This window comes from Hypanus sabinus, unplaced genomic scaffold, assembly GCF_030144855.1.
Source record: "Hypanus sabinus isolate sHypSab1 unplaced genomic scaffold, sHypSab1.hap1 scaffold_882, whole genome shotgun sequence".
NCBI classification, from domain to species: Eukaryota; Metazoa; Chordata; class Chondrichthyes; order Myliobatiformes; family Dasyatidae; genus Hypanus; species Hypanus sabinus.
The window spans coordinates 36,512-108,600 of NW_026781735.1; the positions used below are offsets into that span (position 1 = coordinate 36,512).

At 52.8% G+C, this 72,089-nt stretch overlaps 1 protein-coding gene across 1 annotated transcript; it reads right to left on the reverse strand.

Annotated features, from left to right (window-relative positions):
- Nucleotides 1-21,650: 21,650 nt before the first annotated feature.
- On the reverse strand, nucleotides 21,651-30,282 carry tmem223 (transmembrane protein 223). The gene is made up of 2 exons (XM_059963003.1): nucleotides 29,084-30,282; nucleotides 21,651-23,376 (listed from the first exon to the last, which is right to left on the reverse strand). Exons 1-2 carry the CDS (start codon nucleotides 30,135-30,137, stop codon nucleotides 23,084-23,086), a joined length of 1,347 nt encoding a protein of 448 aa, XP_059818986.1. The 5' UTR covers nucleotides 30,138-30,282; the 3' UTR covers nucleotides 21,651-23,083.
- Nucleotides 30,283-72,089: the final 41,807 nt, after the last annotated feature.

The window sequence follows — 72,089 nt, forward strand, 5'->3', positions numbered from 1 at the left end:
GACGGCTATGCCAGAGGGATGGGTTAGAGCAACCCTTTTTATGCCATGGACCAATACGATTAAGTAAGACCCCAGGTTGGAAAGCCCTGGGATCGAGTGTTCTCAAGAGTAGGTTACAGAGTTAACGTAACATCATGCACCGGAGGGTCTGTTCCTGTACCGTGATGTTCTGCCTCATACCCTTTCAGTCCGCCCTGCGTCAGAGACGTCAGGGAACTCCAATCAGCGGCTTTGTGAGGTCCCTCCTGTACCTAATCAAGCAGCCACTGGGTGCACGTTCATGGGCTTCTGCCATCCAGTTCAAGGTTCAATGTGTTCTATCTTCTGTTTTATCGGGTGGTTATTTGAGTTACTGTCACCTTCCTGTCAGCTTGAACCGGTCTGGCCATTCTCCTCCGACCCCTCTCATTAACAAGGCATCTTCGCCCACAGAACCGCCGTTCACTGGATGCTTTTTGTTTCTCGCACCATTCTCTGTAAACTCTGGAGATCGTTGTGCTTGAGAATCCCAGGAGATCAGCAGCGTCTGAGATACTCGAACCACCCTGTCTGGCACCGACCGTCATTCCACGGTTAAAGTCGCGTTTCTGGTACTGAGGATCAGGAAAGGCTGCGGAGGGTTGTAAACTCAGCCAGCTCCATCGGGGGCACCAGACCCCCTACATTGAGGACACCTCCAGAAGGCGATGCCTCAGAAAGGCAGCGTCCATCATTAAGGATCCCCACCAACCAGGACAGGGCGTCAGGGTGGAGATATGTCTCTACCAAGGAAGGCGTATTTCCTCCACCCCGCTAAACTGTAGGTCACCCTTGGGCAAGGTGTAGCACCTCCATAGACCTTAATCAGGGTGAAGCCGTGGGAGCAGGTGGGAATGTTCGTACGAGCATCCGGTGCACGTCACAAGTCCTCGTTATACGACCACTGACGCCAGGTAGACAACCTCTGGAGAGTATTGATACTGATCACCTGTCTTGTCACGACACGCTGGCCCAGACGAAGACAATGGCAAAGCACTTCTGTAGAAAAACTTGCCAAGAGCAGTCACAGCCAGGGAAAGATCGTGATCACCCACGTCATACAGCACGGCACAGAATGAATGAATGATGGCCTTCCGGGGCATGTCCTCTTCCCATTGCCACCGTCAGGGAGGGGGTACAGGAGCCTGAAGACACACACTCAGCGATTCAGGAACAGCTTCTTCCCCTCTGCCATCAGGGAGGAGGAACAGGAGCCTGAAGACACACACTCAGCGATTCAGGAACAGCTTCTTCCCCTCTGCCATCAGGGAGGAGGTACAGGAGCCTGAAGGCACACACTCAGCGATTCAGGAACAGCTTCTTCCCCTCTGCCATCAGGGAGGAGGTACAGGAGCCTGAAGACACACACTCAGCGATTCAGGAACAGCTTCTTCCCCTCCGCCATCCAATTTCTGAAAGGACCATTGAGTCCAGGAACACTTCTTACTGTAGTTTACAGGTTTTAATTATCATTATGTATTACAATGTAGTGCTGCTACAAAACAAGTTTTCTGACAAAAGCCAGTGAATTTTAAATGTGACTCCGATTCCGAATTCACCTTCAGAACCTCGCCAAAGGCCTTAGACAAAGTCCATGTCGATAACATCTACCACCCTACCCTGATCAGTCCTCGTGCTCGCTCTCCAAGAACCTCAATCCAATTTGCGAGACACAATTTCCCCACACAAAAGATATCCTGAGCATCTCTCATTCCCTCCTACAATTCCAGATGTAAATAAATCCCTTCCCACAGAATCCCCTCCCGTAACATATTCACCACACGTATTTGAATCCTTGACCTGCAGTTCCCAGGCGTGTATTTTCAGCCATTTTTAAACCGAAGCGCACCATAAGCTGCCCTCCAGACATCCAGAACCTCACCTGTGGCTAATACAAATAAAAAATCTCTTCCAGGGTCCCAGCACCCATCTCCCTTGCAGAGTTAGGCTGTGTCACCACATTGTACACTGCCAGAACTTCAGGTAGCAAAATCAGATGTCAGAGTTACTCAAAGACAAAGCTGTGTCCAGTGATATAACATGTCAGAGTAAACAACACCAATACTGTACCCCGGTGTTACACAGCGACAGACCCGTCCCCACCGGTACCGTACCCTGGTGTTACACAGCGACAGACCCATCCCCACTGGTACTGTACCCCAGTGTCACACAGAGACAGACCCATCCCCACCGGTACCATACCCCGGTGTTACACAGCGACAGACCCATCCCCACCGGTACCGTACCCCGGTGTTACACAGTGATGGACCCGTCCCCTTTGTACAGCGACAGACCCATCCCCACCGGTACCGTACCCTGATGTTGTACAGTGACAGACCCATCCCCTTTGTACAGTGACAGACCCCTCCCCACCGGTACCGTAGCCCAGTGTGACACAGAGACAGACCCATCCCCACCGGTACCGTACCCCGGTGTTACACAGTGACGGATCCATCCCCACCGGTACCGTACCCCGGTGTTATACAGCGACAGACCCATCCCCTTTGTACAGTGACAGACCCCTCCCCACCGGTACCGTAGCCCAGTGTGACACAGAGACAGACCCATCCCCACCGGTACCGTACCCCGGTGTTACACAGTGACAGACCCGTCCCCACCGGTACCATACCCCGGTGTTACACAGCGACAGACCCATCCCCACCGGTACCGTACCCCGGTGTTACACAGTGATGGACCCGTCCCCTTTGTACTGCGACAGACCCATCCCCACCGGTACCGTACCCTGGTGTTGTACAGTGACAGACCCATCCCCTTTGCACAGTGATAGACCCGTCCCCACCGGTACCATAGCCCAGTGTGACACAGAGACAGACCCATCCCCACCGGTACCATACCCCGGTGTTACACAGTGACAGACCCATCCCCACCGGTACCGTAGCCCGGTGATACACAGTGACAGACCCGTCCCCACCGGTACCATAGCCCGGTGTTACACAGTGACAGACCCGTCCCCACCAGTACCGTACCCCGGTGTTACACAGTGACAGACCCGTCCCCACCGGTACCGTACCCCGGTGTTACACAGTGACAGACCCGTCCCCACCGGTACCGTACCCCGGTGTTACACAGTGATAGACCCCTCCCCACCAGTACCGTACCCCGGTGTTACACAGTGACAGACCCGTCCCCACCGGTACCGTACCCCGGTGTCACACAGTGATAGACCCCTCCCCACCAGTACCGTACCCCGGTGTTACACAGTGACGGACCCGTCCCCACCGGTACCGTACCCCGCTGTTACACAGTGACGGACCCGTCCCCACCGGTACCGTACCCCGCTGTTACACAGAGACGGACCCGTCCCCACCGGTACCGTACCCCGGTGTCACACAGTGACCGACCCGTCCCCACCGGTACCGTACCCCGGTGTCACACAGTGACAGACCCGTCCCCACCGGTACCGTACCCCGGTGTCACACAGTGACAGACCCGTCCCCACCGGTACCGTACCCCGGTGTCACACAGTGACGGACCCGTACCCCGGTGTTACACAGTGACGGACCCGTCCCCACCGGTACCGTACCCCGGTGTTACACAGTGACGGACCGTCCCCACCGGTACCGTACCCCGGTGTTGTACAAATACAGAACCACTCACTCACTACTCTCTATGTTAAAAAACTTCCACTGACATCCCCCTGTACCTTCCTCCAATTATCTTAAAACCTTGACCTTATCATCTCGGCCCTGGGAAAAAGTCTTGGACTGTCCAGCTGATCTCTGTCTCTCATCATCTTGCACACCTTTAACAAGTCAGCTGTCATCCTCCTTCAGTCCAAAGAGAAAAGCCCCAGCTCACTCGACCGCTCATTGTAAGACATGGCCTCTCGTCCAGGGGGATTCCTGGTGAAAACATCTAACACTGCCACGTCCTTCCCATATTGAGGTGACCGTGTCTGAACACAATACCCCAAGCGCGGTCTAACCAGAGTTTTATCGAGCTGCAACTTTACCTCTTGAACTCTCGTCCCTGCTCCTGTACTCAGAGCCTTAGCTGATGAAAACAACCATACCACACCCATTCCACGCCACCCTGTCTACCGGACACCCCACTATGTACTCACATCCCAACGTCTCTCGGTTCTGCCACACTGCCCCGGGACCAGTCAGGCATTCTGCAAGTCCTGCCCTGGTTTAACCTGCCGAAACGGCAGCACCTCTCATCCCCACCTGCCGATTCCTTGGTCTATATTCCAGTGGATCATTCTACGTCTATTCCTCTCCCCCGACACCCAGCGGCCACTTTACTAGGTACCCCTGTACAGCTGCTCGTTAATGCAGATGTCTAACCAGCCAATCACGTGGCAGCAACTCACTGCATAAAAGCTTGCAGACACGGTCAAGAGGTTCAGTCAGTGTTCAGCCCAAAACATCAGAACGGGGGGGGGGGGGGGGGGGAAAGAAATGTGATCTGAGTGACTTTGACCGTGGAATGATTGTTGGCGCCAGATGGGGTGGTCTGAGTATCTCAGAATGTTCTGGGATTTTCATGCACAGCAGTCTCTGGAGTTTACAGAGAACAGTGTGAATAACAATAAACATCCAGTGAGCGGCAGTTCTGTGGGCGAAGACGCCTCGTTAACGAGAGAGGTCAGAGGAGAACGGCCAGACTGGTTCAAGCTGACAGGAAGGCGACAGTAACTCAAATAAACACCCATTACAACAGTGGGGTGCAGAAGAGCATCTCTGAACGCACAACACATCAAACCTTGAAGTGGGCGGGCTACAGCAGCAGAAGATCACGAGCATACGCTCTGTGGCCACTTTATTACATCCAGGAAAAAAATATACACTTTCTCCTCTGTGTTTTTGACATTTTTTCTTTCTTTTTTGTGCAGGGGCTGTTCTTGTTGAGTTTTCTGCAGGGAGGGAGGGCTCTGCAGGTCTACGTTCTAGTTGCATTTTGCTGTGGCGAGAGGGGGATTCGGGGCCAGTGTTGTTGCCTTTTGTGCGGAGGGAGGGGGTTTGTGGGGGGAGTGCTGATGATCATTTTCATTCTCTTTTTTTGTGGGGGGGTGGGTTTGACGTTTTTTGTTTCTTGGCTATCTGGAGAAGAAGAAGCCCAGAGTTGTACACTTGGTAATGAATGAACCTTTGAACATATATAAATTTAAATACATAACATATATAGAGAGTGAAAACAGTGTTCTTGGACCGTTTAGAAATCTGACGACGGAGGGGAGGAAACTGGTCCTAAGACGCCGAGTCTGATCTTTCAGAGCCACCTTCTTCACGGGTCACTTTGCTCTGCAAATGTAGTAACCAAGCCAACCTACACTCTCATCCAAGCTGCAAAAAATGCAGGCCCAGCAACAATCCCTATGGAACGCCTTCGGTCCCAGGTCCCCAATCTGTGAAACAACCGTCCATCACTACCTCCGACTCCTCCCACCAAGCCAGTTTTGTTTCCCATTGGCCACCTCACTCATGTGACCTAACCTTCCAGACCCGCCCACCAGATAGACCACATCGGCTGCCCCGCCCTTGTCAGCCCTCCTCAAGGAAGCTCATATTGAATGGGTGAGGCCCGATTTCTCAGGCTCATAGTCACCCCTTCTGAGTCTCTTCTGCACAATCACATCCTTCCAAAAGCCATTGAGTCACGGAGCAATACAACACAAACAGGCCATTCAGCCCATCTAGTCTGTGCTAACCTTATCCTGTTTGATCCCATCAACTAGCACCTGGACCGTACGGTTCCCATTCAGGCACTTTATCGAAGGACTTCAAAAGGTTCAATGGCGGAACTTAATATTAGAGAACGCATACGAAACACAGCCTGCTATTCTTACTCCTCACAGACATCCACGAAACAGGGGGGGAAAATCCACAAAGAATGAATGGCAAGAAAAGATCAGAACCCCAAAGGCCCCCCCTCCGGCGGGGAAAGCATCAACTCTTCACCCCCCCAACTCCGTCTCTCCACTTGCTCCATCAAAAGCATCAACCCTATCCCCCCCCCCACCCCAGAGACCGCGATCTGGAGAATATCAGAAACTTCTGCCTGTCCCAACACCTCGACATCTCAGACAGGCTCTCTCGCCTAGCGAGGGAGAGATACCACTCCTGGAAAGCTGCAGTTGAATTCACATCCATCACTTCCGCCGGCAGCTGCTCTGAATGAAGTAGTTCGCCCTCAGGTTCCCCTTTCACCCGTAACCTCTGACCTCCAGTTGTAGTCTAACTCAGCCTCAGTGGAAAAAGCCTGCTTCAATTTACCCTGTTATCGGTCTATTACCCTGTTATTAATAAAATCTACTTTGACCTCCAAACTTTTTTGAACCATCCGGCCCATCAAGCCTGCCCCGCCATTCAATAAGATCCTGGCTGATCTGGCCATGGACTCATCTCCACCTACCTGTCTTTTCCCCACAACCCTTAATACCCCTACGATGCAAAAATCTATCCAACCTTGTCTTAAATATATTTACTGAGGCAGCCTCCACTGCTTCCCTGGGCAGAGAATTCCACAGATTCACCACTCTCTGGGAAAAGCAGTTCCTCCTCATCTCCGTCCTAAATCTACTCCCCCGAATCTCAAGGCTGTGTCCCCTGGTTCTAGTCTCACCTCCCAGTGGAAACAACTTTCCCGCCTCTATCTAATCTATCCCTTTCATAATTTTATGTGTTTCCATAAGATCTCCCCTCATCCTTCTGAATTCCAACAAGTACAGTCCCGGGTGACTCAATCTCTCCTCATAGTCTAACCCCCTCACCTCTGGAATCGAACTGGTGAACCTCCTCTGCACCGCCTCCAAAGCCAGTATATCCTTCCTCGAGTAAGGAGACCAGAACTGCACTCAGTACTGACAGTAGTGAAAACCTGACATGACGAATGAAGCCCTGAACACCGACAGAGATGGAGGGCCTTCATTGCTGCCCCAAATGCCAGTGGTGTAACAGGCCGTAAATAAGTCCGCTGGGTAAACTCGGACTTTATTTCTTGGAGTGTTGAAGACTGAGGGTCTTATAGAGGTGTATTAAATTACGAGGGGTATCAAAAGAGTGAATGCACTGTCCTTTTTTTCCCCAGAGTTGGGGAATGAAGAACAACAATCTGGTCCCTCACTACAGGAAGGATGTGGAAGCCATAGAAAGGGTGCAGAGGAGATTTACAAGGATGTTGCCTGGATTGGGGAGCATGCCTTATGAGAATAGGTTGAGTGAACTCGGCCTTTTCTCCTCGGAGCGACGGAGGATGAGAGGTGACCTGATAGAGGTGTACAAGATGATGAGAGGCATTGATCGTGTGGATAGTCAGAGGCTTTTCCCCAGGGCTGAAATGGCTAGCATGAGAGGGCATAGTTTTAAGATGCTTGGAAGTAAGTACAGAGATATCAGGGGTAAGTTTTTTACTCAGAGAGTGGTGAGTGAGTGGAATGGGCAACGGTGGTGGAGGTGGATACGATAGGGTCTTTTAAGAGAGACCTGGATGGCTACGTGGAGCTTAGAAAAATAGAGGGCTATGGGTAAGCCTAGGTAGTTCTAAGGTAAGGACAGCTTTGTGGGCCAAAGGGCCTGTGTTGTGCTGTAGGTTTTCTAAGTTTCTAACTGGAGGGCACAGGTTTAGGACAAGAAGGATCTCGAGGGGCAACCTTTTCACCCAGAGACTGCCAGAGAAAGTAGTTGAGGCAGGTCCATGAACAACGTTTGAAGGACACTTGGACAGGTACAGCTCTGTGCCAAATTCTTGGGGTGCCCAAATATTTGTCAACGTGGAGTGGAGAGCAGGTTTGTAAATCTGGCGGGAGCAGAGGGTGTTGGGATTGGCGAGGGTGGAGTGCCGCGGGGAGGGGGGTGTGGTGCGGGACAGGGGGCAGAGAACGGGTGCCGGGGGTGGGGGGGGTGGCACAGGTCTCACACACACACCCAGCCCTGCGACACAAGGGAAGGTCGTTCGATTCCAAGCAATAGGTTTACTGATCGTTACAGAATGCCCTGCTAGTGCTTCCCGCTCCCTCCCCTCCCCCTCCTCCCTTTCCCCAACTGTGATTCCCCTCTCCCTGCCCCCTCTCGGCCCACAATAGAGACCCGTGTCAGAATCAGATTTATCATCCTCACAATATGTCATGAAATTTGTTTTTTTTATTGTGACAGCACAACAGTGCGATACATTAAAATTACTACAGTACTGTGCAAAGCTGTTAGGAACCCTAGCAAATGGGGGAGTCCTGGATGGCCATCTTATTTAGGATGGGCTGAATGGCCTGTTTTCTGAGCTGTGCGACTTGATGATCTTGCAACGTAGAGCATGACAGCACAGTCCAGGCCCTTCAGCCCCACCAGGTCGTGCTGACCTTTTAACCTACTCCGAGATCAAGCTAGCCCTTCCCTCCCAAGGAGCCCTCTATTCTTCGTCTCTATCGTCCATGTGCCTATTTAACAGCTTCTGAAATGTCCCTCATGAACCTGCCTCGACCATCACCCCTCTCTGTATAAATAATTTACCTCTGACCCCACCCCCACACACTTTCCTCCAATCACCTTCAAATTTAGCCTCCTTGTACTAGCCCTGGGTAAAAGTCCCTGGCTGTCCGCTCCGTCTGCACCTCTTTACTATTTTAAGACCACGGAAGAGTTCAAATGTCGACCTTTCTGAACGGAACGGGTAAGGGAGGAAGTGAGGGCACGGAGTTCTCTACCTGGACTGGCCAGGGTCGGCCCCTCACTGAGGTTTTGCCTTAAGCGTTCGGCTAAAGGTTAAAGGGGGGGGGAATATGATCACCAGCCGAAGGGATAAAAATATCCCGATGACACCACGAGCAGCCAGCCCTCCGACAAGCACCGGCAGCTGCTGGGACCCTGATTAAGGTCCTCTCGTCCTGGCTCTGAAATACAAGCCGGCCCCGGTCAGCCGGTTCCCCCCCTCTCTCCGTGGCAGTCCCCAGCCCGGGGGTTCGGGCTCTTTCACGGGGGTCTCAACACAGTCTCAAAGGGGTGGGCTTGTATCTGTGGCCCGACTGTGGGGGGAGGGTCTCGCACGAGAATAGGGAGAGAGCTGGGTTCAGGTAGAGTCAGGAGGTAGGGTAAGGGGAGGGGGGAGGGTGCAGAGGGACAGAAGAGTGGGAGGGGAAGAGCAAGAGGGAGGCAGGCAGATAGAGAGGAAGAGGGGCACAGAGATGGGAGGCAGACTGAGGGAGGGGGCAGAGGGACAGAGCGAGGGAGATGGAGGGAAGGGGAGAGGGAGCGGGGGAGAGGGATGGAGGGGGAGAGGGGGAGGGAGAGGGGATGAGGGAGAGGGGGAGGGAGGGAGAGAGGGAGGGAGAGAGGGAGGGGGAGAGGGAGAGAGGGAGGGAGAGAGGGAGGGAGAGAGGGAGGGAGAGAGGGAGGGAGAGAGGGAGGGAGAGAGGGAGGGAGAGAGGGAGGGGGAGAGGGAGGGGGAGAGGGGGAGGGAGAGGGGGAGGGAGAGAGGGAGGGAGAGAGGGAGGGAGAGAGGGAGGGAGAGAGGGAGGGAGAGAGGGAGGGAGAGAGGGAGGGAGAGAGGGAGGGAGAGAGGGAGGGAGAGAGGGAGGGAGAGAGGGAGGGAGAGAGGGAGGGAGAGAGGGAGGGAGAGGGAGGGAGAGGGAGGGAGAGGGAGGGGGAGGGAGAGGGAGGGAGAGGGAGGGAGAGGGAGGGAGAGGGAGAGGGAGGGAGAGGGAGGGAGAGGGAGGGAGAGGGAGGGAGAGGGAGGGAGAGGGAGGGAGAGGGAGGGAGAGGGAGGGAGAGGGAGGGAGAGGGAGGGGGAGGGAGGGGGAGGGAGGGGGAGGGAGGGGGAGGGAGGGGGAGGGAGGGGGAGGGAGGGGGAGGGAGGGGGAGGGAGGGGGAGAGGGAGAGAGGGAGGGAGAAGGAAGGAGAGGGAGGGAAGGAGGGATGGAGGGGGAGTTGAAGGAGAGAGGGAGGGAGAGAAAGATGGAGGGAGTGATGGAAGGGAGAGGGAGATAGATAGAGAGATGCTGTTTATGTACCCAGAGTCACAGGCATTGTGCAATATAATCACACCCCACTCTCCCACAGGGGATATCCGAGTCACCCTGGGGGGTCTATTGTAACACTGGCAGCAACGAGTCAACACGAGCGGGAAGAACCACCCGACAGGGTAAACCCCTTCCCTTCTACCCCGGAGGGACAGCCAACCCCATCACCTACACCCCCACGTCTCCAGCCGGTTTATAATTAGGCTCTCACTGCCGGACCTATTCTGGTCACCGGACGTCATCCACTCTCCCGAGCATCTGCTCCCTTGGCATTCCCGAAATTCCGCACTTGCTCAGCCCCTGGTAAACCACTTCACTACTCTTGCACGAGGGGACTGCCTGTCCTGGTTAACAGGGGACGGTGGGGAGGGGGGGCTGCATTTTGATCCCCCCCAGCTTGGCGTAGGAGATTGCACCTTGACCCCAGTCAACTTCACTCACCCCAACCCTGAACTGTTCCCACAACAATGGTCTATATTCTCAATATTTATTTCTTATTTTTTATTAATTATTAATATTATTTACACAAGCTCCTGCCTTTTGCTGCTTGGCTGTTTGTCCATATTTTTGTGCGTGTTTTGTCGATAATTCTATCGTGTTTCTTTGTAGCTACTGTAAATGCTCACGAGAAAATTAATCGGAGGGTGGTACGTGGTGACGTAAAGGTATTTTGAAAATAAATTTGCTTTGAACTTTCGGAGCCTCACACCAGGACTTGCACTCCGACTCCTGTCCGCCCCCTACGCATCTCGATCTTTGACCTCTCAGGCCAACGGGTCAGAGTGTCAGAGCCTCCCCGAGCTTGGAACGTCGCCCTCTGTCTGTCCGACCCAAGGACTCTGCTCTATCTTCACTACAGTACACGGGGCACTACGCTCGCTCTAGATCTGTGCACTCTCTCTCTCCACCCCCCCCACCCCTCCCCAACCTCCCCTCCCCTTCCACAGCAGTTTCTCAGAGGCCGAAAAGGGAGGATGAGTACCGGATTTAAAGATAGCCCAGTGATATTTAAGACGAGTTCTGAGCCCGGAGAAATCCAACACTTCACTCTCACGCAGTCCCTCCGACGAACGTCAACCTCCCAATTTTGGGAGCCCACATATTTTTTAAAAATCGCCACCGGGTATCAGCTAACACTTGCCCCATCCAGCAAGTCTACCGTCAATAATTCTAACCGCAGCCCAATAAAAAAAACCCAGGCATCTTGAAATAGGCATAAACTATTTCATCAAACTGTCCGCCACAAATCAAATACCATGGCAGTTCCAAACACAGCTAATAAGGGAACTTTTTTTTTTAAATTCAGCTATTTAATTTCCCCCCCAAAAGCATGAAGGAAAAACTACTGTTTCAAAGAAAAGCTCTGGAGAAGTTTACACACAACTTTTAAAAAGTTACGCAACACTTTTTTAGAACCTCTGAAAAAAGTTTGGAGGGGCTTTCCTACCTCCCCCCTCACTGACCTTTCTTTGCTGTTTTTCCCAAGCGGGGTCCAGCAGCAGATCCCTGTCCCAGTCTTCTTCCTGTTGCATGTAATCTTCCACCACATACGTGCTGTGGTTGTACGTTACATGTGTTTCAATTTGGGTCATTGTCCTGTCTTCTTCTTCCCTCTGTACAATGAATAGATCTCTCTCTCTCTCTCTCACACACACACTGGGTATTTTTCAGAAATAGTTCTGCCTTTTCTCTCTCTTTCTCTCTCTCTCTCCTCAGGGCTGGGCAGTTAGCATGCACCTCCTTTGTCGCACTGTCGGTCTGGACTTCTCTCCACCGCTGCCTCCACGGCTGCTTCCCTGCACCAACCCAATGCCCCTCGTCTCTGCTTATTAAGTATCAGGCAGAATGGGTGGGCCCCGGTCTAATTTGGGCAGAGGGAGGGGTCGGTGGAACCAGCGGCCAATGAGGGAAGGGCCGGTGGTCGAAGGACTGCTCGGGACAACCCACCACTGCCCCGGTGCCTGACTCTAGACTGCCCTCTTGCAACGCTGGGGAACTGGGTTGCCTCCGGTCCACCCCCCCCCCCCCCCCGCCGCATCGTCCCAAAGACCAGCGGCACTGGCGGGCTAACCGGTGGTGGGCAGGTGAGGAGCGGAACTGGGGTCCCTGAAACACCGCGATTCCAACGATGTCAGACGTCAGGGCATCTGGAGTGTCGTCTACCGCTCTGCTCCCCCCGCTACACGAAGGACATTGGGGCTTCGGTGAGGGTGCAGAAGAGGCTCACTGGGATGCTGCCTGGTTTAGAGGGCACGGACTATCAATAGAGGCTGGATGAACTCGGGTTGTTTCCTCTGGAGCATCGAAGGGGGAATCTGATCGAGGTTTATGAGAGACGTAGATAGAGTGGAGAGAGAGTATCGGTTTCCCAGGGTTGAAATGTCCAACAGCAGAGGGATGCATTGCAGGTGACAGGGGGCAGGTTCAAGGGGGATGTGAGGGGTAAGTTTTTTACTCCGAGAGTGGAGGATGCCTGGTGTGGAGGTGGAGGTAAATACATTAGAGGCTTTTAAGAGATGTTTGGACAGGCATATGGATGGAAGCATGTGGATATGGTGTGAGTAGGGGCGATTAGTGCTTCGGTGTTTGTGATTTGCTTTACAGCTGGCACAGCACAACACTGTGGACTGAATGGCCTGCGCTGTACCGTTCTAAATCTACGACCAACTTCGGACGTCCACAGATAAACACGGGAGACGCTGGACGCGGCGGAAATACGGAGTTACACTCACAAAACGCTGCAGGAACTCAGAGGCACGGGCAGCGTCCACGGAGGGGAATCAGCAGCCGAGCAGTTTCCGGGCCGAGACCCTTCACCGGGTTGTGGGGACAGCACGCACGGAGCAGTCCGTCGCGGGTACAGCTCTCCCCGCCGTCGAGGGGGACCTGCAAGGGGCGACATGTCAGTAAGCCGACATCCTTCGTCAGGGACCCCCACTGTCTGGGCCTCAGCCAGGTGATCTCACAAAATTGAAGACCCCCATCTGCCAACCCTCTACCCAATACTCCACCTGACCAACCTACGGATGTCGTCTTGGCCAGCCGTCCCCCACTCCCCACACCACCGCCGTCTTTTGTTCTCCAGTCCTTTACCCCCTCCGGCTCCTTACAACACATGGTTCATACCTCACCTGGTCTCATCGGTCACCTTCTCACATTCTGACGTCTTGCCTCGGGCAGCTGGGGTTGAACTCCCACCTCCGCCCCTCCGCTCGTTCTCTGATCGCGCCCTCACTGGGGTGCCCCTCGAGGAAAGCAACCGAGAGTTCAGGTTTAGAGACGAGGCCGCAGGAGCTCACACCTTCACCCCCAGCTGCTCTGCCCGCGACCGCGAGAAACCCTGGGGGTGTCGCGGGCACAGCTCAGCTCATCACGGAAACTAGCCTCCCCTCCGCGGACGCTGTCTACACTCCTCACTGCCTCGGCAAAGCAGCCAGGACCATCAAAGACCCCCGCCCCTACCCCGGACATTCTCTCCTGCTCCCCTCCCATCGGGTGGAAGACACGAAAACTCGAAAGCACATCCCTCCTCCTATTATCAGACTCTTGAACAGTCCCCAAATACGATGAGGTGGGCTCTTGCCCCCATCTGACCTCATTGTCTACCTGAACTGCACTCTCTCTGTAACTGTAACACTATTCCGCATTGTCATTGTTTTCCCATGAGCGCCCTGAATAGTCACAGCACACTCCAGCACAGAAACCGGCCCTTCAGCCCACCTCGTCTGTGCTGAACCGATAATCTGCCTCATCACATCCACCTGGGCCGTAGCCCGCCATACCCCTCCCATCCATGTTCTTATCCCAAGTTCATCAAGTGTTCAAATCAAACCACCATTTACCACTTCCGCTGGCAGCTCCTTCACGGCCCTCTGAGCGAAGAAGATTCCCCTAATGTTCCCCTTAAACATTTCCCCTTTCACCCTTAACCCATGACCCAACCTCAATGGAAAAAGCCTGCCCTATCTATACCTTAAAAAAACTTACCCTGTCTATATCCCTCATAATTTTGCACACCTCCATCAAATCTCCAGTCAATCTCCTACATTCCTGGGAATAAAGTCCTAATCTATTCAATCTTTCCCTCTAACTCGGGTCCTCGAGTCCTGGCCACATCCTTGTAAATTTTCTCTGTACTCTTTCAACTTTGTTTACATCTTTTCTGTGGGTCGGTGACCAAACCTGCACACGATACTCCAAATTAGGCCTCACCATCGTCTTATACAACTTCAACGTCACATCCCATCTCAATACTTTCATCTACAATGGCCAATGTTCCAAAGGTGACTCCAGCTATCTGTGGCACCACTTTTAATGAATTATGGACCTGGATTCCCAGATCCCTCTGTCCTACCGCAATCCTCAGTGCCCTGTGTAAGTCCTGCCCTGGCTGGTCTGACCAAAGTACAACACCTCACAATTCTCTGCATGGCTCCACCTGCTATTTTTCCAGCGGGTCGAGATCCCGTTGCAAGCACGTGCATCCCGTCTTTCGGCGCTGTTCACAATACCCCCCAATCTCGGTGTCACCCGCAAACTTGCTGACCCAGTGAACCACATTATCGTCCAGATCATTGATGTACAGATGACAAACAATGGAGGACCCAGCCTCAATCACTAGTCACAGGCCTCCCTCTACTGCCACTCTCTGGCCCCTCCCACAAAGCCAATATCTAAACCAATTTACTCGCTCATCCTGAATGCCAAGTGTCTGAACCTTCTTGACCTACCTCCCACGTGGGACCTTGTCAAATGCCCTGCTGAAGTCCATGTAGACATCCACTGCCTTGCCTGGTTTCCTGGTAACTTCCTCAAAACGCTCTATAAGATTGGTCAGACAAGACCCAGCACGCATAAAGCCATGTTAACTATCCCTAATCGGTCCCTGTCTATCCAAATAATCGTACATCTGGTTCCTTACAATCCCTTCCGATAACTTTCCCACTACCGGTGTCAGGCTCATCAGCCTATAATTTTCCGGAATACTCCATTACCTATCCTCCAATCCTCTGGCACCTCTCTTGTTGCTAAGGATGGACAACTTACATATTTCTGTTGGGGCCCTGGCCCTCGCCTCGCTTGCTGTTTTGAGACAGATGACAGGCAGTCAGAGCTCATGGGGTTGGAGTGCTCACCTGTGGGTAGACCAACAATCTCCAAGGTCAACGAGGTCAGCGGTCCCTGGGGCAGGGGCTGATGATGCCCCCCCCTCCCAGGTTGGTGAACACGCCCAGATCTGTGAGGTCGGGGGTCTGCGCGAATCCAGAGTTCGTGGCCCGGAGTTCAAAGTCCCACAATTGGCGACTACTGGGGGGGGGGGGGGTGGGGGTTGACGCCCTGAAAGGTCGAAGAGCGAAACTTGGCCGAAAGTCAAAGATCCCGGTTCGGCGAGGCCTGACGTCTACGAGTCTGTAAGCTGACGGAGGCCCGGAGGAATCTGCCCTGGGGTTGGGGGGGGGTATATGTGAGGGGTGGGGGAGGAAGGGGAAGGGGCTTGTTTTTTTGTTGTTGCTCTGTAAAGCATTGTGGGATTGCTACATTAGCGCTGGAACGGGTGGCGATACTTGCAGGCTGCCCCCAGCATATCCTTGGGCCGTGTTGGTTGCCGGAACTCTGCACTGCACCCTACATTTTGCCGTGTAAGCAATAAGGAAAAGAATCTGGATCTGATCTGAACTTTGACAAATGCCGTACTGAAGTCCCTATATATAAAAATGACATCTACCACCCTGCCCTCTTCAGCCTTCCTGGTGGTTACCGGCTCAAAAACAAAAAGCTTAGTCAATACCAGGGAAGGCCGAGCGAGCTGGGCCTTTTCTCTCTGGGGCAACGGCGGGCAATGGGTGACTTGACAGAGGTGTACAAGAGGCACAGATCGAGGGAGCAGACAGAGACTTTATCCCCCAGAGGAGGACAGCCAGTACCAGAGGACTTCTATTTAAGGTGAGTGGAGGAACATTTGGGGGGGGGGGGAATATCAGAGGTAAGTTTTTAAAAATCTTTTTTTATAGTTTTTATAGTTTTAAAGTTTTTATAACAACAATTTTTTTTAAATAAAAAATAACCATATAACAATTACAGCACAGGAATAGGCCATCTCAGCCCTTCTAGTCCTTGCCGTACGCTTACTCTCACCTAGTCCCACCGACCTGCACTCAGCCCATAACCCTCCATTCCGTTCCTGTCCATATACCTATCCAATTTTACTTTAAATGACAAAATCGAACCTGCTTCTACCACTTCAACTGGAAGCTCGTTCCACACAGCTACCACTCTCTGAGTAAAGAAGTTCCCCCTTGTGTTACCCCTAAACTTTTGCCCTTTAAGTTTGATAGGTGCCCAGAATGTAATATGGTGTTAAGCACAACATGGTAGGGTAAAGGGCCTGCACTCTGCTGTAATCAGTGAGACAGGACTCCCCACCACCTCCCCATCTACATAAGACTATCCCTGATTAATGATTGAGGGAGATACAATAGACAATAGGTGCAGAAGTAGACCATTCGGCCCTTTGAGCCTGCACCGCCATTCTGAGATCATGGCTGATCATCTACTATCAATACCCGTTTCCTGCCTTGTCCCCATATCCCTTGATTCCCCTATCCATAAGATACCTATCTAGCTCCTTCTTGAAAGCATCCAGAGAATTGGCCTCCACTGCCTTCCGAGGCTGTGCATTCCAGACCCCCACAACTCTCTGGGAGAAGAAGTTTTTCCTTAACTCTGTCCTAAATGACCTACCCCTTATTCTCAAACCATGCCCTCTGGTACTGGACTCTCCCAGCATCCGGAACATATTTCCTGCCTCTATCTTGTCCAATCCCTTAATAATCTTATATGTTTCAATCAGATCCCCTCTCAATCTCCTTAATTCCAGCGTGTACAAGCCCAGTCTCTCTAACCTCTCTGCGTAAGACAGTCCGGACAGCCCAGGAATTAATTAATTAATTAATACATTAGGGAGATTTAAGAGACTCTTCGAGAGGAACATGCATGATAGAAAAATGGAGGCTCCGTGAACGGGAAGGGCCAGATTGATCTTCGAGCAGGTTAAAAGGTTGGCCGAACACCGCGGACTGCTGCCACTAATAGCCCCAAGCCCGGCCACGAAAAGAAAAAGAGGAGGGTTGGGGATGGGGGCCAGCGACCCCAGCCTGGAGCTGTGAAAACGCCAACCTCACCCCTGGGGGCAACTTGAGAGACCGGCCCGGGCCAGAGGAGTGTGGCGAGTGGCCTCTGCCCCAGGAGGGGTGATGGGGTTAAATGTAGGCCAAAGGCCCTGCACTGTGCTGTCAGGTTCTATGTTGTGATCAGTGAGACAGGACTGCCCCACTGCCTCCTCACCTACATAGGGCTATCCCTGATTAACTACTGGCTTTTCAAATGTACCTTTCTGCCCTGGTGTGTTTGAGGATGCAAGTGAAATCCCCTCAATTCCACCTGTGCCTGAAAATCCATCTTTAACAAATCTAATGGGAGTACCAGTGTAGTCTGGCATTGCTGCACAGGATGATAGGGTAGTTAAGAAGGCATGTGGTGCATTAACTGTCGTTAGCCAGGGGACTGAGTTTAGGAGCCACAAGGTAACGTTGCAGCTCTATAAAACCTTGGTCAGACCACCCTTGTGGAGTATCGTGTTCAGTTCTGGTCACCTCACTACAGGAAGGATGTGGAGGCTTTAGAGAGGGTGCAGAGGGAGATTCACCAGGACGCTGCCTGGATTAGAGAGGGTGCAGAGGAGATTCACCGGGATGCTGCCTGGATCAGAGAGGGTGCAGAGGAGATTCACCAGGATGCTGCCTGGATTAGAGAGGGTGCAGAGGGAGATTCACCAGGACGCTGCCTGGGTTAGAGAGGGTGCAGAGGAGATTCACCAGGATGCTGCCTGGATTAGAGAGGGTGCAGAGGGAGATTCACCAGGACGCTGCCTGGATTAGAGAGGGTGCAGAGGAGATTCACCAGGGCGCTGCCTGGATTATAGAGGGTGCAGAGGAGATTCACCAGGACGCTGCCTGGATTAGAGAGGGTGCAGAGGGAGATTCACCAGGACGCTGCCTGGATTAGAGAGGGTGCAGAGGAGATTCACCAGGACGCTGCCTGGATTATAGAGAAGGCAGAGGAGATTCACCAGGACGCTGCCTGGATTAGAGAGGGTGCAGAGGAGATTCACCAGGATTCTGCCTGGATTAGAGAGGGTGCAGAGGAGATTCACCAGGACGCTGCCTGGATTAGAGAGGGTGCAGAGGAGATTCACCAGGACGCTGTCTGGATTAGAGAGGGTGCAGGGGAGATTCACCAGGATGCTGCCTGGATTAGAGAGGGTGCAGAGGAGATTCACCAGGATGCTGCCTGGATTAGAGAGGGTGCAGGGGAGATTCACCAGGATGCTGCCTGGATTAGAGAGGGTGCAGAGGAGATTCACCAGGACGCTGCCTGGATTAGAGAGCGTGCAGAGCTGATTCACCGGGATGCTGCCTGGATTAGAGAGGGTGCAGAGGAGATTGACCAGGATGCTGCCTGGATTAGAGAGGGTGCAGAGGAGATTCACCGGGACACTGCCTGGATTAGAGAGGGCACAGAGGAGATTCACCAGGACGCTGCCTGGATTAGAGAGGGTGCAGAGGAGATTCACCAGCACGCTGCCTGGATTAGAGAGGGTGCAGAGGAGATTCACCGGGACGCTGCCTGGATTAGAGAGGGCACAGAGGAGATTCACCAGGACGCTGCCTGGATTAGAGAGGGTGCAGAGGAGATTCACCAGCACGCTGCCTGGATTAGAGAGGGTGCAGAGGAGATTCACCGGGACGCTGCCTGGATTAGAGAGGGCACAGAGGAGATTCACCAGGACGCTGCCTGGATTAGAGAGGGTGCAGAGGAGATTCACCAGGATGCTGCCTGGATTAGAGAGGGTGCAGGGGAGATTGACCAGGATGCTGCAGGGGAGATTGACCAGGATGCTGCCCGGATTAGAGAGCACTTCCTATGAGGATAGAGTGAGCGGGCGAGGGCTTCTCTCTTTGCAGTGAGGGAGGATGAGAGGCAATTTGATCAAGGCACAGTTTGAGTGGACAGTCAAGAGGATCCCCCCCCCCACCCCCGGGCAGAAATGGCAAATACCAGGCAGACATCCCACCCTGCGAAAACTCATTTCAGGGAGGTAGCACCATCAATTTGCAGGAATCTCCCGGAACTTCCGGGAGAGGTGGGATGTCTGACGAGGGGGCATAATTTTAAAGTGATTAAAGTATGGGGTGGGGGGGAAGGTCAGAGATTTTACAGAGAGTGGTGAACGCAGAAACATTTAAGAGACTCTTAGGCAGGCACATGGGTGACAGTAACGTGGAGGGCTACGTAGGAGAAATGGTTAAATTAAAAGTTCAGCACACCCTTGTGGGGTGAAGGTCCTGTAGTCTTGTACGTTCCAAGTTCCAAATATTCTAGATCAGGGATACCCAACCTTTCAGAGGCCACGGAGCCCAACCATTAACCGAGGGGTCCGTGGGCCTCCACCCCTGCTCTATGTACCTGTCACGTGACCATGTGGTTCCAGGTTCCGAGCGCTCATTGGTGGAGGTGCCCCCTCCAATTGACCAATCGCCTGCGGCGTAGTAGGGGAGTTCCAGGTGATCTCCTAGCCGTCTCAGAGACACCCAGACTCCGGAGGTAGAGGGGCGGGCAGACGAGGAGCAAACATACCCGGCTTCGGGAGGGGGGTACCCAGGATCGGAGAGGCTCAGGGAGAGAGGGGTGGAGGGAAGGCTGAGGACACTGGGCAGCTGAGGGAGGACCATGCTACGGTGGGGAGGGGGGCAAGAAGGGTAACAGTCGTCGGCAGAATCTCAGATAGCGACAAGGAGGCGTACAGGAGTGAGCTTGATCAGCTGGCTGAGTGGAGTGGCGGCCACACCTTGCACTCAACGTCGGCAAGACCAGAGATTTGACCGTGGACTTCATGAAGGACACACAACAGTCCTCGTCGAGGGGTCAGCGGTGGACGGGGACAGCCGTTTCGAGTTCCTGGGCGTTAACATGTCAGAAGATCTGCCCAACACACTGATTAGCGAGGAAGGCACGCCAGCGGCCAGACACGTCACCAAAGACTCTTTTAAGTTTGTACAGACGTACCATTGAGCTTGTCTGACTGGGTGCATCACCGTCTGGTCTGGAGGCTCCGCAGGGGGGGCTGCAGACTCAGCCGATTCCATCTCTGGCACAACCCTCCCCACCTTCAGAAGGCAGCAGCCATCACTAAGGGCCCTCACCATCCAGGACGTGATCGCTGCTCAATGCTGCCTTCCAGGAGGAGGTACAGAGGGAAAAGACACACACTCAACGTTTTAGAGCTTCTTCCAGTCTCCAGTTGGATTTCTGAGCGGTCCATGAACCCAGTGGATGCAATACAGAGAGTGCAGAGGAGATTTACAAGGATGTTGCCTGGATTGGGGAACACACCTTGTGAGAATAGATTGAGTGAACTCGGCCTTTTCTCCTTGGAGCAACAGAGGATGAGAGGTGACCTGATAGAGGTGTTTAAGATGATGAAAGGCATTGATCATGTGGATAGCCAGAGGCTTTTTCCCAGGGCTGAAATGGCTAACACGAGGGGGCATAGTTTTAAGGTGCTTGGAAGTGGGTACAGGGGGGATGTCAGGGGTAAGTTTTTCACAGAGAGTGGCGGCTGAGTGGAATGCACTGCCGGTGGTGATGGTGGAAGCGGATACAATGGGGTCTTTTAAGAGACATGGACCTTAGAAAAAGAGAACGCTATGCAGTAGGGAAAAGCTAGGCAGATTCTAGAGTAGGTTACATGGTCAGCACAACATTGTGGGCCGAAGGGCCTGTAATGTGCTGTAGATTTCTTTGTCCCATGGAAACGTGAAAGCTCGTACATTTTTCAATGTTATCAATTTATTTTTCTGACTGGTAGGGCTTCAGGCCTTTGGCCAGAACTGCTCCCGCAGCACACACAACATTCACGTTGTAAGTCAGCAATGATAAAACAGTTCTCCGGGTACTAAAGAATCGAAGAGGGGCACAGTTCGCAACAGAGGACCCGGGTTCGATTGATCATTCCTGAAGCACCGTTGTAACCCGTTACAGCCACGCAAGCGGAAAATTGAACCCCGAGGAGGGTCTGCAAAACGGAGTCGCAGAGATTTAGCAGGCGCTGGAGATCCAAGCCAGCACACACAAAATGCCAGAGGAACCCAGCAGGCTGGGCAGCATCTATGGAGATGAATAAACGGGCGACAGTTCGGGCCGAGGCCTTCCATCAGGACTGAGAAGGAAGGGGGAAGATGCCGGAGTAAAATGTGAGGGGAGGGGGAAAGGAGGCTAGCTAGAAGGTGATAGGTGAAGCCAGGTGCCTATCACTTCACCCTGGGTCCTGTCCTCCTCCTCCTTCTCCCATCAGATTCCTTTCTCTCCAGCCCTTGACCTTTCCCACCCACCTGGCTCCACCTATCACCTTCCAGCTTGCTTCCTTCCCCTCCCACCCTCCCTCCCACCATTTTATTCTGGCAACTTCCCCCTTCCTTCTCAGAAGGGTCTCGGCCCGAAACGTCGACCGTTTCTTCCCCTCCACAGACGCTGCCCGGCCTGCAGAGTTCCTCCAGCGTTTTGTGCGTGCGTTGCTCTGGGTTTCCAGCGTCTGCAGGCTTCTCGTGTTACGGGGGGGGGGGGGGGGAATGGGGACATAGAAACATAGAAAATAGGTGCAGGAGTAGGCCATTCGGCCCTTCGAGCCTGCACCGCCATTCAGTATGATCATGGCTGATCATCCAACTCAGAACCCTGTACCTGATTTCTCTCCATACCCCCTGATCCCTTTAGCCACAAGGGCCACATCTAACTCCCTCTTAAATACAGCCAATCAACCGGACTCAACTGCTTCCCGTGGCAGGGGATTCCAGATATTACAGGGAAGTACAGTGCAGGTAAACGATAGAGATACACAAGACTTCAGTCGGACTGCAACTGGAGTTGCGGTTGCCCAGTTACAGGAAGGACGTGGGGACTGTGGAGGAGGCTGAGAGAGGTTACCGACACGCTGCTTAGATCCGAGGGTATGAGGCCGAAAGGAGAAGGTGGACGTACTGGGGCTGCTTCGCTCGAGATACGGTGCATTGTCGTCGTCTCTGCCTGCGGCCACAAGATCCTGTCTGTTGGTCCTGTTTACAGTCGCTGTCCTACAGTTCCGCGCAGTCTGCCTGCAGGAAACACGATCTCAGGGCCGTTACGTGCTGACATGGACGGACTCTGATAACGTATGTACATACTATTTATTACAAATTACTATCATTCGCACATTCAGACGGAGACGCAACGGGAAGATCTGGCCTCCTTGTGTAGGTGAGCGATGCAAGAAATAAAGCCGATTCAATTCAATAACGAGTTTTTACTTCGAACTTTGAAGAGACCGCAGAGAGTCGCGGACACATCGTGGCGACCAGCCTCCACTCCGTGGACTCTACCTGCACTTCTCACTGCCCCAGTGAAGCAGCCAGCACAAAGACCCCCGCCCACCCCGGACAATCTCCCTTCTCCCCTCCCGTCGGGCAGAAGATACAAAAAGCTTGTTCCACCAGGCCCAAAGACAGATCCTACCCAGCTGGAAACGTCTCTCCACATCCACTCTATCTGTGTTCGGGTTTTAAACAGTACAGTAAGTTGGACTCCTGACCTCACGACCTACTTCGTTACGAACTTGCACCTCATCACTTAACCGCAATGGACTTTCTCGGTCGCTATCACACACCACTCTGCATTCTGTTACCGTTTTCCCTTGTTCGACCTCGATGCTCTGTGTAACGATCTGCAGGAAGAGTATCTATGACAAGCTGTGCAGTTTCTCTAGTACAACATTGTGGGCCGAAGGGCCCGTAACGTGCTGTAGATTTCATTTGATAGTAATAAACCAACCCCGGTTGTGTTTGTATCAATGTCTCTCTCCGGTGCATCTTCCTGAGGGCTTCAGTGCCCGTATAACGCCACCCCGTGATGGCGGACTAGCGGGGAGATGGAATCTTTGAACCTTCGGGCACGGGGGCTGTCCCTCGCTGTTTCGCTGGTCGGGCGACCGACGAGCTCGGCTCAGAGCGACCTGTAGGCGCCGACGGTGATGTCGAAGAGGCCAGGGTTGTGGAACTGCCCGCGCCCGTCCAGCAGGTAGTACAGGCGGTGCCCCCGGACCTTGAGGGGGATGACCGAGGCCACTTGGCTGCGGTGCGCCATGCAGGAGAGGTCGCGGAGGGGCGCCCGGAAGGAGCGGCTGCCCCCCAGCAGCCGGTGGCTGGAGATGGTAACTTCCCGGCCTCCCCGGTGGAGCACGACGCCGCAGACGGAACGACGGGAGAACGCGGAGCCTGCCGCGAGGATCAGGCACCCTAAAGGAGAAAGAGAACCACGGGACAAAGTGATCACTACAACTGCAGTAACTGGCGTTAACCATCCAGCCCCTCACCTCGTACCACCCCATGGATCCAGACATCGACCAGATAACACCTAGAAAAGTCTTGGGATCCTCTCCACATCCACTCTATCTGTGTCCTCTGGTCCTAGACTCCCCCACTATAGGAAACATCCTCTCCACATCCACTCTCTCTGTGTCCTCTGGTCCTAGACTTACCCGCCATAGGAAACATCCTCTCCACATCCACTCTATCTGTGTCCTCTGGTCCTAGACTCCCCCACTATAGGAAACATCCTCTCCACATCCACTCTCTCTGTGTCCTCTGGTCCTAAACTCCCCCACTATAGGAAACATCCTTTCCACATCCACTCTATCTGTGTCCTCTGGTCCTAGACTCCTCCACTATAGGAAACATCCTCTCCACATCCACTCTACCTGTGTCTTCTGGTCCTAGACTCCCCCACTATAGGAAACATCCTCTCCACATCCACTCTATCTGTGTCCTCTGGTCCTAGACTCCCCCACTATAGGAAACATCCTCTCCACATCCACTCCATCTGTGTCCTATGGTACCAGACTCCCCCACTATAGGAAACATCCTCTCCACATCCACTCTGTGTCCTCTGGTCCTAGACTCCCTCACTATAGGAAACATCCTCTCCACATCCACTCTCTCTGTGTCCTCTGGTCCTAAACTCCCCCACTATAGGAAACATCCTCTCCACATCCACTCTGTGTCCTCTGGTCCTAGACTCCCCCACTATAGGAAACATCCTCTCCACATCCACTCTCTCTGTGTCCTCTGGTCCCAGACTCCCCCACTATAGGAAACATCCTCTCCACATCCACTCTCTCTGTGTCCTCTGGTCCCAGACTCCCCCACTATAGGAAACATCCTCTCCACATCCACTCTATCTGTGTCCTCTGGTCCCAGACTCCCCCACTATAGGAAAAACCCTCTTCACATCCACTCTCTCTGTGTCCTCTGGTCCTAGACTCCCCCACTATAGGAAACATCCTCTCCACATCCACTCCATCTGTGTCCTATGGTACCAGACTCCCCCACTATAGGAAACATCCTCTCCACATCCACTCTATCTGTGTCCTCTGGTCCTAGACTCCCTCACTATAGGAAACATCCTCTCCACATCCACTCTCTCTGTGTCCTCTGGTCCTAAACTCCCCCACTATAGGAAACATCCTCTCCACATCCACTTTGTGTCCTCTGGTCCTAGACTCCCCCACTATAGGAAACATCCTCTCCACATCCACTCTCTCTGTGTCCTCTGGTCCCAGACTCCCCCACTATAGGAAACATCCTCTCCACATCCACTCTCTCTGTGTCCTCTGATCCCAGACTCCCCCACTATAGGAAACATCCTCTCCACATCCACTCTATCTGTGTCCTCTGGTCCTAGACTCCTCCACTATAGGAAACATCCTCTCCACATCCACTCTCTCTGTGTCCTCTGGTCCTAAACTCCCCCACTATAGGAAACATCCTCTCCACATCCACTCCATCTGTGTCCTCTGGTCCTAGACTCCCCCACTATAGGAAACATCCTCTCCACATCCACTCTCTCTGTGTCCTCTGGTCCCAGACTCCCCCACTATAGGAAACATCCTCTCCACATCCACTCTCTCTGTGTCCTCTGGTCCCAGACTCCCCCACTTTAGGAAACACCCTCTTCACATCCACTCTCTCTGTGTCCTCTGGTCCTAGACTCCCCCACTATAGGAAACATCCTCTCCACATCCACTCTATTTGTCTCCTCTGGTCCTAGACTCCCCCACCATAGGAAACACCCTCTCCACATCCACTCTATTTGTGCCCTCTGGTTCTAGACTCCCCCACTATAGGAAACATCCTCTCTACATCCACTCTATTTGTGCCCTCTGGTCCTAGACTCCCCCACTATAGGAAACATCCTCTCCACATCCACTCTATCTGTGTCCTCTGGTCCTAGACTCCCCCACTATAAGAAACATCCTCTCCACATCCACTCTATCTGTGTCCTCTGGTCCCAGACTCCCCCACTATAGGAAACACCCTCTTCACATCCACTATCTCTGTGTCCTCTGGTCCTAGACTCCCCCACTACAGGAAACATCCTCTCCACGTCCACTCTATCTGTGTCCTCTGGTCCTACACTCCCCCACTATAGGAAACATCCTCTCCACATCCACTCTATCTGTGTCCTCCGGTCCTAGACTCCCCCACTATAGGAAACATCCTCTTCACATCCACTCTCCCTGTGTCCTCTGGTCCTAGACTCCCCCACTATAGGAAACATCCTCTCCACATCCACTCTATCTGTGTCCTCTGGTCCTAGACTCCCCCACTATAGGAAACATCCTCTTCACATCCACTCTATCTGTGTCCTCTGGTCCTAGACTCCCCCACTATAGGAAACATCCTCTCCACATCCACTCTATCTGTGTCCTCTGGTCCTAGACTCCTCCACTATAGGAAACATCCTCTCCACATCCACTCTATCTGTGTCCTCTGGTCCTAGACTCCCCCACTATAGGAAACATCCTCTCCACATCCACTCTATCTGTGTCCTCTGGTCCTAGACTCCCCCACTATAGGAAACATCCTCTCCACATCCACTCTATTTGTGTCCTCTGGTCCTAGACTCCCCCACTATAGGAAACATCCTCTCCACATCCACTCCCTCTGTGTCCTCTGGTCCTAGACTCCCCCACTATAGGAAACATCCTCTCCACGTCCACTCAATCGAGGCCTTTCAATATTCTCCTCAATTCCTGCAAGTAGGGGCCCACAGAAACCGAACTCTCCTCGCATGTTAACCCTTTCACTGCTGGGATCATTCTAGCGAACCCCCTCTGGACCTTCTCCAACACCAGCACATCCCTTCTGAGATAAGGGGCCCAAAACTGCTCACAATACTCCCAAGTGTGGTCCGACCAACGCCTTATGAAGCCTCAATATCACATCCCTTTCTGGTTTTTGCAGGCCATTCAGCCCACAATGTTGTGCTGGACCAGCAAAAAAAGTATACAAACACCCAAGCACTAATCCTTCCTCTACACCATGTCCACATCCCTGCATCTTCCTCACATCCGTGTGCCTATCCAAACATCTCTTAAAAGCCTCTAATGTATTTGCCTCCACCTCCATACCAAGCATCCACCACTTCCCGAGTAAAAAAGGTTACCCCTCACATTCCCCTTTGAACCTACCCCCCGCACCTTACCTTCAAAGCATACCCTCTGGTGTTAGACATTTGAACCCTGGGAACAGATACTCCCTGTCCACTCTCACACAATCTTACAAACCTCTATTGATCTCCCCTCGGCCGAGGGTTCTAGAGAAAACAACCCGAGTTTGCCCAGCCTCTCGTGATAGCACAGGCCCTCTAAACCAGGCAGTGTCCTGGTAAAACCTCTTCTGCAGCCCCTCCATCTCCCTCCTATAGTGGCGGCGACCTCAACCGTGCACAATACTCCACAGCAAACACGAGGAAATCGGCAGATGCTGGAAATTCAAGCAAGGCACACAAAACGCTGGCAGAACACAGCAGGCCAGGCAGCATCTATAGGGAGAAACACTGTCGATGTTTCGGGGTGATCTCCCAGTGGCCACATTTTAATTCCACGTCCCATTCTCATTCCGATATGTCTATCCACGGCCTCCTCTACTGTCAAGATGAAGCCACACTCAGGTTGGAGGAACAACACCTTATATTCTGTCTGGGTAGCCTCCAACCTGATGGCATGAACATTGACTTCTCTAACTTCTGTTAATGCCCCTCCTCCCCTTCTTACCCCTTCCCTGATATATTTAGATTTTTTCCCTTCCCTTTTCTTTCTCTCTCTCTGCCCATCACTCTGCCTGTTCTCCATCTCCCTCTGGTGCTCCCCTACCCCTTTCTTTCTCCCGAGGTCTCCCATCCCATGATCCTTTCCCTTCTCCAGCTTGGTATCACTTTCGCCAATCACCTCTCCAGCTCTTGGCTTCATCCCACCCCCTCCGGTCTTCTCCTATCATTTCCCCCTCCCCCTCCTACTTTCAAACCTCTTACTATCTTTCCTTTCAGTTAGTCCTGACGAAGGGTCTCGGCCCGAAACGTCGACAGCGCTTCGCCCTGTAGACGCTGCCTGGCCTGCCGTGTTCCACCAGCATTTTGTGTGTGTTGTTTGAATTTCCAGTGTCTGCAGATTTCCTCGTGTTTGCGTTTTTAAACTGAACTGATTCCACGGCTGACGGACTCACTCCGCAGCTCCCGACATGATTTTTAAGGTTTTTTTTGTGTATTTGCACAGCTTGCCTTTTGCACACCGGCCGTTTGCCGGACCTCCTCAGTGGTTTCTTGTTGATTCTATTGTGTTTCTACTGTGAATGCCCGCAGGGAAATGGCTTTTACCTGGTGACATACACGGGCTTTGATAATAAATCTACTTTGAACTTGGGAGAGGCGCAGGAAACACATACAAAATACTGGAGGAAGTCAAAGTAAAGTTCAAACTTCAAAGTAAAATTTATTATCAGAGTACGGACACGTCACCACGTACAAACCTGAGATTCATTTCCCTGCGGGCATCCTCAGCAGATCTATAGAATAGTAACTGTAAACAGGATCAATGGACAACAAACTGTGCAAATACAAATCTAAATAAATAGCAATAAATAACGAGAACGTGAGGTAAAGAGTCCTTAAAGTGAGGTCATTGGTTGTGGGAACATCTCAATGGATGGGCAAGTGAGTGAAATTATCCCCTTTCGTTCAAGAGCCTAATAGTTGAGGGGTGGTAACTGTTCCTGAACCTGGTGGTGTGGGTCCTGAGGCTCCTGTACCTTCTACCTGATGGCTGAGGGGTGGTAACTGTTCCTGAACCTGGTGGTGTGGGTCCTGAGGCTCCTGTACCTTCTACCTGATGGCTGAGGGGTGGTAACTGTTCCTGAACCTGGTGGTGTGGGTCCTGAGGCTCCTGTACCTCCTTCCTGATGGTTGAGGGGTAATAACTGTTCCTGAACCTGGTGGTGCGAGTCCTGAGGCTCCTGTACCTTCTACCCGATGGCAGCAGTGAGAAGAGAGCACGGCCTGGGTGGTGGGGATCTTTGACGATGGACGCTGCTTTCCTACGACAGCGTTTCATGTAGAGGTGCTTGGTGGTTGGTATGGTTTTACCTGTGATGGACTGGGCCAAATCCACTCCCTTTTGTAGGATTTTCCCCTCAAAGGCATCAGTGTTCCCGTACCAGGCCATGACACAGCCACTTCCCACCGCACATCTACAGCAGTTTTGCCAAGGTCTTCGATGACGTGCCGGATCTCTGCAGACCCCTGAGGAAGAAGAGGCACTGTCGTGCTTTCTTCGCGATTGTATTTATACAATCAGGTCCTCTGAGATAGAGGCACCCAGGAGTTTAAAAGTTACTGGCAGCATCTATGGAAAGGAATAAACAGTTGCTGCTCTCAAACGGAGGCCCTTCATCAGGACTGCCTGACTCGCTGAGTTCCGCCAGCATTTCCTACATCGTCCTAATCTTGTAACTTGTTGTCTACCCCCACTGCACCTTCTCTATAGGTGTTACACTCTGGAATTAGTTTACCTCGCTCTACCACAGTGCTCAGCACACAAGCTTTTCACATACAAGAGTACTCCTTCCAATCCGGGGAACCCCAGTTCGATCAGAGGGGCACAAGACTTACCAACAGTCAGGCAGGAGACGGTGAAGCTGTATCTCCACTTGTCCGAGCCCAGGTTCAGGGAGATCCCGCCGATCTTCGGCAGCCCCTCTGCCCGGTCGCCCACCAGCACCGTCTCCTCGTAGCCCGTGTCCCTGAGGGAGGTGAAGGCAAAGTGGGCCAGGTAGGCCCAGAAGAGGGCCTGGGCGCCGCAGAAGAGGCCCAGCAGGCGGAAGAAGTGGGGCCTGTGGTTCTGGAAGAGCGTAACGTCCCGGGGCAGGTCGGTGCTCACCGGCCTAGCCCGCGGCTGACTTGGCCAGCGGTGGTAACTCCTCGCCGGGCTGACGACGGGAGCCTGGAGCCAGCTGCAGGCGCCCCACTGGGGCCACCCTCTCACCGCAGTAGTACGGCCAGGACCCAGGGTGATGGGTGGCAGGCTGCCCCCTCCCACCATAGGGCTCCCCGACACACTGACCGCTGACCCTGCCCCACCACATCCCTGTGACCCCGTCCTGAGGCAGAGCACTGGCCCCACCCCAAGATGCCCCGGTGTCTCTATCCTGAAACTGACCGCTGGCCCCGTCCCGCAACTGCCCATTGGCCCTGTACCAAGAGTGACCACTGGCCCAGGCCCTGTCCCAAAACAACCCAGATTACCCACTGACCCTGACCCGAGACTGGCCTCCGGCCACCTCCCTGACCCGAGACTGGCCACCGGCCACCTCCCTGACCCGAGACTGGCCACCGGCCACCTTCCTGACCCGAGACTGACCAGTGCTCCCGTCCTCAGACTGACCACCGGCCCTGTCCCGAGTCGGCCCAGTGCCAGACACCACATTGCCCCTCTCCCCACACACCCCCGCAGCTGAGCCCCTGGGCTCTCACCCCCTGCCCCTGATGCCCCTCTCCCCGCGGCCGCAATGCCTCCCCCCCGGGCCGACGCGCCGTGTCCGCGGCCTCCTCCGCCGCCGCGTTCTCCCGCCGAGCCTGGGCCTCTCCCGCCGGGAGCCGCCGGCTCCCAGCTCCAGCAACGCCCCCAGGCCGCCGGCTCAGGGGAGCTCCGGCTCAGCCCGGCCATCGATCGGCCGGTCAGTCTCAGGACGGGTCCGGACCGGTGGGCCCCACCGCAACCTCCTCTTAAACGGGCCAGCGGGCGGCCTGACGAGCGCCCCCTAGCGGCCAGAGGCGGAACTCCATCCGGGATGCCCCAAGGCTGCACAGGACGATCCTACAGAGCCTGGCCTGTAACACAGGGAAAAGCCTTTATTCACTATTCCCGATCGGTTGGTAGCTCTGGGTTAAAGTGGCGGCACACAGCGACTTCTCCGGCTCCCAGTAATTGTGCTAATTTTAAATTCTTCCATACTGGTTCAATGTTTCTCACAAGTAACCCCACTCACCTTCTCTGCAAGATCTGCCACCTCTCACGTGCTCCCCGCCCAAGAAGTTCCATCCCTCTCTCTAATGCTCCAGCTCTCAGGATCCCTGTTCCTGTTTTACTCATCTCTCCGGATCTCGGCCCCTCTTCTTGACCTGTCACATCTCTCTGTTTATCTCTCCTCAAAACTTACGCCCACTCCGTTGCCTCTTGTTTGCTTCCCTTTCAAGGATTTCTACCCCTCTCTATTGCCCATTTACCCTGGATCTCTGCCCCTCTGTTGCCCCACTTCCCAGGATATCTGCCAATCTCTGTTGCCCTTTTCCCCAGGTGATCCACCTCCTGGGGAAAATGCCCTGCTCCATAAGACCTTTACCCCACTATTGCCCTGTATGTTTCCCCTCTTCCCAGGATCTCTGTCCCTCTCTCTCTGCCCCCAGAATCTCCGCCTTTCTATTGTCCCTATCTCTCTCTCTCTCTGTTGTTCTTCCTGGGATCACTCCCCTCTCTATTGCCCCTCTCCCCCTCCATTTCCCCTCTCCAGAGGATCTCGGCCCCTCCCCCTTGTTGTCTCTCTTTCTCTCCCCCCCCCCCCACCCCCCGGGACTTCTACCCTCTCAGCAGGTGGCCATTCGGCCCGTCCCCATGCCCTCTGTAAAGCAGAACCCAAGACCCACTCCGTTGCCAGAAGAGAGGAGGGTTGGGATGGAGGGCGCTTGGGGAGGGAGGCTCCAGACCTTTAGGACTCGGGAGACTGGGCAGGGATGCCAGCCTCCAAGGTTCTGAGCAGGGGGTAGAGAGCCTTGGCCAGAGCTGTGAGGCGGGGGGAAATGTACCGCCATCTTGAGTCCCTTTGGGTATCTGGGGGCTACAAGGGTGTTACCCAATCGGAAAGGATCCAGAGAAATTTCTCAGGAATAATCATGGGAATTAATGGTATAATCACGGGTATTAATGCACTGTATTTGATGTCTCTGCAGTTTAGAAGAACGAAGGGGGAATCTCACTGAAACCTCTCAGAGTTTGAAAGGGTGGACGTGGAGAGGATGTGTGGTGTGGTTTTGTGTAGTGTGGTGTGGGGGGGGGGGTAAGTCTAGGACGAGAGATCACAGCTTCAGGATTGAAGGCTATCTCTTTGTAACGGAGGTGAGGAGGAATTTCTTCAGCTGGCAAATATGCGGAATGCATTGCAGCAGATGGCTGTGGAGGCCAGGTCATTGGGTTTAATTAAAATGGAGGTTGGTTTCTGAAGATGGAGTTTGAACTGGACCCACCCAGTGTCTTTTCTCTTACCCAGATGTATTATTAATGCACAATAAAGCAGAGAAAGGAACTGAAATCCGTGGAAGTGTTGGTGCTGCCTCTACAATGGCAAAAATGGCCTCTCTGGTTCGTGACAAAGTGCTTGCAAAGACCGAGAAAGCATTAAGTGTGCGGCTGGAGTGTCGTGGAAGCGTATCCCTGTCGATGGCAAAATCATGCGTGAAAAGGCACTTAGCCTCTATGAGCGCTACTGTGAGGGGGTTGAGGACGAGAGGTAGGAGTTTAAGGCTAGTGAGGGATGGCTGGCTAGCTACAGCCTCCAGAACTTGAAGATCAGGGGAGAATTGGCAAGGCAGATGTACCAAGTATTCTGTTATCCATGATCGAAGCACACGCTTGAAGTCTCTCAGAAAAAAAAAACATCGATCACGAACCATCAAAAGCTCACGCTGCCGCTCGAAGTGTTGAAAACAGCCAGTGAGGATGCTCTTGGAATATTATGTGACGCCATGAACGCTTCGCATCTGAAGGCAACTTGTTCAATGTTTCATTCTGCGTATTATTTAGCTCAGAATGACTGGCCATACTCCGATCACTTTGGCCTATTGGAACTTCAAAAAGAAATGGTATTGACACTGGAATTGTATTGACACTCCTGCACTGGTGCTACACAGATAATTAATCACACGGCCATTAATATGAAAAAGAACATTTGCCAGCAGATCAAGCAGATTAATGGCAAATTTTCTGTTCTCATTGATGAATCTACAAGCCTGAGCATTAAGACCGCCCTAATAGTTTATTTGAAATGTGAAGGTGATAAGGAAGGTGATCCCCATTTTATGTTTCTAGATTTAATTTAACTGCCTGATCCGAAAGCTGAAACTATTGCTAAGTGTCTATTGAACTGTCTCAATAACCATGAGTTTGATGACTTTTACTTGAAATAGAACCTTGTAGCATTTGCTAGTGATGGGGCCAGCGTAATGCTCGGTGTCAAATCTGGTGTTGCTACAATCCTCGAGGAACTTTAGTTACCCTGATGCGATAATTTGGCACTGTGTCTTAATCACAGATTAGAACTCGCCGCAGGCGATTCGGTGAGAGGGGTTCATGGAATAAACCATTTTCAATCATTTATGGACAAGTTGTAGATCACCGCTAGATCAAGCGGAACTGTCCGAATGGGCCTCTCAACTGGAACAACAAATTTGCAAAACAGGCCGTGTTCTGGGCACCGGGAGGGTAGCGAGCTCGCTTAGAACAGTTTCAGCAGTGCGGCAAAATTATGAAGCACGGAGTTTCCATTTTGAAAAAGCAGTGGAGGATGAAACAAGATCTGGGGGTGACAGATAAACCTATGAAGGTCTGTTGAGAAGACTCTCTTCCGAACAGGTTCTTTTGGACTTATCTCTAACATACGACACATTGCATGAACTTGTCTCACTGTCAGAGTGTTTACAGAAATGAAACTACTACGATTGTTTATGTGGACAAGCTGATCCAACGGAGCATAAAATCACTGCATGGACTGAAAGAGCAACCTGGTACAAAAACTCTAGAAGCTCAAACGGCAGTTGAAAGGGGGAAGTTTGGAGAAATTACCTTAACGAGCAACAACAAAATTGTCTCCGTTAATTATCTACAGTTTCTTACTACTCTTAAAAACAAATTGCAGCACCTTATGTTCATGATGCACCATCAATAACTCTTGGAGACGTGAGGCGAGAGATAGGCTTTTATTGGCTGGAAAAAAGCACCGTCAGCAGCAAGAGACCATCACACAACATCCTGGAGACTGAGGGAGGAGCAGTGCCTCCAATCGCCTTTATACAGGGGTCTGTGGGAGGAGCCACGGGAGCAGTCAGCAGGGGTGGGGGGACATGTCCAGACAGGTATATGTAGTTCACCACAGTTCATGAAAGGCTCTCTAAATTCTAAACCTCAAAGTATGTATAAATCCCTGCGAAATGAAAGGTGTGTCCTCGATAAAGATAACTGGCCTGCCGAGATACCGCCTAATTATGGAGAAGCCGCAATATCATCTCTCTGTTAGCGGTTTAAGCTTTCTTCTTCCTCTGTCACAAATGCCTTCAGAGATGATGTGGAGGATCATGGATGCTGCATCCCCCAAGATTTACGCCCATTACTGAGCTGTTCACGAGTTATTCCTATGAGGACTGCCGAGCGTGAGAGAGGATTCAGGCACATGAACTTGATAATAACAACAACACGCTCAAGAATTCTCATAAATCGTGTATCAACACCTATGTTTGTTAAACTACATGGACCTCCTCTAGTTCAGTGGAATCCTGAGCTGTACGTCACATCATGGCTGTGGTACCATTGATCAGTTGCTTCACATATTACACCTGACTCTTTGTGGAAATTATTGTGAAACTTCTCATTGGTAGCATTTGGTTAGTAGGTAATTACTTTTAAATTGGTAAAATACATGATTACCGTCTTCTTCTTTACTTGCTTGATAATTATATTTTATGATAATTAGTGAGCGCAACCGTGCAATACTTTTTCATATTATTAAATTAAGTATTATATGTTTTATTGTACCAGTTAGACACTGAAATGTAGTGATAGGCTATAAACTTGTTAATGTCTTAACTATCACTATATTTCTGTGGAGCTCTGGAATTAATATTTCAAGTTAAGAAAGCTTATGGGGTGTTAGCTTTCATAAGTCGAGGGATAAGAGTCGCGGGGTAATGATGCAGCTCTATAAAACTCTGGTTAGGCCACACTTGGAGTACTGTGTCCAGTTCTGGTCGCCTCACTATAGGAAGGATGTGGAAGCATTGGAAAGGGTACAGAGGAGATTTACCAGGATGATGCCTGGTTTAGAGAGTATGGATTATGATCAGAGATTAAGGGAGCTAGGGCTTTACTCTTTGGAGAGAAGGAGGATGAGAGGAGACACGATAGAGGTGTACAAGATATTAAGAGGTATAGACAGAGTGGACAGCCAGCACCTCTTCCCCAGGGCACCACTGCTCAGTACAAGAGGACATGGCTTTAAGGTAAGGGGAGGGAAGTTCAAGGGGGATATTAGAGGAAGGTTTTTCACTCAGAGAGTGGTTGGTGCGTGGAATGCACTGCCTGAGTCAGTGGTGGAAGCAGATACACCAGTGAAATTTAAGAGACTACTAGACAGGTATATGGAGGAATTTAAGGTGTGGGGTTATATCGGAGGCAGGGTTTGAGGGTCAGCACAACATTGTGGGCCGAATGGCCTGGAATGTGCTGTACTATTCTATGATCTATGTAATACATTTCTTTCATCTTGGTTTAGTGCTTGACATTCTAAGAAGCCCTGTTCATATGTCACACCCAATTTGTGCACCTGCTCATTACACGAATGGGGCAAGAAGTTGCCCAGGTCATGAAATGAGCAGGTACACAAACTGGGTGTGACGTATATATAGAGAGAGGATTTAGGAAATGGCAAGCATTTTCTCAGCTCCGGCACCTAAAAAAATTAGCACTGCACCCCTGTGAGTGAGCGACATCCCCAGATACGTACAAACCTGCTCCGGTTCCTCCAGTATCTTTCGTGCGTCGCCCTGGATTTCTAGCAACCACGGCATCTCTTGTGTTTAACTCTCTGATTCTATGGAGGCCAAGTTTGCAGACAATACAAAGATAGGTGGAGGGGCCAGGCAGTGTCGAGGACAGCAGGACTCGGACAGATTAGGAGAACTGGCAAAGAGAGGTGGCAGATGTGTCATTTCCTCAAAGAATTCCAACAGATTGGCCCGGTGAGATTTCCCCCTTGAGGAAGCCGTACCGGCCCCAGCCTTTTTTTGTCATGTGCCCCCAAGTTCCCCAAAACCTCATCCTTGATAATGGGCTGGAACATCTACCCAACCAGAGAAGTCAGACCAACAGGCCCATAATTCCTTTTCTTTTAACTTCATTTTTTCTTAAAGAGTGTGTAAGTCTGGCAGTCTAATAGAAACCAGACTGAACATAGAACAGTATAGCCCACAATGTTGTGCTAAACTGATTGTTAGTGGTCAAATGGCCAATTAATCCCTTCTGCCTACACAGTGTCCATTTTCCTCACATTCATCTGTCTATCTAAAAGTCTCTAATGTATCTCCCCCTACCACCACCCCAGGCACCCACCACTCTCTGTGTAAAAAACTTGCCCCTCCCATCTCCTTTGAAATTACCCCCCCCCCCCACCTTAAATGAATGCTCGCTGGTATTAAGCATTTCAACCATGGGGAAAAGATAGTCTCTATGTGCCTTACAAACCTCCATCATGTGCCTCTTAATCTTATAGGCTGAGTACAGGCAGGCCCAGAGCGTATCGCTGCGGTGGGGCCCACGCTGCGGTGTGGGGGAGGGGGGTCGACCCACAGTTTGGACAGTTTAAAGGCTGCCCCAGATAGACCGATAAGGCAGGGACCGGAGGCGACGGATGGACCGATCGTGCCTGCTCTTCCGCGGGGCTGAAGCTGTGAGACTGCCCCAGATTCCGTGTCTGCAAACTTGGCGGCGATTTGCCCCGCTGTGGGATGAACTGAGGCCGAGGCTGTGGGCCTAGTCTGGCTGCCCCAGGCCTCGTGCCTATCGACTCAAATTTTGTTCTGGTTGCTGTTGTTTGCTTCTACTGTTTTCATCATTTGAGTTTCTCTCTCCCTTTCTCTCTCTCTCCCCCCCCCCTCACTCTCTCTCTCCCCTCTCTCTCTCCCTCACTCTCTCTCCCTCTCTTTCTCTCGCTCTCTCCCCCCCTCTCTCACTCTCTCTCTCCCTCTCTCTCGCTCTCTCTCCCCCCTCTCTCACACCCCCTCTCTCTCTCCCCCCTCTCTCTCCCTCACTCTCTCTCCCCCCTTCTCCCCCCTCTCTCCCTCACTCTCTCTCCCTCTCTTTCTCTCGCTCTCTCTCCCCCCTCTCTCACTCTCTCTCTCTCCCTCTCTCGCTCTCTCTCCCCCCTCTCACACCCCCTCTCTCTCCCCCCTCACTCTCCCTCACTCTCTCTCTCCCCCCTCTCCCCCTCTCTCCCTCACTCTCTCTCTCTCCCTCCCCCCCTCTCTCCCCCTCTCTCTCCCTCACTCTCTCTCCCCCCTCTCTCACACCCCCTCTCTCTCCCCCCTCTCACTCTCTCTCTCTCTCCCTCCCCCCTCTCTCCCCCCTCTCTCTCCCTCTCACTCTCTCTCTCTCCCTCCCCCCTCTCTCCCCCGCTCTCTCCCTCACTCTCTCTCTCCCTCCCCCCTCTCTCCCCCCCTCCCTCTCTCTCTCTCCCCCCTCCCTCACTCTCTCTCCCTCACTCTCTCTCCCCCCTCTCTCTCTCCCTCTCTCCCCCCCCTCTCTCTCCCTCTCTCCCTCTCTCTCTCCCTCCCTCTCTCTCTCTCCCTCACTCTCTCTCCCTCTCCCTCACTCTCTCTCTCCCCGCTCTCTCTCCCTCTCTCTCTCTCCCTCACTCTCTCCCTCACTCTCTCTCTCCCTCACTCTCCCTCTCTCTCTCCCTCTCTCTCTCCCTCACTCCCTCACTCTCTCTCTCCCCCCGCTCTCTCCCTCCCTCCACTTTGGGTGTTCTTTTTTTAAATTGGGATCTTTCTCGTTGCTTGCTGAATGTAAGCAGATGGATCTCGAGGTTGTATAACTTATGCATTCTTTAATCATAAATAAATGCACTTTGGGTCAGATCTCCCCCACCCCCAAGCCTCTGCCATTCCGGATAAAACAACCTAAGATTGTCTCATTGTAGCACATAGCCTCTAAACCAGGCAACCCTTCCCAAAGCCTTGTCATCCTTCCGATAAGGACGTACAACCAGAACTGTATGCTGTTAGGATCTGTATCTCCGAAACGTAAAAGAAACAGTTGAAACAAAGAAAGAGCCCGAGTTGCCTATGTTTAGTTTAGTTTTTACTTTTAAGCGAAACTGTAGTGGAGGCTATTCGGAACACTTCTGGCCAATTTGTATTTACACCTGTATCCAGACAACCGTGGCCTATCACGTGACAGCACCGCCCTCACCTGGTCGGAGGTCACACCACCTGCCAGTCATGTGACAGCACTGACCTCACCTGGTCAAAGGTCACACCACCTGCCAGTCACGTGACAGCACCGCCCTCACCTGGTCGGAGGTCACACCACCTGCCTGTCACGTGACAGCACCGCCCTCGCCTGGTCGGAGGTCACACCACCTGCCTGTCACGTGACAGCACCGCCCTCGCCTGGTCGGAGGTCACACCACCTGCCTGTCACATGACAGCACCGCCCTCACCTGCTCGGAGGTCACACCACCTGCCTGTCACGTGACAGCACCGCCCTCGCCTGGTCGGAGGTCACACCACCTGCCTGTCACGTGACAGCACCGCCCTCACCTGCTCGGAGGTCACACCACCTGCCAGTCACGTGACAGCACCGCCCTCGCCTGGTCGGAGGTCACACCACCTGCCAGTCACGTGACAGCACCGCCCTCACCTGCTCGGAGGTCACACCACCTGCCAGTCACGTGACAGCACCGCCCTCGCCTGGTCGGAGGTCACACCACCTGCCTGTCACGTGACAGCACTGACCTCACCTGGTCAAAGGTCACACCACCTGCCTGTCACGTGACAGCACCGCCCTCGCCTGGTCGGAGGTCACACCACCTGCCTGTCACGTGACAGCACCGCCCTCGCCTGGTCGGAGGTCACACCACCTGCCTGACACGTGACTGCACCGCCCTCGCCTGGTCGAAGGTCACACCACCTGCCTGTCACGTGACAGCACCGCCCTCGCCTGGTCGGAGGTCACACCACCTGCCTGTCACGTGACAGCACTGACCTCACCTGCTCAGAGGTCACACCACCTGCCTGTCACGTGACAGCACCGCCCTCGCCTGGTCGGAGGTCACACCACCTGCCTGTCACGTGACAGCACCGCCCCCGCCTGCTCGGAGGTCACACCACCTGCCTGTCACGTGACAGCACCGCCCTCGCCTGGTCGGAGGTCACACCACCTGCCTGTCACGTGACAGCACCGCCCTCGCCTGGTCGGAGGTCACACCACCTGCCAGTCATGGCTCAGCACTGCCCTCACCTGGTCGGAGGTCACACCACCTGCCAGTCATGGCTCAGCACTGCCCTCACCTGGTCGGAGGTCACACCACCTGCCTGTCACGTGACAGCACCACCCCCCGCCTGCTCGGAGGTCACACCACCTGCCAGTCACGTGACAGCACTGACCTCACCTGGTCGGAGGTCACACCACCTGCCAGTCACGTGACAGCACCACCCCCGCCTGCTCGGAGGTCACACCACCTGCCAGTCACGTGACAGCACTGACCTCACCTGGTCGGAGGTCACACCACCTGCCAGTCAACATTTCGCCCCTCCCAACTACTCAATGCACACTTAACCATTGGCCACCTTAATTGGATTAACCCGTCTAGCACCAAGCCGTTGGCCCCCTGGTGAATCACCTGGGCTGGACCGTCCAGCCCCCCGACCTATAAAGAGTGCTACAAGTCCTTGGCTCGCTCTCTTTTTGCCATCCTCGAGGGACCACCCTGCCTCACTCCAGGCTGAACACTGCAGAACAGCGCTGGAGACACGTGGTGAGCCGTGCATTGAATAGGGTCGTGGGGGCATTTATTGTAGTCCCTGCAGCAGAGAGCCGTGCCTGTCGGGGCGGTGGGTATCGTAGTTACTTTTCCCTTGCTTGTATGTGTACCTGTACTCTGTCCCCACACCGTTTTCCCGTGTATTGAACGGCTGACCCGACTTTTCCCAGGCTCCTCTATTCTAAGCACGTTTGTGCGAATATTGTAGCCGCTTGTGTTGTTCCCAAGCTCAAGGGAGAACCCTTGTAAATAAATTCCTTATTATTAAAACTGTGTGTCCAGAGCCCTTGCCTTTGAGACCCAAAGAATCTGTCTCCTTTCCATCACAACAGCATCTATTTCTACCAAGAAGTGCCGATGACTGGTCTGGCAAAATCCACATTAATCCTCCACTAGGGCAAAGGATTAGAATATATTTAAGTCTCACATCCGTTCCACAATGTGAGGGAGTAAAATTCTTTGTGTTATGACTCCATCGCAATGCAGAGACGTGTGAATTTAAGGGTCTAATGGCTTGTAGAAAGAAGCTGTCCCGTAGCCTGTCGGTCCTGGCGTTAATGCCAGATGGGAGCAGCTGAAACAGTTTACGGTCGGGGTGACTGGTGTCCCCGATGATCCTCCAGGCCGTTCAAACTCATTTTTGTAGCGGACTAACTAGTGTCCAATTCCATTTTAATTAATTCGCAAAACCTGGACGTGGCATTTTCACTTAACACTATCTTACCCTTGACATGTTTTGAGTTTTCCAGTGCCGTCCTTGGACGCTGCCGTGACATCACCCGATACCTTTCAAATTTTGCTTTAAGTTCTGATTCAGATTCTCATTATTGTCATTTAGAAACCACAAATGCAATGCAGTTAAAAAATGAGACAACGTTCCTCCAGAATGATATCACGAAAACAGACTACACCAGAAAATCCACATAACGTTTGGCAATCCCCAATCCAGAGTCCGGAGAGGCTGCTGCGTATTGATATCGCACTACCGTCTTAGCGCGTACCCCGGAAAGGAGCTCCAAATCCACCAGATATAACAAGACCAAAAACTAAAGCTGCAAGACCTGCACAAAATCACATAGTTACAACAGTGAAAACAATAGCTTAATTGATAAAAAAAACAGGCTATGGGCACATTAAAAATAGTCCAAAGATGTTAAAGGACTGTAAGTTCAAAAGAAACCACCACACAGTTTCCACAAGTCCCCAGGGTCCCGACAGACTTGTCATCCCACGCTGGCGGGATTGACTTTATTATAGGGGATGTGGCATGCAAATGGTAGATGGACCTCCAATCAAGTTGTAGTTGTCTCAGCCGCTCATGATCCCACAAGGCTGGCCCACCCGTATTTAACACATACAAGCTCAATGTGGCTTGTTGGCTGTTGTATTTCACTGTCATCCCCACAGAAATGATCTTTTCCCTAGTATAAGTTCTTTGCTGGATATCTGCAGGCTTCAGTTAAGTATCTTCGAAATGCCGTTCAAACTCATTTTTGTAGCGGACTAACTAGTGTCCAATTCCATTTTAATTAATTCGCCATTCACCACTCGCGAAAGCCATACTGCTTGTCAATTGTTAATTTTCACACGGTAAATCTTCAGGCTACTCAGTCTTGTGTCATTCCTCGTTACCAGATTTTTCATCAACGGCATGCAGATTAGTGCCGTTGTTGAAACTGCAGCTTGACTCTATCTTCCTCTCTTCCCTGCGCAGTCCATTTATTTCTGTCCACCCGACGTGCTCTTTGCACGTGCTCTACTTTGCCGCAAGTTTTGCCTTTAAAGCTGCAGGCTGGTCTGGTGGATGTGAGCCCCTGCCACGACGTAATGGAATTTGTTGCATTGCAATTTTGTTCACGCTCACTTTCCCTCCTGACTGCAACTCAATTGCTTTCCTGACTGCTGTTTCCATTGAAACAGTGATTTCAACTGCTCTTTTAAATGTATATTGTGCTTCAGTTTGGATCTGATTTTTTTTCGAATGCTTTCTTGTAAGATTCAAGATTCAAAGTACATCTATTATCAATATATAAATTATACAACCTTGAAATTTGTCTACTAATAGGCAACCACACAGCAAGGAACTCAAAAAACTTGATTTTTAAAAAAATTAAAAACCAATCAACTAAAAAACATAAAGGAATGAAATTCACCACGCAGAGAAAGAGAGAAAACACATCGTGCTAACTGTAGAAGCAAGCTGACAGCCGTTTTGAACCAGGCTGAGTTCCAGATCTGCTCCCAGAGTTGGCAGAGTACACCCAAGCCAAGCCTCAGTCCCCAGTTTTCACACCAGCGGGGCAGAAACGCACAGCAGTCAGATCTTGTCACCATGAAGAAAGGAACGAACACTCACGGGAGAGCATGCTGAACCAGCGTGACCCTCACCTCCGTACCCGACACTCGGTCTGTCTGGGACAGTGGTTAAATTGTCTGAGCACCGAGTAGCGCCACACTCCAGCACCGGAATTCACCTCGATCTCACCAAATCGGCTTGGCGCTTGGAACGATCCAACCTCGCACCCGGGTTAGGTGGGCAGGCGTCGGAACTGTTCTGTACCAACACCTCTCCAAACCGCTCACTCTGTCTCCGGTACTGATACAACCTCCATCTGCACACCTGGCGGTCCAAACCCGTTGTGCCACCCAACGCCCCAACACGGCTCATCCCCACCCACCCCCCCAGACCTGCCACCTCACCGTCTGCAGAGTCTTCCCCACAATTTGCTTCATGAAAGATGTTATAAGTGGTGTTTTTAGTCGATTCCCTTGGCTTATGATTTACCAGTAAGCAGTCGCATGTCTTCGGTAACACCATCTTAAACGGAAACCCTTCTCACCACAAACTAACCGATCTCTCACTACAGCACTAAACCCAAAGCAAAATGCATGCCTTTAAATCCAATGCACTCAGCAAAACTAGCACTTGTTTCTCATTGGTTATACCATTTGCTTTAAAATACTGTTCAACTAGCTCTATGTAGAGTAACCAGTTATCTTTTGTGCAATCAAACTCGTCTATCTTTCCGATGTAACCAACCATTTGTGTTTTATTAAAAATAGTTTGCTCTGCATTCAATAAGATCATGGCTGATCTGGCCATGGACTCATCTCCACCTACCTGTCTTTTCCCCATAACCCGTCATTCCCCTACTGTGCAAAAATCTATCCAATCTATTATACAGTATACTATATACATACATGTAGGGTTCTCAGATTATTAACTGTATGTTAACTGTTAACTGCCTAAATAAAATGGCTTCTCCATAGAATTATAATGAAATGGCTTCTTTGTATGTATCTGATGAGGTCGTGCTCTGTTTAGTTGAAATGTCTGGGTGATAATTATTGATAACGGAGGAACTAACGATGGAAGCGACGTTGTTCTATCTGTACCTGCGGGAACCTGGAGTGAGTGTGCGGGGTTTTCGGGAGGAGAACCAGAGAGGAAGGAGGTGCTGGATGCGCTCTGGCCGTCCACCGAGGTTGGTCCCGGGCGGCGGGTCGAGGAGGTCGGAGAAGATCGAATGGAAACGGAAGGCTTCGATAATTGAGCTCCAATGGTTGTGCATGAACTGATTGAACTTTGATAAGTTTGGCGTCCTTTTCTTTCTTTTCATATTGTATCACTATTAATTACCTAGTGCCAGTAAGATTTATAATCTGTAAAAGGTACATTGTGTGCTGTCTGATATTGTATGTGCGAGTTTGTACCAGTGTTTTTACACAGTGTCTACACAAACAGGAGACACAATTTGGGTGGGTGGACAGATTTTCCCCTAGACAAACACAAGCTGATTGCCCAAGCGTTACATATACACACACATATATAACATCACCATCATGTGGCGTGTCATATGATGTGGGTATTTATGGTCTTTGACTATAATTATTCTTGGCTAATTTTTCTACAGAAATTGTTTTCCATTGCCTTCCACTGTCTTTACAAGACAGGTAACCCCTTCCCACCCCCCCAGCCATTATCAATACTCTTCAGAGATGGTTTAGCCTGGCGTCAGTGGTCACATAACCAGGACTTGTGATCTGCACCAGATCCCCCGGCTCCACGTGTCAAGGGGGCTAAGCAGGAGCTACACCTTGCCCAAGGGTGACCTGCAGGCCAGCGTAGAGAAAGAGCAACTCACAGCCCCTTTGGCAGAGACGTATCTCCATCCTGTCACTGTGTGTGTGTGTGTGTGTGTGTGTGTGTGTGTGTGTGTGTGTGTGTGTGTGTGTGTATTCCCATCGTTGTCTGTAAGGAGTTTGTACATTCTCTCTGTGACCACGTGGGTTTCCGCCCACAGTCCAAAGATGTACCAGTTGGTAGGTTAGTTGGTCGTTGTAAATTGTCCCATGATTAGAATAGGGTTAAATTGGGGAACCGCTGGGCGCTGCAGCTCAAGGGGCCGAAGGGGCATATTCCGTGCTGTATGTCGATAAATACATAAACAGAGATGCATTCTATATCGAGTTGGTGTTTATAGCTAAGCAGAGAGGAGTGTTATGTATTTAATATTTCAGTAACATTTGAGTAATATTGTAAATATATTCTTTGATTAAGCATTCTTTGTTGCCTACATAATTCATTACGGGTTAGATGTAAAAGTACGTAAATGGCATGCGTCATCACGCCACATCATCCGTGCACGCCTGGCTTAAAGTAAAGATGAACATACATAAATTATCTGCCAGCTCCATGTTTTTATTTCAATTAGTGTTATGCTTTGGAGTTACAAGACGTGACATATGCAATACCCCTAATGCAGCCGAACTAGAGTTTTATAAAGCTGCAAGATAACTTTCTGACCTTTGAACTCATTGCCTTTGACTGCAGAAGACAAAGGAGTAAGATGCCTTCTCCACCTTCTCGTCGACCTGTGTAGCTAGACTAAATAGGTTCTGTTCAGGCTGGGAGGAGGTAGTGCATAGTGCGTAGTGCAAGGGATCTGTTCCTGCGATTATTCATTATTTAATGATCTGGAACCCTGTATAAGGTTTCCACTGTTACCAATGAACTTGAAAATCACTGCAAGGATACCTGTGACTCTGCAGCAGTGTATGCACTCATTGGCCACTTTATTAGGTACACCTGCTGATTAATGCATATATCTAATCAGCCAATCACGTGGCAGCAACTCAATGCATCAAAGCGAGTCGACACGGTCGAGAGATTCAGTTGTTCTTCAGACTGAACATCTGTGATCTGAGTGACTTTGACCGTGGAATGGTCGTTGGTGCCAGATGGGGTGGTTCGAGTATCTCAGAAACTGCTGGGATTTTCGTGCGCGACCATCTCTAGAGTTTACAGAGAACGGTGTGAAAAAATAAGTTGGTGAGTGGCAGTTCTGTGGGCGACGATGCCTTGTTGTTGAGAGAGGTCGGAGGAGATTGGCCAGACGGGCTCAAGCTGACAGAAAGGCAACAGCAACTGAAATAACCGTGCATTGGTGGGTGTCTGGAATGTGCCTCTCGGGGTGGTGGTGGTAGAGGCAGAAACATTAGAGATGTTTAAGAGACATTTAGGTGGACACATGGATGTGAGGAACATGGAAGGAGACGGACATTGTGTAGGCCGATTACTAATTTACTTGGATTGGCATTGCATTGTGGGCCGGAAGCCATGTTGGTGCGCTGTACAGTGGTGCAGAAGAGCATCTCTGAACGCACGACATGTCGAGGAGCTGAAGCGGCCGAAGACCGTGAACGTGCACTCAGTGGGACGGGAGGTCGCTCTTGAAGTGTCCAGATCCAGCGAGCGGATGGGCAGCGGGCAAAGGGAGCCGGGCTTGCGGGAGCCCGAGGTCATGGACCGTGGACGGGGAAACCGAAAGCCAAGCTCCTGCCTGAACGGGAACAGAAACAGAAAGTTGGGCTGAAGTCCTGGAGGACCTGGCCACCCCAGCGCCCGGAACACAAAGAGTCGGCAGGCAGGTCCGACAAGTTGTCAAGCGAGTAAAGCCAGGTGGCTTTACTGCAAAGGGCTCCGAGTTTAAAAATAGAGAAGCTTATTGTTGTCGTACAGGGTGTGGGCGAGGCCACACCTGGACTCGTGACTCTACATAGTTTTTCCCTTAATTTCACGGAGCTTAAAAGAGAGAGGGTAGACTTTACTGCAACATATGAGATGGCAAGGGAACTTTCTGGGGTGGTGGGGGGGGGATGGTGGGACGGGATGTACTCGCTAGTGGGAGAGACCTGACTGAGAGAATATAACTACATTTAAAGCTGAAACACAAAGCAAATTTTTTTTTCTCGCAGAGGGTGGTGGGATCCCAGAATTCTCTGGCCCCGAGGCCGAGTTTCGGAACATTTGACCCCTCGGCTGTCCTTCTGCCCGCGCACAGGCAGAGGCCAAAGAGCAAGGCTCCGGGGACAAGGGCAGCAAAGGGGCGGGAGGGGTGGCTGCAATCGCTCCTGGGCCGTGCTTCTGAGCGAGTGCGCCACCGTTGTCATGGGCCTTATTCAAACGGTCGTGGGTGAGCGGGCTCCCGCGAAAAAATCATTCGGAGTCTTCCCCGGATGAACCACGAGATACCCCCGTCTCCTGAGGGGAATTCAGGCTTGGCGACCAAAAAAAGGTACAGGAGTTTCGGGGAGAGACTCCAGAAAGCCACCTGGCATGCAAAGTGACATCTCAGGACCGAACTTGAGTCTGGGGGGGGGGGGGGGGTGTTGAACGCTGTTGCCTCTTATGAAGTGAAGCCGAGCGACAGAGGTGACAACGAGGCTCCCAGGCGGGCTCGACCCCTTCTCTGCTCGCTTTGACCATCGAAGCACGGAGGGGCCTTCGCAAGCTTCAGCAGCCCCCCCAGCGACCCGTGTGACCTCAGCCTCCGGGGCTGGCATGAGAGCAACTGGCCAGACTGTCCGTCGACATCTTTAGCCTCTCACTTTGGCAGCGTGAGGTACCACCTGCTTCAGGCAGGCTTCAATTATACCGGCGCCTCGGAAGAACGCGGTGATCTGCCCCAATGACTATCGTCTGGGAGCACTTATAATCCACTCTGATGAAATGTTTTGAGAGGTTGGTGTTGAGATATATCAACTCCTGCCTGAGAGGTGACTTGGATCCGTTCCAGTCAGCCCACCGGCACAATGGGTCCACAGCAGATACCATCTCATTGGCTCTCCGGTCAAGACCTGGAGAGCGCCAGAAAGCTCTTCATCGACAGCAGCTCGGCATTTAACGCTACCGTCCCATCGGAAGCGACCAATGAGCTTCTGGACCTTCTCAATACCTCCCCGTGGAGTTGGATTCTCGATCTCCTCACTTGGAGACCGCAGTCAGCTCCGGCTGGCTGCGACACCTCCTCCGCGATCTCCGCCAGCGCAGGCCGTGTGCTTCACGCTCCAGTCACTTCGTGCTTATGACTGCAATGCTACGCGCAGCTTCGACGCCATTTTCACTGCACATCTGCCGCCACCACTGTCCCTGGCTGAGTCAAAGGCGGTGATGAATTGGCATGCAGGCGGCAGATTGAAAATCGGGCTGAGTGGTGCCACGGCGACCTCTCGCTCAATGTCAGCAAGGCCGAGGAGCGATATTGACCTCAGGAGGAGGGATGGTGGAGTGGGTCAGCAACTTTAAGCTCCTCGCTGTCCAAGGACCAACCCGCCAGGGCCGTTATGAAGAAAGTTCCTTTGAAGTTTGTGAAGGCTTGGCATGACTGAGGACTTTGACAACCTCTTACAGATGTGTAGTGGAGACTGGCTGCATCTCAGCCTGGTGCGGGCACACCAGTGCTCTTGAACAGAAACCCTGCAATGTGTAGTGGACACGTCCCAGTCCACCATGGGGTAAATCCCTCCCCCCACCACTGAGCACATATGCACGGAGCGTCCATCGTCAGGGACAACCGCCACCCAGGCCATGCTCTCTTCTCAACACGTAGAACAAGCTGGATGAACCCAGCAGGCTGGGCAGCAACCGTGGAAACGTGCGGTCAACATTTCGGGTCGAGACCCTTCGTCAGTCCTGAAGAAGGAGAGGGCAGGGGCCCTATAAAGAAGGTGGGGGGAGGGTGAAAAAACAATCAGAGGAAAGATCAAGGGGTTGCGGAGGGGAAGCAGGAAGGGGATAGGCAGGAGAGGTGAAGAAGGAATCTAAGGGGAAAGCACTATGGGTAGCAGAAGAAGGCAGAATCATGAGAGAGGTGATAGGCAGCTTAGAAGAGGAGGCAGAGTGAAAGTGGGATGGGGGAAGGGAGAGGGAGGGAATTACCAGAAGTTGGAGAATTCGATGTTCATACCAACAGGCTGGAGACTACCCAGACGGTAGATGAGGTGTTGCTCCTCCAACCTGAGTTTCGCCTCATCATGGCAGTAGAGGAGACCGTGTATGGCCATATCCGAATGGGAATGTGAAGGAGAGTTGAAGAGGGTGGCAAACGGGAGATCCTGTCTGTTGTGGCGGACGGAGCGGAGGAGTTCGAAGAAGCGGTCCGCCAATCTGCGTCGGGTCTCGTCGATGTAGAGGAGGCTGCACTGGGAGCACCAGGTGCAATAGACGACTCCAGCAGACTCACAAGTGAAGAGGCCGTGCTCTCTTCTTGCTGCTGCCATCGGGAAGGAGGTACAGGAGCCCTCAGGACTCGCACCACCAGGTTCAGGAATAGTTACTACCCCTCAACCAACAGGTAGAAGGTACAGGAGCCTCAGGACTCGCACCACCAGGTTCAGGAACAGTTACTACCCCTCAACCATCAGGAAGGAGGTACAGGAGCCTCAGGACTCGCACCACCAGGTTCAGGAACAGTTACTACCCCTCAACCATCAGGAAGGAGGTACAGGAGCCTCAAGTAACAAACCACCAGGTTCAGGAACAGTTACGACCCCTCAACCATCAGGAAGGAGGTACAGGAGCCTCAGGACTCGCACCACCAAGTTCAGGATTAGTTACTACCCCTCAACCATCAGGAAGGAGGTACAGGAGCCTCAGGACTCACACCACCAGGTTCAGGAATAGTTACTACCCCTCAACCATCAGGAAGGAGGTACAGGACCCTCAAGTCCCACACCACCAGGTTCAGGAACAGTTACCACCCCTCAACCATCAGGAAGGAGGTACAGGAGCCTCAGGACTCGCACCAACAGGTTCAGGAACAGTTATCACCCCTCAACCATCAGGAAGGAGGTACAGGAGCCTCAGGACTCACACCACCAGGTTCAGGAACAGTTATCACCCCTCAACCATCAGGAAGGAGGTATAGGAGCCTCAGGACTCACACCACCAGGTTCAGGAATAGTTACTACACCTCAATCATCAGGAAGGAGGTACAGGAGCCTCAGGACTCACACCACCAGGTTCAGGAACAGTGACCACCCCTCAACCATCAGGAAGGAGGTACAGGAACCTCAGGTCCAACACCACCAGGTTCAGGAACAGTTATCACCCCTCAACCATCAGGAAGGAAGTACAGGATCCTCAGGTCCCACACCACCAGGTTCAGGAACAGTTATTACCCCTCAACCATCAGGAAGGAGGTACAGGAGCCTCAGGACCCACACCACCAGGTTCATGAACAGTTATCGCCCCTCAACCATCAGGAAGGAGGTACAGGAGCCTCAGAACCCACACCACCAGGTTCAGGAATAGTTATCACCCCTCAACCATCAGAAGGAGGTACAGGAGCCTCTAGACACACACCACCAGGTTCAGGAATAGTCACTACCACTCAACCATCAGGAAGGAGGTACAGGAGCCTCAGGTCCCACACCACCAGGGTCAGGAACAGTAACAACCCCTCATCCATCAGGAAGGAGGTACAGGAGCCTCAGGTCCCACACCACCAGGTTCAGGAACAGTTATCACCCCTCAACCATCAGGAAGGAAGTACAGGAGCCTCAGGTCCCACACCATCAGGTTCAGGAATAGTTATTCCCCCTCAACCATCAGGAAGGAGGTACAGGAGCCTCAGGACTCACACCACCAGGTTCAGGAACAGTTATCACCCCTCAACCATCAGGAAGGAGGTACAGGAGCCCTCAGGACTCGCACCACCAGGTTCAGGAATAGTTACTACCCCTCAACCATCAGGTAGAAGGTACAGGAGCCTCAGGACTCGCACCACCAGGTTCAGGAACAGTTACTACCCCTCAACCATCAGGAAAGAGGTACAGGAGCCTCAGGACTCGCACCACCAGGTTCAGGAACAGTTACTACCCCTCAACCATCAGGAAGGAGGTACAGGAGCCTCAAGTCCCACACCACCTGGTTCAGGAACAGTTACTACCCCTCAACCATCAGGAAGGAGGTACAGGAGCCTCAGGACTCGCACCACCAAGTTCAGGAATAGTTACTACCCCTCAACCATCAGGAAGGAGGTACAGGAGCCTCAGGACACACACCACCAGGTTCAGGAACAGTTATCACCCCTCAACCATCAGGAAGGAGGTACAGGAGCCTCAGGACTCACACCACCAGGTTCAGGAATAGTTACTACCCCTCAACCATCAGGAAGGAGGTACAGGACCCTCAAGTCCCACACCACCAGGTTCAGGAACAGTTACCACCCCTCAACCATCAGGAAGGAGGTACAGGAGCCTCAGGACTCGCACCAACAGGTTCAGGAACAGTTATCACCCCTCAACCATCAGGAAGGAGGTACAGGAGCCTCAGGACTCACACCACCAGGTTCATGAACAGTTATCACCCCTCAACCATCAGGAAGGAGGTACAGGAGCCCTCAGGACTCGCACCACCAGGTTCAGGAATAGTTACTACCCCTCAACCATCAGGTAGAAGGTACAGGAGCCTCAGGACTCGCACCACCAGGTTCAGGAACAGTTACTACCCCTCAACCATCAGGAAGGAGGTACAGGAGCCTCTACACACACACCACCAGGTTCAGGAATAGTCACTACCACTCAACCATCAGGAAGGAGGTACAGGAGCCTCAGGTCCCACACCACCAGGGTCAGGAACAGTAACAACACCTCATCCATCAGGAAGGAGGTACAGGAGCATCAGGTCCCACACCACCAGGTTCAGGAACAGTTATCACCCCTCAACCATCAGGAAGGAAGTACAGGAGCCTCAGGTCCCACACCATCAGGTTCAGGAATAGTTATTCCCCCTCAACCATCAGGAAGGAGGTACAGGAGCCTCAGGACTCACACCACCAGGTTCAGGAACAGTTATCACCCCTCAACCATCAGGAAGGAGGTACAGGAGACCTCAGGACTCGCACCACCAGGTTCAGGAATAGTTACTACCCCTCAACCATCAGGTAGAATGTACAGGAGCCTCAGGACTCGCACCACCAGGTTCAGGAACAGTTACTACCCCTCAACCATCAGGAAAGAGGTACAGGAGCCTCAGGACTTGCACCACCAGGTTCAGGAAAAGTTACTACCCCTCAACCAACAGGAAGGAGGTACAGGAGCCTCAGGTCCCATGCCACCAGGTTCAGGAACAGTTATCACCCCTCAACCATCAGGAAGGAGGTACAGGAGCCTCAGGACTCACACCACCAGGTTCAGGAACAGTTATCACCCCTCAACCATAAGGAAGGAGGTAGCGGAGCCTCAGGTCCAACACTACCAGCGTCAGGAACAGTAACTACCCCTCGACCATCAGGACGGAGCTACAGGAGCCTCAGGACTCACACCACCAGGTTCAGGAATAATTATCACCCCTCAACCATCAGGAAGGAGGTACAGGCGCCTCAGGACTCACACCACCAGGTTCAGGAACAGTTATCGCCCCTCAACCATCAGGAAGGAGGTACAGGAACCTCAGGTCCAACACCACCAGGTTCAGGAACAGTTATCACCCCTCAACCATCAGGAAGGAGGTACAGGAGCCTCTGGACACACACCACCAGGTTCAGGAATAGTCACTACCACTCAACCATCAGGAAGGAGGAACAGGAGCCTCAGGTCCCACACCACCAGGGTCAGGAACAGTAAAAACCCCTCAACCATCAGGAAGGAGGTACAGGAGCCTCTGGACACACACCACCAGGTTCAGGAATAGTCACTACCACTCAACCATCAGGAAGGAGGAACAGGAGCCTCAGGTCCCACACCACCAGGGTCAGGAACAGTAAAAACCCCTCATCCATCAGGAAGGAGGTACAGGAGACTCAGGTCCCACACTACCAGGTTCAGGAATAGTTATTCCCCCTCAACCATCAGGAAGGAGGTACAGGAGCCTCAGGACTCACACCACCAGGTTCAGGAACAGTTATTACCCCTCAACCATCAGGAAGGAGGTACAGGAGCCTCAGGACTCACACCACCACGTTCAGGAACATTTATCACCCCTCAACCATCAGGAAGGAGGTACAGGAGCCTCAGGTACCACACCACCAGGTTCAGGAAAAGTTATCACCACTCAACCATCAGGAAGGAGGTACAGGAGCCTCAGGACTCACACCACCAGGTTCAGGAACAGTTATTACACCTCAACCATCGGGAAGGATGTACAGGAGCCACTGGACCCACACCACCAGGTTCAGGAACAGTTATCACCCCTCAACCATTGGGAAGGAGCTACAGGAGCCTCAGGACCCACAGCACCAGGTTCAGGAACAGTTCTCACCCCTCAACCATAAGGAAGGAGGTTACAGGAGCCACAGGTCCCACACTACCAGCGTCAGGAACAGTAACTACCCCTCAACCATCAGGATGGAGGTACAGGAAACTCTGGACTCTCACCACCAGGTTCAGGAACAGTTATTACCCCTCAACCAACAGGAAGGAGGTACAGGAGCCTCAGGTCCCATGCCACCAGGTTCAGGAACAATTATCACCCCTCAACCATCAGGAAGGAGGTACAGGAGCCTCTGGACACACACCACCAGGTTCAGGAATAGTCACTACCACTCAACCATCAGGAAGGAGGAACAGGAGCCTCAGGTCCCACACCACCAGGGTCAGGAACAGTAACAACCCCTCATCCATCAGGAAGGAGGTACAGGAGCCTCAGGTCCCACACCACCAGGTTCAGGAACAGTTATCACCCTCAACCATCAGGAAGGAAGTACAGGAGCCTCAGGTCCCACACCACCAGGTTCAGGAATAATTATTCCACCTCAACCATCAGGAAGGAGGTACAGTGGCCTCAGGACTCACACCACCAGGTTCAGGAACAGTTATCACCCCTCAACCATCAGGAAGGAGGTACAGGAGCCTCAGGTCCCACACGACCAGGGTCAGGAACAGTAACTACCCTTCGACCATCAGGAAGAAGGTACAGGAGCCTAAGAACTCACACCACCAGGTTCAGGTACAGTTCTCACCCCTCAACCATTGGGAAGGAGGTACAGGTGCCTCAGGACCCACACCACCAGGTTCAGGAACAGTTATCACCCCTCAACCATCAGGAAGGAGGTACAGGAGCCTCAGGTCCCATACCACCAGGTTCAGGAACAGTTATTACCCCTCAACCATCAGGAAAGAGGTACAGGAGCCTCAGGTCCCACACCACCAGGGTCAGGAACAGTAACTACCCTTCGACCGTCAGGAAGGAGGTACAGGAGCCTCAGGACTCACACGACCAGGTTCAGGTACATTTATCACCCCTCAACCATTGGGAAGGAGGTACAGGAGCCTCAGGTCCCATGCCACCAGGTTCAGGAACAATTATCACCCCTCAACCATCAGGAAGGAGGTACAGGAGCCTCTGGACACACACCACCAGGTTCAGGAACAGTTATCACCCCTCAACCATCAGAAAGGAAGTACAGGAGCCTCAGGTCCCACACCACCAGGTTCAGGAATAGTTATTCCCCCTCAACCATCAGGAAGGAGGTACAGTGGCCTCAGGACTCACACGACCAGGTTCAGGAACAGTTATCACCCCTCAACCATCAGGAAGGAGGTACAGGAGCCTCAGGTCCCATACCACCAGGTTCAGGAACAGTTATTACCCCTCAACCATCAGGAAGGAGGTACAGGAGCCTCAGGACTCACACCACCAGGTTCAGGAACAGTGACCACCCCTCAACCATCAGGAAGGAGGTACAGGAACCTCAGGTCCAACACCACCAGGTTCAAGAACAGTTATCACCCCTCAACCATCAGGAAGGAAGTACAGGATCCTCAGGTCCCACACCACCAGGTTCAGGAACAGTTATTACCCCTCAACCATCAGGAAGGAGGTACAGGAGCCTCAGGACTCACACCACCAGGTTCAGGAACATGTATCACCCCTCAACCATCAGGAAGGAGGTACAGGAGCTTCAGGACCCACACCACCAGGTTCAGGAACAATTATCACCCCTCAACCATCAGGAAGGAGGTACAGGAGCCTCTGGACACACACCACCAGGTTCAGGAATAGTCACTACCACTCAACCATCAGGAAGGAGGAACAGGAGCCTCAGGTTCCACACCACCAGGGTCAGGAACAGTAACAACCCCTCATCCATCAGGAAGGAGGTACAGGAGCCTCAGGTCCCACACCACCAGGTTCAGGAACAGTTATCACCCCTCAACCATCAGGAAGGAAGTACAGGAGCCTCAGGTCCCACACCACCAGGTTCAGGAATAGTTATTCCCCCTCAACCATCAGGAAGGAGGTACAGTGGCCTCAGGACTCACACCACCAGGTTCAGGAACAGTTATCACCCCTCAACCATCAGGAGGGAGGTACAGGAGCCTCAGGTCCCATACCACCAGGTTCAGGAACAGTTATTACCCCTCAACCATCAGGAAGGAGGTACAGGAGCCTCAGGACTCACACCACCAGGTTCAGGAACAGTGACCACCCCTCAACCATCAGGAAGGAGGTACAGGAACCTCAGGCCCAACACCACCAGGTTCAGGAACAGTTATCACCCCTCAACCATCAGGAAGGAAGTACAGGATCCTCAGGTTCCACACCACCAGGTTCAGGAACAGTTATTACCCCTCAACGATCAGGAAGGAGGTACAGGAGCCTCAGGACCCACACCACCAGGTTCAGGAACAGTTATCAACCCTCAACCATCAGGAAGGAGGTACAGGAGCCTCAGGACCCACACCACCAGGGTCAGGAACAGTAACTACCCTTCGACCATCAGGAAGGAGGTACAGGAGCCTCAGGACTCACACGACCAGGTTCAGGTACATTTATCACCCCTCAACCATTGGGAAGGAGGTACAGGAGCCTCAGGTCCCATGCCACCAGGTTCAGGAACAATTATCACCCCTCAACCATCAGGAAGGAGGTACAGGAGCCTCTGGACACACACCACCAGGTTCAGGAATAGTCACTACCACTCAACCATCAGGAAGGAGGAACAGGAGCCTCAGGTCCCACACCACCAGGGTCAGGAACAGTAACAACCCCTCATCCATCAGGAAGGAGGTACAGGAGCCTCAGGTCCCACACCACCAGGTTCAGGAACAGTTATCACCCCTCAACCATCAGGAAGGAAGTACAGGAGCCTCAGGTCCCACACCACCAGGTTCAGGAATAATTATTCCACCTCAACCATCAGGAAGGAGGTACAGTGGCCTCAGGACTCACACCACCAGGTTCAGGAACAGTTATCACCCCTCAACCATCAGGAAGGAGGTACAGGAGCCTCAGGTCCCACACGACCAGGGTCAGGAACAGTAACTACCCTTCGACCATCAGGAAGAAGGTACAGGAGCCTAAGAACTCACACCACCAGGTTCAGGTACAGTTCTCACCCCTCAACCATTGGGAAGGAGGTACAGGAGCCTCAGGACCCACACCACCAGGTTCAGGAACAGTTATCACCCCTCAACCATCAGGAAGGAGGTAAAGGAGCCTCAGGTCCCATACCACCAGGTTCAGGAACAGTTATTACCCCTCAACCATCAGGAAAGAGGTACAGGAGCCTCAGGTCCCACACCACCAGGGTCAGGAACAGTAACTACCCTTCGACCATCAGGAAGGAGGTACAGGAGCCTCAGGACTCACACGACCAGATTCAGGTACATTTATCACCCCTCAACCATTGGGAAGGAGGTACAGGAGCCTCAGGTCCCATGCCACCAGGTTCAGGAACAATTATCACCCCTCAACCATCAGGAAGGAGGTACAGGAGCCTCTGGACACACACCACCAGGTTCAGGAACAGTTATCACCCCTCAACCATCAGAAAGGAAGTACAGGAGCCTCAGGTCCCACACCACCAGGTTCAGGAATAGTTATTCCCCCTCAACCATCAGGAAGGAGGTACAGTGGCCTCAGGACTCACACCACCAGGTTCAGGAACAGTTATCACCCCTCAACCATCAGGAAGGAGGTACAGGAGCCTCAGGTCCCATACCACCAGGTTCAGGAACAGTTATTACCCCTCAACCATCAGGAAGGAGGTACAGGAGCCTCAGGACTCACACCACCAGGTTCAGGAACAGTGACCACCCCTCAACCATCAGGAAGGAGGTACAGGAACCTCAGGTCCAACACCACCAGGTTCAGGAACAGTTATCACCCCTCAACCATCAGGAAGGAAGTACAGGATCCTCAGGTCCCACACCACCAGGTTCAGGAACAGTTATTACCCCTCAACCATCAGGAAGGAGGTACAGGAGCCTCAGGACTCACACCACCAGGTTCAGGAACATGTATCACCCCTCAACCATCAGGAAGGAGGTACAGGAGCTTCAGGACCCACACCACCAGGTTCAGGAACAATTATCACCCCTCAACCATCAGGAAGGAGGTACAGGAGCCTCTGGACACACACCACCAGGTTCAGGAATAGTCACTACCACTCAACCATCAGGAAGGAGGAACAGGAGCCTCAGGTTCCACACCACCAGGGTCAGGAACAGTAACAACCCCTCATCCATCAGGAAGGAGGTACAGGAGCCTCAGGTCCCACACCACCAGGTTCAGGAACAGTTATCACCCCTCAACCATCAGGAAGGAAGTACAGGAGCCTCAGGTCCCACACCACCAGGTTCAGGAATAGTTATTCCCCCTCAACCATCAGGAAGGAGGTACAGTGGCCTCAGGACTCACACCACCAGGTTCAGGAACAGTTATCACCCCTCAACCATCAGGAAGGAGGTACAGGAGCCTCAGGTCCCATACCACCAGGTTCAGGAACAGTTATTACCCCTCAACCATCAGGAAGGAGGTACAGGAGCCTCAGGACTCACACCACCAGGTTCAGGAACAGTGACCACCCCTCAACCATCAGGAAGGAGGTACAGGAACCTCAGGCCGAACACCACCAGGTTCAGGAACAGTTATCACCCCTCAACCATCAGGAAGGAAGTACAGGATCCTCAGGTTCCACACCACCAGGTTCAGGAACAGTTATTACCCCTCAACGATCAGGAAGGAGGTACAGGAGCCTCAGGACCCACACCACCAGGTTCAGGAACAGTTATCAACCCTCAACCATCAGGAAGGAGGTACAGGAGCCTCAGGACTCACACCACCAGGGTCAGGAACAGTAACTACCCTTCGACCATCAGGAAGGAGGTACAGGAGCCTCAGGACTCACACGACCAGGTTCAGGTACATTTATCACCCCTCAACCATTGGGAAGGAGGTACAGGAGCCTCAGGTCCCATGCCACCAGGTTCAGGAACAATTATCACCCCTCAACCATCAGGAAGGAGGTACAGGAGCCTCTGGACACACACCACCAGGTTCAGGAATAGTCACTACCACTCAACCATCAGGAAGGAGGAACAGGAGCCTCAGGTCCCACACCACCAGGGTCAGGAACAGTAACAACCCCTCATCCATCAGGAAGGAGGTACAGGAGCCTCAGGTCCCACACCACCAGGTTCAGGAACAGTTATCACACCTCAACCATCAGGAAGGAAGTACAGGAGCCTCAGGTCCCACACCACCAGGTTCAGGAATAATTATTCCACCTCAACCATCAGGAAGGAGGTACAGTGGCCTCAGGACTCACACCACCAGGTTCAGGAACAGTTATCACCCCTCAACCATCAGGAAGGAGGTACAGGAGCCTCAGGTCCCACACGACCAGGGTCAGGAACAGTAACTACCCTTCGACCATCAGGAAGAAGGTACAGGAGCCTAAGAACTCACACCACCAGGTTCAGGTACAGTTCTCACCCCTCAACCATTGGGAAGGAGGTACAGGAGCCTCAGGACCCACACCACCAGGTTCAGGAACAGTTATCACCCCTCAACCATCAGGAAGGAGGTAAAGGAGCCTCAGGTCCCATACCACCAGGTTCAGGAACAGTTATTACCCCTCAACCATCAGGAAAGAGGTACAGGAGCCTCAGGTCCCACACCACCAGGGTCAGGAACAGTAACTACCCTTCGACCGTCAGGAAGGAGGTACAGGAGCCTCAGGACTCACACGACCAGGTTCAGGTACATTTATCACCCCTCAACCATTGGGAAGGAGGTACAGGAGCCTCAGGTCCCATGCCACCAGGTTCAGGAACAATTATCACCCCTCAACCATCAGGAAGGAGGTACAGGAGCCTCTGGACACACACCACCAGGTTCAGGAACAGTTATCACCCCTCAACCATCAGAAAGGAAGTACAGGAGCCTCAGGTCCCACACCACCAGGTTCAGGAATAGTTATTCCCCCTCAACCATCAGGAAGGAGGTACAGTGGCCTCAGGACTCACACGACCAGGTTCAGGAACACTTATCACCCCTCAACCATCAGGAAGGAGGTACAGGAGCCTCAGGTCCCATACCACCAGGTTCAGGAACAGTTATTACCCCTCAACCATCAGGAAGGAGGTACAGGAGCCTCAGGACTCACACCACCAGGTTCAGGAACAGTGACCACCCCTCAACCATCAGGAAGGAGGTACAGGAACCTCAGGTCCAACACCACCAGGTTCAGGAACAGTTATCACCCCTCAACCATCAGGAAGGAAGTACAGGATCCTCAGGTCCCACACCACCAGGTTCAGGAACAGTTATTACCCCTCAACCATCAGGAAGGAGGTACAGGAGCCTCAGGACCCACACCACCAGGTTCAGGAACAGTTATCGCCCCTCAACCATCAGGAAGGAGGTACAGGAGCCTCGGAACCCACACCACCAGGTTCAGGAATAGTTATCACCCCTCAACCATCAGGAAGGAGGTACAGGAGCCTCTGGACACACACCACCAGGTTCAGGAATAGTCACTACCACTCAACCATCAGGAAGGAGGTACAGGAGCCTCAGGTCCCACACCACCAGGGTCAGGAACAGTAACAACCCCTCATCCATCAGGAAGGAGGTACAGGAGCCTCAGGTCCCACACCAAAAGGTTCAGGAACAGTTATCACCCCTCAACCATCAGGAAGGAAGTACAGGATCCTCAGGTTCCACACCACCAGGTTCAGGAACAGTTATTACCCCTCAACGATCAGGAAGGAGGTACAAGAGCCTCAGGACCCACACCACCAGGTTCAGGAACAGTTATCAACCCTCAACCATCAGGAAGGAGGTACAGGAGCCTCAGGACCCACACCACCAGGGTCAGGAACAGTAACTACCCTTCGACCATCAGGAAGGAGGTACAGGAGCCTCAGGACTCACACGACCAGGTTCAGGTACATTTATCACCCCTCAACCATTGGGAAGGAGGTACAGGAGCCTCAGGTCCCATGCCACCAGGTTCAGGAACAATTATCACCCCTCAACCATCAGGAAGGAGGTACAGGAGCCTCTGGACACACACCACCAGGTTCAGGAATAGTCACTACCACTCAACCATCAGGAAGGAGGAACAGGAGCCTCAGGTCCCACACCACCAGGGTCAGGAACAGTAACAACCCCTCATCCATCAGGAAGGAGGTACAGGAGCCTCAGGTCCCACACCACCAGGTTCAGGAACAGTTATCACCCCTCAACCATCAGGAAGGAAGTACAGGAGCCTCAGGTCCCACACCACCAGGTTCAGGAATAATTATTCCACCTCAACCATCAGGAAGGAGGTACAGTGGCCTCAGGACTCACACCACCAGGTTCAGGAACAGTTATCACCCCTCAACCATCAGGAAGGAGGTACAGGAGCCTCAGGTCCCACACGACCAGGGTCAGGAACAGTAACTACCCTTCGACCATCAAGAAGAAGGTACAGGAGCCTAAGAACTCACACCACCAGGTTCAGGTACAGTTCTCACCCCTCAACCATTGGGAAGGAGGTACAGGAGCCTCAGGACCCACACCACCAGGTTCAGGAACAGTTATCACCCCTCAACCATCAGGAAGGAGGTACAGGAGCCTCAGGTCCCATACCACCAGGTTCAGGAACAGTTATTACCCCTCAACCATCAGGAAAGAGGTACAGGAGCCTCAAGTCCCACACCACCAAGGTCAGGAACAGTAACTACCCTTCGACCGTCAGGAAGGAGGTACAGGAGCCTCAGGACTCACACGACCAGGTTCAGGTACATTTATCACCCCTCAACCATTGGGAAGGAGGTACAGGAGCCTCAGGTCCCATGCCACCAGGTTCAGGAACAATTATCACCCCTCAACCATCAGGAAGGAGGTACAGGAGCCTCTGGACACACACCACCAGGTTCAGGAACAGTTATCACCCCTCAACCATCAGAAAGGAAGTACAGGAGCCTCAGGTCCCACACCACCAGGTTCAGGAATAGTTATTCCCCCTCAACCATCAGGAAGGAGGTACAGTGGCCTCAGGACTCACACGACCAGGTTCAGGAACAGTTATCACCCCTCAACCATCAGGAAGGAGGTACAGGAGCCTCAGGTCCCATACCACCAGGTTCAGGAACAGTTATTACCCCTCAACCATCAGGAAGGAGGTACAGGAGCCTCAGGACTCACACCACCAGGTTCAGGAACAGTGACCACCCCTCAACCATCAGGAAGGAGGTACAGGAACCTCAGGTCCAACACCACCAGGTTCAGGAACAGTTATCACCCCTCAACCATCAGGAAGGAAGTACAGGATCCTCAGGTCCCACACCACCAGGTTCAGGAACAGTTATTACCCCTCAACCATCAGGAAGGAGGTACAGGAGCCTCAGGACCCACACCACCAGGTTCAGGAACAGTTATCGCCCCTCAACCATCAGGAAGGAGGTACAGGAGCCTCGGAACCCACACCACCAGGTTCAGGAATAGTTATCACCCCTCAACCATCAGGAAGGAGGTACAGGAGCCTCTGGACACACACCACCAGGTTCAGGAATAGTCACTACCACTCAACCATCAGGAAGGAGGTACAGGAGCCTCAGGTCCCACACCACCAGGGTCAGGAACAGTAACAACCCCTCATCCATCAGGAAGGAGGTACAGGAGCCTCAGGTCCCACACCAAAAGGTTCAGGAACAGTTATCACCCCTCAACCATCAGGAAGGAAGTACAGGAGCCTCAGGTCCCACACCACCAGGTTCAGGAATAGTTATTCCACCTCAACCATCAGGAAGGAGGTACAGTGGCCTCAGGACTCACACCACCAGGTTCAGGAACAGTTATCACCCCTCCTCCATCAGGAAGGAGGTACAGGAGCCTCAGGTCCCACACGTCCAGGGTCAGGAACAGTAACTACCCTTCGACCATCAGGAAGAAGGTACAGGAGCCTAAGAACTCACACCACCAGGTTCAGGTACAGTTCTCACCCCTCAACCATAGGGAAGGAGGTACAGGAGCCTCAGGACCCACACCACCAGGTTCAGGAACAGTTATCACCCCTCAACCATCAGGAAGGAGGTACAGGAGCCTCAGGTCCCATACCACCAGGTTCAGGAACAGTTATTACCCCTCAACAAATCAGGAAAGAGGTACAGGAGCCTCAGGTCCCACACCACCAGGGTCAGGAACAGTAACTACCCTTCGACCGTCAGGAAGGAGGTACAGGAGCCTCAGGACTCACACGACCAGGTTCAGGTACATTTATCACCCCTCAACCATTGGGAAGGAGGTACAGGAGCCTCAGGTCCCATGCCACCAGGTTCAGGAACAATTATCACCCCTCAACCATCAGGAAGGAGGTACAGGAGCCTCTGGACACACACCACCAGGTTCAGGAACAGTTATCACCCCTCAACCATCAGAAAGGAAGTACAGGAGCCTCAGGTCCCACACCACCAGGGTCAGGAACAGTAACTACCCTTCGACCGTCAGGAAGGAGGTACAGGAGCCTCAGGACTCACTCGACCAGGTTCAGGTACATTTATCACCCCTCAACCATTGGGAAGGAGGTACAGGAGCCTCAGGTCCCATGCCACCAGGTTCAGGAACAATTATCACCACTCAACCATCAGGAAGGAGGTACAGGAGCCTCTGGACACACACCACCAGGTTCAGGAACAGTTATCACCCCTCAACCATCAGGAAGGAAGTACAGGAGCCTCAGGTCCCACACCACCAGGTTCAGGAATAGTTATTCCCCCTCAACCATCAGGAAGGAGGTACAGTGGCCTCAGGACTCACACCACCAGGTTCAGGAACAGTTATCACCCCTCAACCATCTGGAAGGAGGTACAGGAGCCTCAGGTCCCATACCACCAGGTTCAGGAACAGTTATTACCCCTCAACCATCAGGAAGGAGGTACAGGAGCCTCAGGACTCACACCACCAGGTTCAGGAACAGTGACCACCCCTCAACCATCAGGAAGGAGGTACAGGAACCTCAGGTCCAACACCACCAGGTTCAGGAACAGTTATCATCCCTCAACCATCAGGAAGGAAGTACAGGATCCTCAGGTTCCACACCACCAGGTTCAGGAACAGTTATTACCCCTCAACGATCAGGAAGGAGGTACAGGAGCCTCAGGACCCACACCACCAGGTTCAGGAAGAGTTATCAACCCTCAACCATCAGGAAGGAGGTACAGGAGCCTCAGGACCCACACCACCAGGGTCAGGAACAGTAACTACCCTTCGACCATCAGGAAGGAGGTACAGGAGCCTCAGGACTCACACGACCAGGTTCAGGTACATTTATCACCCCTCAACCATTGGGAAGGAGGTACAGGAGCCTCAGGTCCCATGCCACCAGGTTCAGGAACAATTATCACCCCTCAACCATCAGGAAGGAGGTACAGGAGCCTCTGGACACACACCACCAGGTTCAGGAATAGTCACTACCACTCAACCATCAGGAAGGAGGAACAGGAGCCTCAGGTCCCACACCACCAGGGTCAGGAACAGTAACAACCCCTCATCCATCAGGAAGGAGGTACAGGAGCCTCAGGTCCCACACCACCAGGTTCAGGAACAGTTATCACCCCTCAACCATCAGGAAGGAAGTACAGGAGCCTCAGGTCCCACACCACCAGGTTCAGGAATAATTATTCCACCTCAACCATCAGGAAGGAGGTACAGTGGCCTCAGGACTCACACCACCAGGTTCAGGAACAGTTATCACCCCTCAACCATCAGGAAGGAGGTACAGGAGCCTCAGGTCCCACACAACCAGGGTCAGGAACAGTAACTACCCTTCGACCATCAGGAAGAAGGTACAGGAGCCTAAGAACTCACACCACCAGGTTCAGGTACAGTTCTCACCCCTCAACCATTGGGAAGGAGGTACAGGAGCCTCAGGACCCACACCACCAGGTTCAGGAACAGTTATCACCCCTCAACCATCAGGAAGGAGGTACAGGAGCCTCAGGTCCCATACCACCAGGTTCAGGAACAGTTATTACCCCTCAACCATCAGGAAAGAGGTACAGGAGCCTCAGGTCCCACACCACCAGGGTCAGGAGCAGTAACTACCCTTCGACCGTCAGGAAGGAGGTACAGGAGCCTCAGGACTCACACGACCAGGTTCAGGTACATTTATCACCCCTCAACCATTGGGAAGGAGGTACAGGAGCCTCAGGTCCCATGCCACCAGGTTCAGGAACAATTATCACCCCTCAACCATCAGGAAGGAGGTACAGGAGCCTCTGGACACACACCACCAGGTTCAGGAACAGTTATCACCCCTCAACCATCAGAAAGGAAGTACAGGAGCCTCAGGTCCCACACCACCAGGTTCAGGAATAGTTATTCCCCCTCAACCATCAGGAAGGAGGTACAGTGGCCTCAGGACTCACACGACCAGGTTCAGGAACAGTTATCACCCCTCAACCATCAGGAAGGAGGTACAGGAGCCTCAGGTCCCATACCACCAGGTTCAGGAACAGTTATTACCCCTCAACCATCAGGAAGGAGGTACAGGAGCCTCAGGACTCACACCACCAGGTTCAGGAACAGTGACCACCCCTCAACCATCAGGAAGGAGGTACAGGAGCCTCTGGACACACACCACCAGGGTCAGGAACAGTAACTACCCTTCGACCATCAGGAAGGAGGTAGAGGAGCCTCAGGACCCACACCACCAGGTTCAGGAACAGTTCTCACCCCTCAACCATTGGGAAGGAGGTACAGGAGCCTCAGGACCCACACCACCAGGGTCAGGAACAGTAACTACCCTTCGACCATCAGGAAGGAGGTACAGGAGCCTCAGGACTCACACGACCAGGTTCAGGTACATTTATCACCCCTCAACCATTGGGAAGGAGGTACAGGAGCCTCAGGTCCCATGCCACCAGGTTCAGGAACAATTATCACCCCTCAACCATCAGGAAGGAGGTACAGGAGCCTCTGGACACACACCACCAGGTTCAGGAATAGTCACTACCACTCAACCATCAGGAAGGAGGAACAGGAGCCTCAGGTCCCACACCACCAGGTTCAGGAATAGTTATTCCCCCTCAACCATCAGGAAGGAGGTACAGTGGCCTCAGGACTCACACGACCAGGTTCAGGAACAGTTATCACCCCTCAACCATCAGGAAGGAGGTACAGGAGCCTCAGGTCCCATACCACCAGGTTCAGGAACAGTTATTACCCCTCAACCATCAGGAAGGAGGTACAGGAGCCTCAGGACTCACACCACCAGGTTCAGGAACAGTGACCACCCCTCAACCATCAGGAAGGAGGTACAGGAGCCTCTGGACACACACCACCAGGTTCAGGAACAGTTATCACCCCTCAACCATCAGGAAGGAAGTACAGGATCATCTGGTCCCACACCACCAGGTTCAGGAACAGTTATTACCCCTCAACCATCAGGAAGGAGGTACAGGAGCCTCAGGACCCACACCACCAGGTTCAGGAACAGTTATTACCCCTCAACCATCAGGAAGGAGGTACAGGAGCCTCAGGACTCACACCACCAGGTTCAGGAACAGTGACCACCCCTCAACCATCAGGAAGGAGGTACAGGAACCTCAGGTCCAACACCACCAGGTTCAGGAACAGTTATCATCCCTCAACCATCAGGAAGGAAGTACAGGATCCTCAGGTTCCACACCACCAGGTTCAGGAACAGTTATTACCCCTCAACGATCAGGAAGGAGGTACAGGAGCCTCAGGACCCACACCACCAGGTTCAGGAAGAGTTATCAACCCTCAACCATCAGGAAGGAGGTACAGGAGCCTCAGGACCCACACCACCAGGGTCAGGAACAGTAACTACCCTTCGACCATCAGGAAGGAGGTACAGGAGCCTCAGGACTCACACGACCAGGTTCAGGTACATTTATCACCCCTCAACCATTGGGAAGGAGGTACAGGAGCCTCAGGTCCCATGCCACCAGGTTCAGGAACAATTATCACCCCTCAACCATCAGGAAGGAGGTACAGGAGCCTCTGGACACACACCACCAGGTTCAGGAATAGTCACTACCACTCAACCATCAGGAAGGAGGAACAGGAGCCTCAGGTCCCACACCACCAGGGTCAGGAACAGTAACAACCCCTCATCCATCAGGAAGGAGGTACAGGAGCCTCAGGTCCCACACCACCAGGTTCAGGAACAGTTATCACCCCTCAACCATCAGGAAGGAAGTACAGGAGCCTCAGGTCCCACACCACCAGGTTCAGGAATAATTATTCCACCTCAACCATCAGGAAGGAGGTACAGTGGCCTCAGGACTCACACCACCAGGTTCAGGAACAGTTATCACCCCTCAACCATCAGGAAGGAGGTACAGGAGCCTCAGGTCCCACACGACCAGGGTCAGGAACAGTAACTACCCTTCGACCATCAGGAAGAAGGTACAGGAGCCTAAGAACTCACACCACCAGGTTCAGGTACAGTTCTCACCCCTCAACCATTGGGAAGGAGGTACAGGAGCCTCAGGACCCACACCACCAGGTTCAGGAACAGTTATCACCCCTCAACCATCAGGAAGGAGGTACAGGAGCCTCAGGTCCCATACCACCAGGTTCAGGAACAGTTATTACCACGCAACCATCAGGAAAGAGGTACAGGAGCCTCAGGTCCCACACCACCAGGGTCAGGAGCAGTAACTACCCTTCGACCGTCAGGAAGGAGGTACAGGAGCCTCAGGACTCACACGACCAGGTTCAGGTACATTTATCACCCCTCAACCATTGGGAAGGAGGTACAGGAGCCTCAGGTCCCATGCCACCAGGTTCAGGAACAATTATCACCCCTCAACCATCAGGAAGGAGGTACAGGAGCCTCTGGACACACACCACCAGGTTCAGGAACAGTTATCACCCCTCAACCATCAGAAAGGAAGTACAGGAGCCTCAGGTCCCACACCACCAGGTTCAGGAATAGTTATTCCCCCTCAACCATCAGGAAGGAGGTACAGTGGCCTCAGGACTCACACGACCAGGTTCAGGAACAGTTATCACCCCTCAACCATCAGGAAGGAGGTACAGGAGCCTCAGGTCCCATACCACCAGGTTCAGGAACAGTTATTACCCCTCAACCATCAGGAAGGAGGTACAGGAGCCTCAGGACTCACACCACCAGGTTCAGGAACAGTGACCACCCCTCAACCATCAGGAAGGAGGTACAGGAGCCTCTGGACACACACCACCAGGGTCAGGAACAGTAACTACCCTTCGACCATCAGGAAGGAGGTACAGGAGCCTCAGGACCCACACCACCAGGTTCAGGAACAGTTATCAACCCTCAACCATCAGGAAGGAGGTACAGGAGCCTCAGGACCCACACCACCAGGGTCAGGAACAGTAACTACCCTTCGACCATCAGGAAGGAGGTACAGGAGCCTCAGGACTCACACGACCAGGTTCAGGTACATTTATCACCCCTCAACCATTGGGAAGGAGGTACAGGAGCCAGAGGTCCCATGCCACCAGGTTCAGGAACAATTATCACCCCTCAACCATCAGGAAGGAGGTACAGGAGCCTCTGGACACACACCACCAGGTTCAGGAATAGTCACTACCACTCAACCATCAGGAAGGAGGAACAGGAGCCTCAGGTCCCACACCACCAGGTTCAGGAATAGTTATTCCCCCTCAACCATCAGGAAGGAGGTACAGTGGCCTCAGGACTCACACGACCAGGTTCAGGAACAGTTATCACCCCTCAACCATCAGGAAGGAGGTACAGGAGCCTCAGGTCCCATACCACCAGGTTCAGGAACAGTTATTACCCCTCAACCATCAGGAAGGAGGTACAGGAGCCTCAGGACTCACACCACCAGGTTCAGGAACAGTGACCACCCCTCAACCATCAGGAAGGAGGTACAGGAGCCTCTGGACACACACCACCAGGTTCAGGAACAGTTATCACCCCTCAACCATCAGGAAGGAAGTACAGGATCATCAGGTCCCACACCACCAGGTTCAGGAACAGTTATTACCCCTCAACCATCAGGAAGGAGGTACAGGAGCCTCAGGACCCACACCACCAGGTTCAGGAACAGTTATCGCCCCTCAACCATCAGGAAGGAGGTACAGGAGCCTCGGAACCCACACCACCAGGTTCAGGAATAGTTATCACCCCTCAACCATCAGGAAGGAGGTACAGGAGCCTCTGGACACACACCACCAGGTTCAGGAATAGTCACTACCACTCAACCATCAGGAAGGAGGTACAGGAGCCTCAGGTCCCACACCACCAGGGTCAGGAACAGTAACAACCCCTCATCCATCAGGAAGGAGGTACAGGAGCCTCAGGGCCCACACCACCAGGTTCAGGAACTGATATCACCCCTCAACCATCAGGAAGGAAGTACAGGAGCCTCAGGTCCCACACCATCAGGTTCAGGAATAGTTATTCCCCCTCAACCATCAGGAAGGAGGTACAGGAGCCTCAGGACTCACACCACCAGGTTCAGGAACAGTTATCACCCCTCAACCATCAGGAAGGAGGTACAGGAGCCCTCAGGACTCGCACCACCAGGTTCAGGAACAGTTACTACCCCTCAACCATCAGGAAAGAGGTACAGGAGCCTCAGGACTCGCACCACCAGGTTCAGGAACAGTTACTACCCCTCAACCATCAGGAAGGAGGTACAGGAGCCTCAAGTCACACACCACCAGGTTCAGGAACAGTTACTACCCCTCAACCATCAGGAAGGAGGTACAGGAGCCTCAGGACTCGCACCACCAAGTTCAGGAATAGTTACTACCCCTCAACCATCAGGAAGGAGGTACAGGAGCCTCAGGACTCACACCACCAGGTTCAGGAACAGTTATCACCCCTCAACCATCAGGAAGGAGGTACAGGAGCCTCAGGACTCACACCACCAGGTTCAGGAACAGTTATCACCCCTCAACCATAAGGAAGGAGGTAGCGGAGAGTCAGGTCCCACACCACCAGGTTCAGGAATAGTTATTCCCCCTCAACCATCAGGAAGGAGGTACAGTGGCCTCAGGACTCACACCACCAGGTTCAGGAACAGTTATCACCCCTCAACCATCAGGAAGGAGGTACAGGAGCCTCAGGTCCCATACCACCAGGTTCAGGAACAGTTATTACCCCTCAACCATCAGGAAGGAGGTACAGGAGCCTCAAGTCCCACACCACCAGGTTCAGGAACAGTTACTGCCCCTCAACCATCAGGAAGGAGGTACAGGAGCCTCAGGACTCGCACCACCAAGTTCAGGAATAGTTACTACCCCTCAACCATCAGGAAGGAGGTACAGGAGCCTCAGGACTCACACCACCAGGTTCAGGAACAGTTATCACCCCTCAACCATCAGGAAGGAGGTACAGGAGCCTCAGGACACACCACCAGGTTCAGGAACAGTTATCACCCCTCAACCATAAGGAAGGAGGTAGCGGAGCCTCAAGTCCCACACCACCAGGTTCAGGAATAGTTATTCCCCCTCAACCATCAGGAAGGAGGTACAGGAGCCTCTGGACACACACCACCAGGTTCAGGAATAGTCACTACCACTCAACCATCAGGAAGGAGGAACAGGAGCCTCAGGTCCCACACCACCAGGGTCAGGAACAGTAACAACCCCTCATCCATCAGGAAGGAGGTACAGGAGCCTCAGGTCCCACACCACCAGGTTCAGGAACAGTTATCACCCCTCAACCATCAGGAAGGAAGTACAGGAGCCTCAGGTCCCACACCATCAGGTTCAGGAATAGTTATTCCCCCTCAACCATCAGGAAGGAGGTACAGGAGCCTCAGGACTCGCACCAGCAGGTTCAGGAATAGTTACTACCCCTCAACCATCAGGTAGAAGGTACAGGAGCCTCAGGACTCGCACCACCAGGTTCAGGAACAGTTACTACCCCTCAACCATCAGGAAAGAGGTACAGGAGCCTCAGGACTCGCACCACCAGGTTCAGGAACAGTTACTACCCCTCAACCATCAGGAAGGAGGTACAGGAGCCTCAAGTCCCACACCACCAGGTTCAGGAACAGTTACTACCCCTCAACCATCAGGAAGGAGGTACAGGAGCCTCAGGACTCGCACAACCATGTTCAGGAATAGTTACTACCCCTCAACCATCAGGAAGGAGGTACAGGAGCCTCAGGACTCACACCACCAGGTTCAGGAACAGTTATCACCCCTCAACCATCAGGAAGGAGGTACAGGAGCCTCAGGACACACCACCAGGTTCAGGAACAGTTATCACCCCTCAACCATAAGGAAGGAGGTAGCGGAGCCTCAGGTCCCACACCACCAGGTTCAGGAATAGTTATTCCCCCTCAACCATCACGAAGGAGGTACAGTGGCCTCAGGACTCATACCACCAGGTTCAAGAACAGTTATCACCCCTCAACCATCAGGAAGGAGGTACAGGAGCCTCAGGTCCCATACCACCAGGTTCAGGAACAGTTATTACCCTTCAACCATCAGGAAGGAGGTACAGGAGCCTCAGGACTCACACCACCAGGTTCAGGAACGGTTATCACCCCTCAACCATCAGGAAGGAGGTACAGTGGCCTCAGGACTCATACCACCAGGTTCAAGAACAGTTATCACCCCTCAACCATCAGGAAGGAGGTACAGGAGCCTCAGGTCCCATACCACCAGGTTCAGGAACAGTTATTACCCTTCAACCATCAGGAAGGAGGTACAGGAGCCTCAGGACTCACACCACCAGGTTCAGGAACGGTTATCACCCCTCAACCATCAGGAAGGAGGTACAGGAGCCTCAGGTACCACACCACCAGGTTCAGGAACAGTTATTACCCCTCAACCATCAGGAAAGAGGTACAGGAGCCTCAGGTCGCACACCACCAGGGTCAGGAACAGTAACTACCCTTCAACCATCGGGAAGGAGGTACAGGAGCCTCAGGACTCACACCACCAGGTTCAGGTACAGTTCTCACCCCTCAACCATTGGGAAGGAGGTACAGGAGCCTCAGGACCCACACCACCAGGTTCAGGAACAGTTATCACCCCTCAACCATCAGGAAAGAGGTACAGGAGCCTCAGGACTCGCACCACCAGGTTCAGGAACAGTTACTACCCCTCAACCATCAGGAAGGAGGTACAGGAGCCTCAAGTCACACACCACCAGGTTCAGGAACAGTTACTACCCCTCAACCATCAGGAAGGAGGTACAGGAGCCTCAGGACTCGCACCACCAAGTTCAGGAATAGTTACTACCCCTCAACCATCAGGAAGGAGGTACAGGAGCCTCAGGACTCACACCACCAGGTTCAGGAACAGTTATCACCCCTCAACCATCAGGAAGGAGGTACAGGAGCCTCAGGACTCACACCACCAGGTTCAGGAACAGTTATCACCCCTCAACCATAAGGAAGGAGGTAGCGGAGAGTCAGGACCCACACCACCAGGTTCAGGAATAGTTATTCCCCCTCAACCATCAGGAAGGAGGTACAGTGGCCTCAGGACTCACACCACCAGGTTCAGGAACAGTTATCACCCCTCAACCATCAGGAAGGAGGTACAGGAGCCTCAGGTCCCATACCACCAGGTTCAGGAACAGTTATTACCCCTCAACCATCAGGAAGGAGGTACAGGAGCCTCAAGTCCCACACCACCAGGTTCAGGAACAGTTACTACCCCTCAACCATCAGGAAGGAGGTACAGGAGCCTCAGGACTCGCACCACCAAGTTCAGGAATAGTTACTACCCCTCAACCATCAGGAAGGAGGTACAGGAGCCTCAGGACTCACACCACCAGGTTCAGGAACAGTTATCACCCCTCAACCATCAGGAAGGAGGTACAGGAGCCTCAGGACACACCACCAGGTTCAGGAACAGTTATCACCCCTCAACCATAAGGAAGGAGGTAGCGGAGCCTCAAGTCCCACACCACCAGGGTCAGGAACAGTAACAACCCCTCATCCATCAGGAAGGAGGTACAGGAGCCTCAGGTCCCACACCACCAGGTTCAGGAACAGTTATCACCCCTCAACCATCAGGAAGGAAGTACAGGAGCCTCAGGTCCCACACCATCAGGTTCAGGAATAGTTATTCCCCCTCAACCATCAGGAAGGAGGTACAGGAGCCTCAGGACTCGCACCAGCAGGTTCAGGAATAGTTACTACCCCTCAACCATCAGGTAGAAGGTACAGGAGCCTCAGGACTCGCACCACCAGGTTCAGGAACAGTTACTACCCCTCAACCATCAGGAAAGAGGTACAGGAGCCTCAGGACTCGCACCACCAGGTTCAGGAACAGTTACTACCCCTCAACCATCAGGAAGGAGGTACAGGAGCCTCAAGTCCCACACCACCAGGTTCAGGAACAGTTACTACCCCTCAACCATCAGGAAGGAGGTACAGGAGCCTCAGGACTCGCACAACCATGTTCAGGAATAGTTACTACCCCTCAACCATCAGGAAGGAGGTACAGGAGCCTCAGGACTCACACCACCAGGTTCAGGAACAGTTATCACCCCTCAACCATCAGGAAGGAGGTACAGGAGCCTCAGGACACACCACCAGGTTCAGGAACAGTTATCACCCCTCAACCATAAGGAAGGAGGTAGCGGAGCCTCAGGTCCCACACCACCAGGTTCAGGAATAGTTATTCCCCCTCAACCATCACGAAGGAGGTACAGTGGCCTCAGGACTCATACCACCAGGTTCAAGAACAGTTATCACCCCTCAACCATCAGGAAGGAGGTACAGGAGCCTCAGGTCCCATACCACCAGGTTCAGGAACAGTTATTACCCTTCAACCATCAGGAAGGAGGTACAGGAGCCTCAGGACTCACACCACCAGGTTCAGGAACGGTTATCACCCCTCAACCATCAGGAAGGAGGTACAGGAGCCTCAGGTACCACACCACCAGGTTCAGGAACAGTTATTACCCCTCAACCATCAGGAAAGAGGTACAGGAGCCTCAGGTCGCACACCACCAGGGTCAGGAACAGTAACTACCCTTCAACCATCGGGAAGGAGGTACAGGAGCCTCAGGACTCACACCACCAGGATCCGGAACATGTATCACCCCTCAACCATCAGGAAGGAGGTACAGGAGCTTCAGGACCCACACCACCAGGTTCAGGAACAATTATCACCCCTCAACCATCAGGAAGGAGGTACAGGAGCCTCTGGACACACACCACCAGGTTCAGGAATAGTCACTACCACTCAACCATCAGGAAGGAGGAACAGGAGCCTCAGGTTCCACACCACCAGGGTCAGGAACAGTAACAACCCCTCATCCATCAGGAAGGAGGTACAAGAGCCTCAGGTCCCACAC

Coding starts and splice junctions, on each gene's coding strand:
- tmem223 (XM_059963003.1), bottom strand. CDS start 30,137: ATGGCCGGGCTGAGCCGGAGCTCCCCTGAGCCGGCGGCCTGGGGGCGT. Junction 23,377..29,083: donor CGTCTCCTGCCTGACTGTTG/GTAAGTCTTGTG, acceptor TTTCTCCTTTAG/GGTGCCTGATCCTCGCGGCA.